Source organism: Macaca fascicularis, chromosome 9, assembly GCF_037993035.2.
Source record: "Macaca fascicularis isolate 582-1 chromosome 9, T2T-MFA8v1.1".
NCBI lineage: Eukaryota > Metazoa > Chordata > Mammalia > Primates > Cercopithecidae > Macaca > Macaca fascicularis.
In genome coordinates, this window is record NC_088383.1 from 98,085,846 (window position 1) to 98,146,793 (window position 60,948).

The following is a 60,948-nucleotide window of genomic DNA, read 5'->3' on the forward strand; positions in this document are numbered from 1 at the left end:
GTTCCTTGTGGTGTGACCTTAGATTGTCTATTTGTGCTCTTTCAGACTTTTTGATGTAGGTACGTAAGGCTATGAACATTCCTCTTAGCACTGCTTTGCTGTATCCCGGAGGTTTTGATAGGTTTTGTCACTATTATTGTTCAGTTGGAAGAATTTTTTAATTTCTATCTTGGTTTCATTGTTGACCCAATGATCATTCAGGAACAGGTTATTTAATTTCCATGTATTAGCATGGTTTTGGAGGTTCCTTCTGGAGTTGATTTTCAGTTTTATTCCACTGTGATCTGAGAGAGTATTTGATGTAATTTCAATTTTCTTAAATTTATTGAGGCTTGTTTTGTGACCTATCATATGGTCTATCTTGGAGAAAGTTCCATGCACTGATGGATAGAATATATATTCTTCAGTTGTTGGGTAGAATGTTCTGTAAATATCTGTTAAGCCCATTTGTTTCAGGGTATAGTTTAAATCCATTGTTTCTTTGTTGACTTTTTGTATTGATGACCTGTCTAGTGCTCTCAGTAGAGTATTAAAGTCCCCCACTGTTACTAGGTTGCTGTCAATCTCATTTCTTAGGTCTAGTAGTAATTGTTTTATAAATTTGGGAGCTCCAGTGTTAGGTGCATATATATTTAGGATTGTGATATTTTCGTGTTGGACAAGGCCTTTTATCATTATATAATGTCTCTCTTTGTCTTTTTAAACTGCTGTTGCTTTGAAATTTGTTTTGTCTGATATAAGAAGAGCTACTTCTGCTCGCTTTTGGTGTACATTTGCATGGAATGTCTTTTTCCCTCCCTCTACCTTCCAAGGAATAAAGTTATGTGAAATATATTTTCTCCCCACAAAAGAATTAAATTAGAAACCAATAACAAAAAAATTTAAAAATTCACAAATATGTGGAAATTAAATAATGTTTATAAATTACTAATAGGTCAAAGAAAAAACCACATGGGAACTAGAAAATTAATTGAGATGGAAAAAAAAATGGAAACATGACATGCCAAAGTTATCAGAGGCAGCAAGAGTGCTCATAGGGAAAATTATACCTGTAAGTTTCTACATTTTAAAAATAGAAAGACTAGCCAGGTGTGGTAGTGTGCACCTGTAGTCCCAGCTACTTGGGAAGCTGAGGCAGGAGAATTGCTTGAACCCAGGAGGTGGAGGTTGCAGTAAGCTGAGATCGTGTCACTGCACTCCAGCCGGGGTGACAGAAAAAGACTTGGTCTCCAAAAATAAAAAAATAAAAAATAAAATAAAAGGAGAAAGACTTCAAATCAAGAACTTTACACCTTCAAAAACAAGAAAAAGAGGAGCAAACAAAACTCAAAGCCAGCAGAAGACAAGAAGTAATAAAAATTAGAATAGAGATAAATGAAATAGAGAATTTAAAAAGAACAAAAAAAATAGAAACTGATGAAACCAAAAGATGAATCTTTGAAAATATTAATAAAATTGAAAAATCTTGAGCTCTGTTGATCAATAAAAAAGAGAAGACTAAAATAAGTAAAATAAGAAATAAAAATGAAGATATTACAGCCAACCTTACAGAAATAAAAATGATTATAGGAGAATACAATGAACAATTTTATGACAACAAATTAGATGACCTAGATGAAATGAACGATGTTCTAGAATCATACAAACTATCAAAACTAACTCAAGAAGAAATAGAAAATCTGAATAAAACTTTAACAATTAAAGATAATGAATTAGTAATCAAAATACCCCAATAAAGAAAAGTCCAGGTTCTAATTGCTTCACTTGTGAATTCTATCAAACATTCAGAGAATAATTAACACCAAACCTTCTCAAACTACTCCAAAACATAGATGAGGAGAGAACATGTTCTAACTCAATCTAGAAAGACAGCATAATTACCCTGATACCAAAGTCAATACAGAAAACTGCAAGTCAAAATCCCTTATAAGCACAAATGTAAACATACACCACAAAATACTAAGTAACCAAATCCAGCAGCATATTTAAAGGATGATTATGCATCATGACAAAGTGGAATTTATTCCATTGTGCTTCAACCTCAATCAGATTAAATTGATAGAATAAAAGGGAAAAATCCTACACGATTATCTCCATATATACAGAGAAAGCATTTGGCAAAAATCAAACACTCTTTCTTGTCAAAAACACACAACAAATTAGGAACAGAGGGACCTTCTTCACCATGATAAGGAGCATAAAAACCCCACAGATAACATCACACTCCATGGTGAAAGACTGTAAGTGCTCTCCCTAATAATAAGACAAGGATGTCTAATCTCATCACTTCTATTCAACATTATATTTGAAGTTCCACACTATTTTATCAGTAAGAACATAAATAGGCAGTGGTTCATGCCTGTAATTCCAGCACTTTGGGAGGCCTAGGCGGGTGGATCCTCTGAGGTCAGGAGTTCAATACCAGGCTGGCCAACCTGGTGAAACCCTGTCTTTACTAAAAATACAAAAATTAGACAGATGTGGTTTGGAGCACCTGTAATCCCCAACTACTTGGGAGGCTGAGGCAGGAGAATCACTTGAACCTGTGAGGCGGAGGTTGCAGTAAGCCAAAATCACAGCATTGCACTCCAGCCTGGACAACAGAGCAAAACTCCGTCTCAAAAAAAAAAAATTAAAAAAAAACATAAATAGATGCTCAACATCATTAGTCATTAGAAAATGCAAATCAAAATCTCAATGAGATACTATTGCCCCATCAAAATAGCTATAATATTTAAATTATAATATTTTTAATAAAATGGCAGAAAAAATAAAGCCATAGAGATAGAAAGTAGATTAGTGTTCCCTACTGGAAACTATCAGGAGCAGTGAATGAGGAGTAACTGGTAAGGAGTGTGGATTTTTGGGTGGGAGTGATAAAAATCCTCTAGAATTCGATAGTGGTGACAGTTACACAACTTTGTGAATATACTAACATCTACTGAGTTGGGCACGTTAAAGTAATTGAAATGGTGAATTTTATGTTATGTAAATTGTATCTCATTTTTTTTAAAAAAACATGCAAAGTATGGTCTCTGAACAAAATGGAATTAAATTAGAAATCAGTAACAGAAAGATATTTGGAAGCTCTCCAAATGTTGGAAACTAAATAACATACTTGACATGGTTATGGGACAAAAAATAAAAGTGAAATTAGAAATTATTTTGAATTATATTAAAATGAAAACACAACGTAACAAAATTTTTAGGTTACAGCCAAAGCAGTACTTGTAGGAAACTTTATAGCATTAAAATATCTATATCACTAGAAAAGAAAATATTAAAGCAATGACATCAACTTTCACTCTCCTCTTAAATAGCACTTCCTGGAAGAGGACTTCCCTCTTACCCTTTGGGCAGGAACTCTCCCTAACCTCCCAGTTCTTCTCCACACATCAACCCAGTTCATGTTTTAAGAACCTACAGAAAGAAGAGCAAATTCAACTCAAAGTAAGCTAAATACAGGAAATACTATAGATGAAAATAGAAATAAGTGAAATATAAAAAGAAAAACAATATAAAAAGTAAATTAAAGCAAAAGCACGTTCTTTGAGAAGACCAGTAAAATTGATAAGCCTCTATTTAAAGTGATGAGGGAAAAAAGACACAACTTATCTATGTTAGGTATGGGGAGGTGAGATAAATATACATTCTACAGATACTACAAGGATAATAAGAAAATTGTATTTTTAACATTATATCCATTTTTTATTTGAAACTCTCAGAAAGCTAGGAATAAAAAGGGAATTCTTCAATCTGATGGAGGGCATGTACAAAAAATTTAGAGATAATTTCATACATAACAGTGCAACAATGAGTGTTTTTTCTCTAAGATTAAGAACAAGGCAAGGATATCCTCTCTTATGTTACTTCTATTCAATTTTTACTGTAGATTCTAGCCTTCTAGCCAGAGCAAGAAAGCAAGAAAAGGGGGGGGGGAGGCATCTAGATCGAAAAGGAAGAGTAAAATGTCGTTATCTGCATACACACTTTATTTGCACTACATATCCCATTTACGTCCACTCCATTCCATATCCCAACCTGTCAGAGTTTAGTTATCTTTATTCTGCAGGCTGGGATCTGGGATGGAATGGAAACTCTTCAGCCCCAAGGGCATCCTACAGACACACTGCCTCTGTACAAGGCATATACAACCCTAGCCCACAGTTACTACAGAGGCCGGATACCACTTTAGAAGATAATCTTTATCTAAGGCTAAAACCTGCCTTAACAACGGGCTAATGAGCTTGAACCTGGAAAATCAGAGGTCAGAGAGAAATGGATAACAGGAAAGGAATTTGAATGGCAAGAGCCAGAAACAATGAAGAACCCTTGGACAGGTGAAACAATGGCAGCTGAAAGAGAGCATGACATGCTGAGTGGACACATTGGAAGAGACTGGAGCAAAATTATAGGACCAACCTGGGCCCCAACTCTGGCTTTTACCATACAGCTATTTGATCTTAGGCAATTACTTTAAATTTTCCTTCTTGTCTGTGAAATAGGAATGAACACACAACGTACTTCACCTGGCTGGCTCCCTCTTGTCATTCAGGTCTCCTCTTAAACATCACTTTCTCAAAGATGCGTTCCCTTATCCCCCTTCTGCAGTAACCCTCCCCACCTCCCAGGTCCTCTCCATCATATCAAACCAGTTCATTGTTTTTCATAGTATTAACATAATCTGAAATTAATTTATGTATTTGTTTATCATCTGGGGTGGATCTTTGAGGTGAGTTAATAAAGGTATTACTTAACCAAGCATATTGTTAGCTTTGAAAATGAGGTTGTTTTGGCCGGGCACGGTGGCTCATGCCTGTAATCCCAGCACTTTGGGAGGCCAAGGCAGGCAGATCACCTGAGATCAGGAGTTCAAGACCACCCTGGCCAATATGGTGAAACCCCATCTCTACTAAAAATAAAAAAATTAGTCGGGCGTAGTGGTGCATGTCTGTAATCCCAGCTACTTAGGAGGCCGAGGCAGGAGAATTGCTTGAACCCAGAAGGTAGAGGTTTCAGTGAGCCAAGATCATGACACTACACTCCAGCCTGGTTGACAGAGTAAGATTCCATCTAAAAAAAAAAAAGGCAAAGAAGGTTGCTTTAAGGATAAAAAGGAATCATACGTGCAAAGCATTTAGCACAACACCTGAGCCATAGTCAGCAATTGTTATATAATAGCCATTATTATCATTATTCTTGTTACGGTTATCATGATTATTTATTATTGCACTGTAAGTGCTCATTAAGCTGTTGGTTAAATTGAAGTGCTGAGCATTACGCCAGGGAGGCAACGTAGAGTAGTCTTGAGTAGACTGATGTGCTGGGCTCTGTGCTGGTAACGTAGTCAAAGCCCTCAATCAGAGCAGCCCACTAGGAGGGTCAAACCAGAAAGAAGCCCCAACCTTGGACAACCAGACCACATCTCCTGGCTGGATGCACAACTGGCTGGCTGCTCAGCTACCAGATCTGAAACCCCCCTCTGCAGTCCCTTTCCTATACCTCTTCATTGCCCTTCAGGAGGTCTCCAACCCATCTCACCAGAAAAATGCATGTTATACCTGCACTGTATGCAAATTGTGTTTTGCAAACTTTTTTCATTTATGGTCCACTTTTTTCTTTCATTAATGAACACTAGTCCTTCCATCCAATCTCATAAAATCCCCATGAGCAAGTACAGTAGTGGGTTATATGGAAAAAGCTGCCTAAGGACATATCCCTTTGAATGGATTGATTCACAGTCTAGCTTCTCGTTATGAAAATATAATCTGCGCTTGTAGCAACTCACCTTTTCCTTGCAGAAAAAGGAACAAGTTCTCAAAGACAAAACTCTTCTAAGCAAACTTTGGCTCATTTTTCTATGAGATCATGAGAAGAAGATGAGACAAAGAAAAACTGAGCTCCTGAGGGGATGGCAGAGTCCAGTGATGACTAGTGATAAAGGCAGGTTCCAGAAGGATGTGCCTGGTGTGTACCATGGCTCGGCCACTTACTAGCTAAAAGATACGAGGTGAGTTTCTGAATGTCTCTGTGTCATTCATGGGTTGCTGTTAGGAATTAAATGAGTTACTAGACATAAAATGAGTTGAGAGAATCTCATACCTAGTAAGCATTTGATAAATGTCAGCCAAGAACAAAACAAAAGAACAAGGCAGCAAAAGAGACACAGCTGGAAACAAACACGCAGAGACAGGAAAAATACCAAGCGGCATCAAGATGTGTCAAATGGAAAGTTAGCCCAACAGAGGAAGTCAAGATGTGTGTTAGAAAGCTGCTAGCATCAGCTGGGACCTCAAACCCTTGGGGAACACACTGTGGCACTATAGGACCCATTACCCATAAGAGGCCTGTTAGGAAATAAGGATATGCCCTCTATAGGAAGGATAGGATTGAGGTAAAGTTTGGGCTTCCAATTAGGCTTAGGTTCAAAGTCTTTTTTATGAGACTTGAGATGTCTTTGGCAAACATTTGGAATAAACTCTGTACTCCAATTGCTATAAAATAGCACTTGCTCACCTTGGGTAATAGAAGATCAAGATGGGGTTGGCTGGTACTAAATCATCTCAGAACACTCATTTTGTTCTTCACATTGGCCCCTAACAACCACACATAGTCAGTTTCCCTTCCTGGCCTGTGGGGCACCACAGACTCTGCCTGTGAATTAGGATGTGGCTATTCATTGTCCACTGATGTCAACCACAAAAAACCTCCTATAGTGGTTTGCGCTAAAGGGCTTCCTCCTACAATCTAAAGGCAAAAGGACACCACAGAACCCTTAGGTTTTAACCAATGTCCTCTTTACATACAAGAACCAGAAAGGTATTTAACCAGCCCGAGAAGAGGAATCTATTAGAAAGTCACGGAACCCAAAGGCAAAAAGTGTAGCAGGTTTAGGGTCGAGAACCTGGGCCTATAGAGCTTCTTCCAGAAACCAGGTCAGTGGTCTACTCCCAGAACTGCCATTCCCCTTTCCTCTCCTTCTAGGGGTATGTGTCTCTCATTTCCCCCTCCCTGAAAATCTGCTCATCCTCCTTTCATTCTATGTACAGATGGGCTTTCTTGGCATCATTATTCACACAGTACAAATGGCAGCCCCAAAATGGTCACCTGGATCTGCTGGTTTACATATCCTAAATGCCTGGGAAACAGCCTAATTCTTCCTAGGTGGATCAGATTTCCAACTATGGTACAGAAAGCTGTGGCCATGATGTGGGGATCATATAATATAACAATAGATACAGGGACCCAATCTGTGTTTGTGCGTGTGCATAATGGGGGTTGAGGAAGTTATTAAAGAAAGGGGTCTGGGTTTTGCAGGCTCCCAGACATGCATGCCTTCTTCTTCCTGAGAGGCTTTCTCCAGTAAGTCAGGAGAAAGGATGAGCAAAGGATGGATTATAGACTCTGTGTATGTATATGTGTGTGTGTGTGTGTGTGTATGAGTGTTTGTGTATGTGTGTGTGTTCATGGTAAACTAGCTTCAAAGCTAAAACTCAGAACAGGAGGTCCTAGATTAAATTGTCATCACCATCAACATTTGGTCTAATTGACGTACTATATACCACACATATTTAAAGTATACTATTTGGTAATTATTGGCATTTGTGAACACCTGTAAAACCATCCCCACAATCAAGATAGTGAACATATCCCTCATTACTATGTTTTCTCAGAACCATTAGGTAATTCATGTTTGCTGCCCTTCCCTTCACCAAACAACTACTGGTCTACTTTCTGTCCCCATTAATTCATTTGCATTTTCTGGCATTTTATATGAATTGAACTATATAGTAAATAATCTTTTTTGTCTGGCTTCTTTTACTCAGCATAATTAGGACACAACCTTATTGCTGCATGTATTAATCATCTTTTTCTGTTTATTGCTGAGTCATATTCCATTGTGTGAATGCTTTTTAAAAGATTTTTTAAACAAAACTTTTCAGAGTTCACAAATATTAAAAAAATATTCACACTAAGTACCCACAAAAATATGTGGCAGGGTAGATCTTAGCAAAATTGGAAATAAACACTTCACTCAAGTTGCTACAGGTCGGCAGAGCTATTTATATTAGGTTTATGCAAATGATTAGCAAAAAATATTGATTGCAGCATTTTCTAAGTAGTGTCCCATAACTGCATTCGTAATACTCAGCAAGAGACAGTAAGTAACTTGTTCAGGGTCAAAAAGTTTATAAACAGTGGAGCCAGGATTGGAATCCAGGCAGAACTTACAACAGTCGCCTAACTGGAATCACTGCCGCTGTTCCCTGCTGCCAGTTAACTTCTTGAACCAGATCTAATATCACTTCCTTGCTTGAAATCTGTGGACCACCCTTCCTAGTCCCTCAATTGCCCAAGTTCAGGTTTCAATGCATTTATCTGTCTATTCATTAAAAATCAACAGATAACAAGAAGCTCTAACGTTTGTTTCAAAGCAATTTTACATCTCTCAAAAACCCTGGGACATAAGCAGGTGAGTTTCAACGGCTCGTGAAGAGGCAAGACAGCAAATGTTTGTTGCTGGGACCCAATCCCAGGCCCTAACTGCCTTGTTAGACATATGCCTTGAGTGTCAGACACATTTCTTCCTTGTTCATTCAGTGCTCAGAGCTTCCTGCCATGTTTCAAGAATGTCAAATTCTTTCATCTCTCTCTAATTTTGCAACTGCTGTTTCTTCTGCTAGGTATGCCTTTACCCTGCTTAGTGAAGACACAAAAATCCTTCATGATTTAGCTCAAATGTCCCATCTCTTTTTGAACTCCTTTAACAACCTGTTAACATCCTCCATTACAGCACTGGCCACATTAGATTAAATGCATTCGCTTGCCTGACTCTCCCAGTAGAGTGTGACCTCCTCTAGAACAGAGATTATGAGTGGTGATCATGGCCTGAGTTAGAAATCTGGGATTGACTAGTGATGGAAGATGGAGAAGAACAAGAAGGAATGTTTGAGAAATGCACGATTAATGGCAAAGGTGTGTTTCTAGTTCTTCCAGGATTCATGCAACACTGAACCAATGTTTATTAAGAACTAGGCATAGTACTAGAGGCAGAGATAAATGGTAGATAGGGCAAAAATAGTTGTGTGTTTACGTTTATGTATGTGAAGAGAGAGAGAAGAGGAGACATAGTGTGTGTGTGTACACATCTAGTACAAAGACAGCAAGTTTGTACATGTTTACATATATAGTGTGTGTACATATAATGTGTATACATATATAGTATATAGTGTGATTATACATGTGTGCATATATACAGCATATGTACACAGGGTATAAATACATCTATGTGTACACATAATAGCATATAGGCATAGAGTTTTTGTGTAGAGTGTGTACATATATAGCACTTTTACATGTTACATGCATATGCACATATACACGGTGTATGTGAATATACATGCGTACATACATTGTGTGTATCTACTAGAATGCAATGCAGTAGGACATTTATAGAGTATATTAGGAGATGGTAGGGAGGATATTAATTATAAACAATACAGGTATATTTTAGTAAAATGAGAAGCACCTTGAGGCTTGCCTCTCTATTGTGGCGAAAGAGGAGCCATTGAAGAGAGAAGAAACAGCTGGAGAATGAAAATGGAAAGGAGTTGAGAGAAACCTCACTAAAGCCAAGCAAGAACCACATTCTAAGTTGAGCTGGTTTAAAAATCAAATTCCTCAAAAAAAGAAAAGAAAAAAGAAAGAAAAAAAAGAAGAAGAAGAAGAAGAAAGAAAGTCAAGGAAATGGAAACCCAAGGGGGAAAATGTCACTGGATTTGATAATTAGGAAATTAGTAGGCAACCCAGAGCAAAAGTTTCCGGAGGAGTGGGAGTAGAATGACTCAGAGGTAAGGAAGTAGAATCAAACAAACATAGATTTCTGTCTCTTTCTAAAACTTTTGCCTTGAAAGGATGATGGGAGAAGTACCTTGTGATGGAAGCAGAACCAACAACTTGGCTTTATTTGATTCGTCGAAGATGAGAGACCACAAGCATGTTTGTGAACAAAAGCTTTTAGCATTCTGAACTGCAGTCCTAGCACTCACATTGGAAAGCATCAGTCACTGCAAACACGACTACAGCCAGGATTTTGGATTCATCTAGCACTTTGCGTCTAGTAACTCAAAAGTCCCTCACAACAACTCAGCAAGGGACGGTCTATGATCAATAGAAAAGGAAGCTAAGGCACAGAGAGGTTAAGCAACTTATCCAAAGTCACTCAGCTGGTAAGTCCCAGAACCCAGATTACCACCCAGGTAATCTGGCTGCAGTAGTTGCGTTTGTAGCACAGGTGCAATGAAGGATGCAGAAAACACAGTCATTGACCTGCCTCCTGCTCTCCCAGTGCCTGCTTAGACTGGCCTTGATCTACCTCCCCTGGCTTTCTCCCGTACCCAGGCACAGGCTTTGGCAGCCTTGTGGAAGTGAAGTAGTGGGCCAGGGTGACATTGTTTTAGGGGTAGTAACAAAGGAGGAACAGAGGGAGGCCATTTGTTGGTGTTGCAGGGTTTGCAGCTCTCTGGCAGTTATATTATCAGAAGAGATGCACAGTATACACTACCAGACCTAAGTTTAGTAGAACTGGCTCCCACTCCTCGTATTTTGTAACCTGGAAAAATGTACTTAACCTGTGTGGGTACCAATCCTCTATTCATAACATAGGATGATGATGAGAATAATAATTGTTATTATTCTACATCCCTATGGTGTTGTTGAAAGGAGCAAGTGAGAAATTGTGTGAAAGCTCACGTGCATATGAACTTTTTCTTTACTATTTTTATTAACAGGTTCTCAAGCTATCTGAAAAACTGCTCACCCTCTCCACTTCCCCAGTTCTACCTTCCAAGGCATTAAAAACTGTTAAGACATTCGATTGTGAGAAAGTGTTTCTAAATCCAAATTGTGCACTTTCCATGTGTATAATTTGACCCAAACCTAAAATTCCCTTATGCAGTGATGCAACATGATACATTTTTACAATTCTCTGAGGATAAGCTGTAATAAATTGTCATTATCCATGATTTACAGGACAGCTTTTGCGTGCCTACAGCTGCTTACAACTAATAGTTGCACCATAGACTCCACACCTGCCTGTTTATTCTTCTCTTCTTACTCCAGGCGCCACGTTCATCATGATAATAATATTCTACCGTCAATGTAGCATTTTCTCCTCACATCACACTTCCTCTTTTCATGGATTTCACTTTTATAAATCAATACCATCTTTAAATCCCAGTCTGGTCCTGATACAGACAGAGGAGGGGGTAACTTCAGTCAAGAAGCTAAAGGAATACACACGTTGAAGGGAACATGTGAAAACTGGCTGTGAGGCTCCACACGCTGGGGCATTCTGCCAAATATTTGGAGGTCCTAACCATATTTCTTGGGAGTCTCATTTGGCAGACTGTGGAGACCAGGTCTCTAAATGGATGTTTTACCTTTAAACATGACAGTTTGATTAAAAAATAATGAGCCAAGAATTACACACAAAGCTGCCATTCTTTATATTTTGTCGAAATTGTCTTGATTTTTAACTTTACACTATATAAACTATATTCCAAAAACAAAATTAAAATGAATAGGCAGGAGTTAGATGGGGCGCATGATGGGTGATGGATGTGTGGTTAGTAATAAGAATATTTACTGTCATCTGCAAGAACATCTGGGACACCTCCTCCTTTTCCAGATGAGGAACCAGGGATCCAGGGCCAAATTTCACTTTATCTTTCTTTTAGAAAGGGCTGTACCTGCCGCATGTGTGTTTTAATTAAGAAAACTGAATATACAAAAATTCCAGATTTCAGAAGCAATGCTTTGAGGTTCATTTGCAGTAGCTACGGATGGCTTCACGAAACGGGAGCCTCCTCAGAATAGCCTTCTGCATCTATCAGCTGCTCTAGTGTATGCAATTGACTCACCAGTTCTGCAAAACAAGGCACACCTCCGATTCTGTTCCTTCCCCAGTCCTTTCTTACAAATAATAAAATGATTGATTGCTTAGTGTTAATCTCTTTATGAAACTTCACAGAGTAATCCTATCACTTGCCTGTTATGCAGAAATCAGCTGAAACGCATTAGGAGCATTAGCATTTTTTTCCTCCATGAAATTGCTAGAGCACAAGGACAAACAGGCCCCCTTCTCCTGCCTCCTTTTCTCCAACAACCCCTGACAGAACACCCTACACCCAGATTCCTCTCTTTCCATGGTAAGGCTGATGGAGGCCTAGAAGCACATTTGGTATGCCCACTCCCTCTTCCCTTTTTGTCAGTCAAAATGCCAGTGAAATGGGAGTCAATACTTATTTGATTCATGTTCTTTTTTTTTTTTCTTTTTTAAAGCACGAATAACATTTCTTTCCAAATAAATATACAGTTCTATAAAAAATATAAAAAGGTACTATAATCTTGGTCACTGTCCAGCAGAAACATGTTTGATTGTTTTTAGAGTCAGAAGTCAACACCACCCATAAAAATATGTTCTTTAAGCCAGGTTTTAGAACACTTTGAAACATAGAAAATTCCTTATTCTACAAACAAGTCATTTTAGAGATACTCTAAATATGCCAGTGATTAATGTCTAATTCATATCCAGGATTCAAGGCTATTGCGGTGAGCTAGACTAAGAATACCAAGAACACAAAATTGTATTGATACACAAACAGTATGTAAATTACTTTGTCACATTACAAAAATACATCAGGTTTTATCTGTGGTTTTCATCGGTTAATAAGTTAGTTGCCGTAAAAAATATCTATAGCTCAGGCGTTTCTCTTGATTCAAGTGTGAAAGGCACAGCAGTCCCACGTCTTAGGGGCACCCACCGCAGCCACATCACCGCGCTGTGACAGATGCAGTCCGCAGCGTTCCCAATATTTTGTCCCAGTGTGTAAAGTACGGAGCGAAGTTGCAGTTAAAGTGAGAGTGATGCAGGTCGTGGTGCACCACACCCCCGTACCACCCGAACGGCACCAGTCTGTGAGTGGACCAAGGGAAGTTGTAGCCGGAGTGGTCCTCCACGGACAGCCAGATGTTGACCACGTGGAAGGTCAGGGAGGTGAGCGGATGGCACCCGAGCAGCGTGACGTTCATCATGTCGAAGAAGCCCAAAGAAAACAGTTCCCAGACGCTCATATACTGCGTGGCCAGCGCGAACGAGGACGGGTTCTGGTGGTGCACCTTGTGGAAGGTGCGGTACAGCCAGGGCACCTTGTGGTGCAGCAGGTGCCACACGAAGAACTCCGTGTCGAAGAGTAGCAGGCAGAACACGATGTGGTGCAGCAGCAGGAGCAGCTCGGGGGCTTCGTGGGGCAGGAGGGCTGGCCTGCTGGCCCAATGCAGCAGCGTCACGGGGAACACAAACATCACATGCTGGTAGAGGGTCTGCCCCAGGCAGGGTAGCAGCTGCCTCGCGGACGGCGAGAAGTCGGGGTGGATCTTGTAGCGCCGCAGGGCGGGCACCCAGGAGCACAGGATGTCCAGGACCACGAAGGGCAGGCAAAAGGCCACGTATGTGGTGATGGAGAAGATGACCGGGAAGAAGGGCGACTGTATGAGGGCCTCCCAGCTCCTCAGGTGGTCCCACAGGGGCTGCAGGAACAGCTGCTCGGAGCTGCAAAGGACCTGGGGGTCGGAGGAGTTCTGGTAGCTCATGACGAGGCTGTGCAGGCAGCTGCGGCTGCTGCTCTCTTCCCACCGACTTTTCACAGGACTCGCGGCCCCGCCCCAAGTGATGTCAGCTGCCTTTCCATGCCTTTCCCGGCGATACGAAGCTTGAATAAGAAAGCAGCCAGGCAGAGTGGCTCTTGATTGCTGTAAATGTGCTCATCTATAACGGCATCTTATCGGGTTTTAAATGTGCGTGTATGCAATGGCACTTAGTACTTTTCACGTAAGTTCTGATTTTTCAGTTGACTACAATTAACACACGATAATGTGTTCATGTACAGATCTACCGTGTGGAGTTTCTATGAGTTTGGCAACTCAGTTCACGTGTGTCATCACAGGTCCCAAACTAGACCGTTTCCATTGCCACCAGAAAGCGCTCCTTTGCAATCAGTGCAGAATAGTTTGTATTTTTTAATGCACACGTATAACTGTATCCATGTGCTTTCATAAAGACGCAAGCATAATCGCATTTTTAAAAACTTTAAAACGACATGCAGTCTGTAGCTCGGGTGTTTTCTGTATGCGAACCCGGTTGCGGTCTGTCCAGCGGCGATCGGGAAACAAGCCCTTCGCACAGGGAACCGCTGGTTCCCGACCGCCGGCGGTGGCGGTCAGCTCAGGAAATCAGACGCGACGGGTGGCCAGATGGGAACCTCCGCCAGCTCCAGCTTCTCCGCAGAGTTTTCCTGGCCGGCGGGCAGCAAGCTGGAGAGACCCCGCACGCAGGCTCTCCTGGAGGGGCCGCAGCCCGGCCGCTGAGCTACCCTCGGCGGCGCGTCCCGGGGCGCTAGGCCAGCGATCGGAGCCGGGAGGCACCACACAGCGGAAAGAGGGCTTCGCGGCAGCCAGGCTCCGCTTTGCCAGTGAAATGCTGGATTTAACGCCCAAATGCTGGATTTAACGCCCAGTCTGCGCCAATCTGGCTAAAAAGCCGTTGTATCTCAATTTGGGGTGGGAACACTTAATTCAGCAAACCACCTGCGTTGTTCATCAAGGGAAAGAGATGTGCGTTACTGAAGCCTCCCAGGAGGCTGTTGAAGGACCAGGTGATGTCGCCACTACCCCGCCCTTCCCCTTGTTGGCTTTGCGGGGCCAACTGGCCCTCGCCCTCCGCCTCCCTTCCTTGAGTCCACTCCGGGCCCACAGAGCCGGGCTAGGGGCTCGTCTCTATCCCCTGCGTTTCTCCGCCACCCAACTGGGGTCCTCGGGCCAGGGACCACCCAGCATAAGGAGGTAGGTACAAGGAGAGCTCTTGGGAGACCCTGGGAACAGCACAAAAATCGTCGCGTTCAACGCGGAGTCTGACACATGACACGACACAAGGGTGCCTTAGAGGATAGACGTTTTGGACACCAGCTTTGAAGCCGAGGAGCACTCCTGATTCTTGCTTAGTGTCTTGTATCTATGTGGTTGGGTCCAGCCCTTCACTCCTTGAAGCTTACATTTTCTTATTCTCCCCGATTCCCCACAAAGGGAAATTGAGAGTATTAAATGGAAAAATAATGTCTACCGTGTAAAACCCACTTACTAGGTGCCACAGATTGGCTGAATGTTTTATTTGAATAGATTTTATCCAATCCTCAAAAGAGCTGTCTTCCTCACCCTGCCGAGAAGTAGGATTATTATCACTGCTGTGGGTTTACAGGAGTAAAATCATAGGCCCTAGCACACAAAAAACACACAAAGTAATATGCATGGTATTTTAAATTTGTACTCCACATGTTACCTAAAGAATAACTGAGAAGTTTGAAATTAAAATCAAGTAAGGTTATGTAAAGAGAAATAAAAGATATAAAGCAATCTATTATGAGGAAAGAACAAATACTACAAAAATATGGACCAATATATGGACCTAAAACTATGATAATAGATGGTATATATGCATACATATGATATATATAATAGGCCAATTCATAATATATAATATATAGGATATAGATGCATATAATAGGCCAATTTGTAATTCAGAATCTCCTAACCGGTGTGTGTCCACTAACTGCCACTGATGGAATACTGACATTCCTTAGATGCTCATTCCCAGGAGCCCTCAGCAGTAGCCTCCAGCCCTACAGTAGCCTTTTTATTTAACCCAGTGTGCCATGAAAATGTTATTATATTCTGCTGACATATTTGCTATTGATGAGATAAAGGTCCAGAAGCAGCGTTGAGTTTCTTGACAGCCAATGCAAAAAGGGAACGAGGTTGAATTTTTCTGATGCTGCTGCTTTGATTTCTCTATGATAGCAGAAAATAGGTATAATGTAGGCCCCTGGTTTCTTCCAATTAAACAACCTGTCCTTGCTAGGCTGTCCACCTCCACCGCACCACCACCCCCCCAACCTCTCCCTTCTCCAGTTCTGTTTTCAGTTCACTCTTAGGGCAACCCAGAAACTTTTCTTTCTCATTCCTGCTAGATGTGGTCTTGTCCTTGATGCAGTGTTTCAGAGAAGAGTGTCCTTCTCACTGCTCCAAAGGGACCATTAGAGCTCACTTTCTCAGCCTTACAATTGGGTTTCTGCTCATAAGCAAAATATCGCTCAAATTTACCCTCAACAGAAGTTAGCCCTCAAATTTCCTTTCAGCACACATTGTCCTTTTCTTGTGGTCTCAGTTATCATGCTTGGGTGCTTTGGTTGCTCTTGCAGATTTTTTTTTTAAGTGAGTGGGATTGGCAGGTTTGCTTAATTTGGATTTAGCTGCTAGATTTGCTGTCAAGACTGTCTCCTTTGAGCCCCCAGCCCCAACCAACCCATTCATTTTCTGCTTTGGTGCATCCATCGTCTATTGCTGTTAGAATAGTGTCCATGTACTGATTACAGAAAGCTGTGGGCAGTAAAACTTGAGAGCTCTGGCTTCAGCCTGCTTTGTCCAGACTCTGCCCGCTGACTTTGTGGCATTTTGAAGAATTGCAACTAAGCTTCTCTGCCATCTCTGCACTTGCAGCTGACCAGGACAGAAATTTTTGTCTAACATACAAATGCAAACATCCCAGGGGAATTGATGAATTACAGTCGTATTAGTTCTCCACTCTATATCATGTGGAATGCTGAACAATATATCAGGTAACCAAAAACAGTATCACTTAATGGACCAAAATAAAATTGAACACTATCAAGTGCTGACTAAGATGGTATCATTTCTTGAATTTGGCACACTTGCACCTTTGAACAGTTTTCATTTGCACAAGCATGTAATAGCTTGCTAGATGAATAGGTCTTTTTAGAGCACCGGGTGTATCTTCTAGGACTTCTCACAGTGCCAAGCATTGCGTCTTTTATATAATGAGTGTTCAAAAGATATTTGTGGACTCAAGATTCATTTTAAAGGATATTAGCTGTAAGTTGAGGCTAAAAAATAAAATCTTTTTTTTTTTAAATTTTTCTGGAGTACCGCTTGATGTAGTTTGGATCTACTCACCTATAAAGATGGTCTTCCCTAAAACGGTGTGTTTTCTGATTAGAACTTTGCCCACACCATTTCTTGTCCGATTGATAGTTTTCCGCAAAAAGGGGTGTTGTCTGACAGGTAGCATTAGAACTTTGGCCATGCCATCTCTTCTCCAGTTGATCATGGCTTCCTGCGTATCATTTTTGTATTGGCATGGTTTTTCTGGCAGGGTTGGAGGACAGGAATCCTTTATTTTCTGCTTATCACAGGAGTCAAGTCACTTTTCTGAGAGTACAACAATCAAGTCTGTGCACACTAATCACAATCTCAAAGTTATATGGCACCAACTTACCAAAAGACTGTGGATACCGCTCCCCTTCCCCCAGCAAATAGAACATGTAGGTAGCAAAGCCTGTTACCAATCACATCATCCCTTTTTTAAAATGACCTTTATGATTTCTTTTTCTTTCTCAAATTAGGTAAAGCCATGTGGGCATCTGTCTAACCAAAACTGTTCCTGGATATTAGAGATGTATAGTGTTATGTAACAGGGAAGACTCGTAGAGGTGGAATGATCTCGAATATCAAAATCTAATCCTTCATTTTAAGGACTAAAGATTAAAAATGCAGTCTTGGAAAAGTCAAGACAAGACTAACTAGGGTTAAAAAGCAAGTTACAGCCAAACTGAGCAGAAAAGGGCCAGTGTTGGTTCCAAGGTAAGTATCTCTTCAGGAGGAGTTTGGTGTTGGAAGGGGTCATTGAAGCTGCTTTTGTGTGACACCTTACAAAAGACTCAGAAAACATTTATTAGTCATGCCAAAAACAATAGGAGATGCTGATGAAGAATGTGGGGATGTCAGCTTCCTCCAGACACTCCCTTGATGCTCCTATTAGTCCAAATACTTGTGCATATTTGGTTTTAAACACTTCATATTTTGATCCACTTACACGTCGCATATAAGTGGGCGCTTCTACTCACTCATACTGGTGAAACTCTCACCAACCTCTCTGAAACGTTTAAGGCATATAAAATCATCCCCATTAAAAAGGCATTCCCTTGCCTGTAGAGAAACAAATACTCGCCTCACCCGTCAAAGGGGTTATTGCAAATATCAAAGCCTTATGAAAAGTATTATTTTTAGTAATGCTAAGACAATTTGACAGAGAAAGAGTTTTGCTTACTTAATTTGGAATTGAACTTGAAATCTGCACCTAGCACAACATAATGAAGTACTGGTTGAGTAACTTTTAAAAATCAGAATTACTATTCAAAGGTGACTTTTAGTGTCACAACATATTAGGGTGACTTATCTTTTGAAAATCTCTTAATACATTAAAAACTAAATGACAAGAGATCAAATTACAGTATATTTTTAATGTTTACATTTAACAGATTAACACCTTTAATACCCACAAACACAAAATAATCATTATTTGGGGATGTCACTAGTCTAAATTTCAGTCCTATATATGTGTGAGGCTTGAGTTAAAACCTTTTCCTGCCATCCATCCCCCAACCACATCTGAAGTTCTGATCACTCATTTACCTATTAGGCAAATTTTCATTTTCAGTTTACATTTGAGGGGCAGCTATTCCTTGAGAAGGTTTGCCAGATGTTATCCACTAGGCAATAGTTAATTATACTCCTGAACAGAAATAATACTACCATGGCTGGCCATCAAATTACCAACCCGCTCATAAAGCAACAAAGTCCTCTACCTTCCCTAGAGGAAGAACGCTGGAGAAAATCTTAGAAAAAGTAGTGAGGGAAGGGAGCGTGGGAAGATTTGCAAGCAAAGCCAAGAGTGCCCTCTTGTGGCAAACAAAAAAATGATTTTTAAAAATCACTAGTTACTTGGTAGCCCTTCATTTCCCAGAGTAAACACATTAACTTAGAGAACAGTTCCAAGTCCTGCCACCGGAGAAAGGGGAGAATCAGATGGCTATTAAATAAAAGAGAAAAAACATACACACAATTCTTTGGGCCTATAAGGCTCACTCAATTTTATTGAAAAGTTTAAGTAAGACTTTAAAAGTTACAAAGTAGTATTCTGCCTGCCTGTATTAGCCAATAACAAGCACTGTATTGTTACTGCAGCCAAAGTAACTGTATCAGAAAAACATTAATTGTCATTTTGTCCACTGGACATTATTGTAAGGAAACGATGCTGCAAGAAAAGCAGACAAATATGGACTTCCCAACATAGAGACGTGAAGCAGGCATATTTAAAATAAGGACACATATAAAACTAAGACACAAAATGAATCCCTGAGCTGAGCTTTCATCTGAAAACATCACGTTCACACTTCATTTGGGTGAAAATGAACTAGGACACTTCTCATGGGCAACCACGGGGCTTTGGTTTCACACAGATGTGATCAGTAATGACAGTAGCTGGCTCCAAGAGTACATTAATCTCAGAAAAAATAGTGGTATAGTCTCCACAGGAATTTGCTTCTCAGATAAGTAGAATTATGGCCTGCCATGAAATTAAGAGTTCATGAACATAGATGGTTGAGTGTATCGGTCTTCAAGCATTTAAAACATAGTTTTTTGGTTTTTTATCAGTGCAATTTGTTTTTGAAGACTCCAGAAAACTATTTCATTTAACCTGAGCAATTAAAACATGTGTCAAATCACAGCTGTCACAGTTAGGTTTCATAAAATTAATTGTAGAATCCTTATTACTGGCACAGCTGTGATATTTCTGGATTTGACTATGCACCTACTGCAGGAAAACATAATAATATGTCATTTAGATCTCTAACTACAAGACCATTAGACTAGAGCACTCTTTAAGGCAAGGACATGAAAACTGCATAATTTTATACCTAGCTCAAGTCAGTGACAGATTTACCAATAACACAATTTTAAAATTCCAACACTTGTATTACTTTGTCCTATGAAGGGCAAAAAGTCAATATAGTATATTTTAAATTTTTAAAATAGAATGGATATAATGACCTTTTCATACATCAATGATATTTAAAAGACTTAAAGAGACAATACTATGGTTGAGACACTGGCTTCCTATTCCAGTCCTAATCAAAGAAAAAATAGCTAGTATGTGTCTAATTGTAACTAGAGAGAACTGGGCATCTTCAAAGTTATCATTTTCTTGGATATAAAAATACAAAAGGCCTGGGAAAGAAAAACTAATGTTTTACAGAAATTAAGCAAAAACATTTTCACATGACATAATCATTGACTTGGTGGTACACAGCTCACATTCAGCTTTCACTGATATTTCTTCATTAGATTAATAATTTTATTATAAAGCCTCCAAGGGGCATCCAGGCCCCAGATGAAGTCAAGATGCTCCCACTCCGGAATGCTCTCATGGAACACCAAGTTGGTGATCTGAGTCAGTAAGATATTGATGTCGTAGACATCCGCAAGCCAGTCATGACCCCCACTCCAGACTGCAGTCGGCACAAGCATGTCCTTCACATTGTATGTGGGAGGGTAACTCTACAATGAAAAGGAACCACAGAAAGCCTCGTTGTTGTTTTAATTTTCAAAATCACAATGAGCACAATCTCCATTAAACATTGTCTAATAAGTTTGACTAAGAATAACAAACTAAATTTTTAAAATCCCTTTGAGTATCTTTTCAAGTTACCATTACCAGCACAAAAAAAGAAATCTAACCCCAAATGAAAGAATGCTAATTATAATCGCCACTAGCTGTGGAGCTGCTACCCTAGGCTGGGCACCAAAATGAATGTTTAATCCCCGGCAAGGAAGGTGTTGTACTCCATAGGTAGTAGACGCAAGGCAACAGAACCAAGTGGCTGGAAAGAGTTTGGAGTCATGCCCTCCTACTTCCTCCCTTTGGGTGTAAGACAAGTCACAGAAATTCTCTAAGCCTCATTGTCCTCATGTTTAAGTCAGAGATAATCATGTTTATGTCACAGAGATGTTCTGGGAATTAAATTTTAAAAACAGAGCAAAGTGTCTCACACTTCCGTGTATTTAGCGTGCGTGCTCAAAAATGCTAATTTTATTAGTACAGGGAAGAAGAGGCTTAAGCAATGTAATCTGGCCAAGGCCCCACAGCTACCAGATAACAGACCTAGTACTATCTGACTCTACAGGCTGTGTTCGTGATTACTCTGAATAATGCATAACAGTGATGATTCTTATTTAGAGCTGGGGACAAGACAGAGAGGAGGCCCAGCCCACAATATCAGCTACAAAGCTAGGATTGTTCTGAATGGACTGATGAAAAACAAACACTAGTCAACTCCCCCCAAACATTTCCCACAGCACCCGAGCCTAGCCAGAATCCTGATAGGCCAGGCTGGCTTTCTTGATGAGTTTTCAGGGCCCCCTTTAATGAAAAGACTAAAAACTTTACCTGGTTGTAATGAAAATAATTCTTGGCACTGCTTCCCCAGTCAAAAGCTTGAAACTTTTGGAATTTAACAGCCTAAAAAGAAGATAATTTAGGAAAGAATTATCTGACACCAAAGTTAGAGATAACATCCTAGGTTGCTGGAGCTAGCCACGACCTCGGAAATCAACTTTATACCAATATCCAGATTTACTCTTGATTTCCAAGGCATTATTTTAACTGAAATGGCATGGTTTTGCTCTGCTTGACTGAATGACTCAATTTCTCATTGTATGGTTGTTAAGCAGCTACCACCTGACACAAGAAAGCAGCTATGCACGTATGCTGTCAAATACACTAAATCAACAGTTGCTCCTGCTAGGGGAACTTTAGGCTGACATTTTCTGCTGAAATTTGCATCCTAAGCTTTTTCAAAGAGTTAGTGATTTTACTTGAGAAATATAGGTAGACAGATACATATCTACATACACATATATGTATATATATAGAGAGAGAAACAGATGGATATATATATATAGATAAAATAATTGTAATATACCATTGGCCCTCCATATCCACAGTTTTCCATCTATGGACTCAACCAAGTGATATTTTGCAGATTGAAAATATTTGGAATAAAACAATAAAAAATACAAACTTTAAAACACAGTATAACACCTACTTACATAGCATTTACATTGTATTAAGCATCATAAGTAATCTAGAGATAATTTAAAGCACATGAAAGGATGTGCATAGGCTATATGCAAATACTACACCATTTTATATAAGGGACTTGAGTATCTCTGAATTTTGGTTTGGGGGTGATGTCTGGAGCCAGTCCCCAAAGATACTTGAGGGACAACTGTATATTTTCTATGTACCCATTCTACTTGTCTAGTTATATTACTTAGTCAAATTTTAATGATCGTATTGATTAAACACTTTTTCTTGAGTATTGGTACCAGTATAATCACCAAGTAGTACTGCATGCCAGCACAACTCTAACTAGTTAGGGATACTAGAGCCATGAAATTGAAATTGTATTGAAATTTACATTAATTCATATTTAAAACAGTATAATACAAAATATTAGCAAAAAGTCATTTATTTTTAAAATTCAAAATAGTGCAAATCCTTATTTCCTCTACATTCTCAAATTAAATGTATGTCAAGAATTAAACTCAAAAATTGGCAAGCCTGATGAATTGGAAATAGTAAGTTTTGCCGGACGCGGTGGCTCACGTCTGTAATCCCAGCACTTTGGGAGGCCGAGACGGGTGGATCACGAGATCAGGAGATCGAGACCATCCTGGCTAACACGGTGAAACCCCGTCTCTACTAAAAATACAAAAAACTAGCCGGGGGTGGTGGCGGCGCCTGTAGTCCCAGCTACTTGGGAGGCTGAGGCAGGAGAATGGCGTGAACCCGGGAGGCGGAGCTTGCAGTGAGCCGAGATCCGGCCACTGCACTCCAGCCTGGGCCACAGAGCGAGACTCCGTCTCAAAAAAACAAAACAAAACAAAACAAAACAAAACAAAACAAAAAAAAGGAAATAGTAAGTTTTGGTCACAAGGTGGCGCCTGGTAAAAAGAAATGCCCAGACATTCTTTGTCAAAACTGCTTTTGATTTATGTGAAGTCTGTTCTTATCAACTACATACAATTCTACTGTTTGATGTAATAAAAGACAGAGTGAGATGATACACTACAGGGGATTGTTACAGGACAAATGTTTGGCATCTGTTTTTGCCATTGCAAATGACAGATATTAAATACCTGTGGCATATTTAACAAGCAAAACAAAATTTGGATTCACAGCACCTGTTGGTACATCTGTTCCCCATCTTTGTCAGTGAAAATATATTGATGCAAACTATTCTGCCACTGAACACAGACAGCAGTTCACCACTTTGTCACATGTCCTTCAGCATGTATATGAAGCACCAGCGAGAGCACAGAATACAAAGCTGAAACTTGCCTATAGCTCAGACTGAAGTTCTAACTTTGACTTTGTGCTCAGAGTCACTTAGGACATCAAGCTATCCACTTGAAAGGGTATTTCAAAAGAAAAGTATTAAGATGATTTACAGTAACAAAAACCTGGAAATAAACTAAAGCCCAATAATAGATATTTGGGTAAATATGTTACATAAATATATACAAGGAGTATGCCACTGTCATAAATATAAATAAAATAGAAACAGAAAATGCCTCATAAATAATCTCATAAACAATACTAAGTGGAAAAAGAAAATGAAACTGAATATACACTAAGGTTATACTTCTGTGATAATCATATCACAGAGTATATGTAGATAATGATCAGGAGGAAACAATAGTGTTAGGATAAATGGTTTTAAAATGAAATTTAAAAAATTATATTTAGGTCTTGAATGGTAACAAAAATGTAAACAGGTTCAACTTTTCTAAAGTACAATATGTATCAGAAGTGTTAAAGCTATGCCTACCCTCTCCCTACTAAGTCTACTACTATGAATGTATCATCCTAAGAAAATACTCTGACTAACATATAAGGACAGATGACTTACGACTGCAAAACAACTATTGCTGTAAAAAAATGATAATAAAATTCAAGCAACAGAAAACTGCCCTTTATGACAAATATTTTAAAAATTTAGTTACTGACCTGGAAAGGCATTTTTAATTGGGACAGAGACTGTCCCCATGCCCATTCTTGCCTTCTTCCTTTCAGTAACAATCCCCAAAGCTTTCCCTAAGCACATGGCTGCCAGGATAGAAACCACATCCTCATCCTCCTGCGAGCAGCCAGTCTATGGCCATAACGCTCACTTCTGAGCTGTCTCCTTCACACACAGTCACTTGCCCTGAGCTCCCTCTCCCCTGCCTTCCCGTGAGTTGGAAGAGACATGGAGGTGACCCAGGTGCAACCGGGCAGAAGAGAACAGCACCCCAAGGATGGCAGAGCTATAGTCTGGAGGGAATTGGGTCCCTGCACGGCCTCATGGAACATAGCCAAACCCCCCACTGTCATCAGTCTGGGCCACCGCTCTCTAAACTTTATTATGAGAAAGAAAGAAACTCTTTATTTATCAGGTGTATTTTAGGGTCTCTAATACAACAACTAAGCTTGTATCTAACAAATATAATGACATTTCATTAAATGAATATTTACTTAAAAGCAGATGTAGTATGATCTGATTTTTGTAATGGAAATGATTATATTACAAAATTGTAAGATTATACCAAAATATTAATAGTGGCTATTCCTGGGTGCTAGATGTACAAGTCATTTTTCTTTCACTCACATATTTTCTAAAATTTCATAAAACGTATTACATATATAACAAAATGATAACAAATATCCTTTTTACAGTGTTCTTTAAAAGCCTACCAAAAGTATGCTTTTTCCCTTTAAAGAAAAAAAAAAAACAAGAGCACATCATAATCATCTAAGGTACTTATTCAAACACAGATCCCAGGGTCACAGTCCTAGGAATTCAGAGTCTCCACAGGTCTCAGACAGGCCCAAGAACCTGTATTTTTAGTAGCACCTTAGGTAGTTCAGAACAACACTGGAAAGCTATGTTGGGATGGCCTTCTTCAAACAGGCAAGAGTACCCGGGCTCTGGGCAGGGCCAGGGAGAAAGTGAGCAGTAATATCAAGTCTTGGCTCTGGGGAGCTGTGATACTCATCAGGTTTATAAGGAGAATGGAAAGATGAGTACACTAAATTTAAAAGCCCACTAAAGAACGAGGTATGGAATTTATTAACAAGTTAATACTAATTATTTAAACAAAAACTTCTGAAGGTACTGTAAACAAAATGGCCTTTAAGGTCAACCCCAAACTCATACCACAAGAGCCCTCTAATGCCACATCTGAATTCTAGCCCCAGCCTGCCCGGCATCCAGGCCTGGTCACCTTCCACAGAAGCCTTTTCCTGCGCTGCCTCTTGGAGCCTGCAGCCTGCACCAGTGGCAGCCCCTAGTCAACAGCCCAGAGGAGGGAGGGCCAAAGGGAAGATCTGACACAACGGCTGCACAAAGCAACCAACCATTTTATTGACAAAAGATGGTACAGTGGGCAGAAGAGCAAAGGACCAGGCTGCCTTCTACAGCAAATCTGGGCTTTGCAAATATTCTGGAGGTATGTTCCACGGTAGCTAGAATCTAAAGTCACCAGGTCACAAATGGGGCACAGAGCAGTGCCCGGCCCTCAGCCTGCAGCCTTTGACCCTGGCTAGCTGCTGGATAAGAGGGCTGGAACAAGAGCAGTAGCCTGGATGACAGCCAATCCAACATCTCTACTGCAAGCCCCATGCTCAGTGGTGGCCCAAGACACAGAAGGGCGAAGCAACACAGGTCTGTAATATAAAATAGGGTTGGTCTAGGACAGCCTTGGTTTCAACATTCCCAAGGGCCTCTGACATCCCAGGTCTGGTGGCCATTTGTCCTTTGCTGAGGCCTGGCGTGTACTGCGCGTGGGCTGCTGGCAGTCACTAAGCTGGTGGGAAAGCTCAGGATCTGCCTCCAGGCAGCTCAGTCACCCTCCATCATCTCTGGGGGTGCAAAAACTGCTGAGGTGACAGACACTGGGCCTTTTAGGAAAATGTCCATTAGGTAAGAGGTTCTAGGCATCCTCAAAAATGTAGGAGATTCTAGTGACAGGGTATATGAAGAAAACAAGTGACTATAAGCATAAATGTGACCAAGGAGAAAAGCAGAGACCTGAACCAAGAACCGAAATCCTCAATCTCTGTGAATTTGAGGATTTTTGAAGGTTTGGGGGCATTCCTTAAGTGGTAAGCATGTGCTGTTCAGCATGTCATGAACTATTTGCATTCCAGATGCCCCTCTTTTAGGCCACAACAAACTGCCCCTGAGGGACTGACATTTAACTCTCAGCCTTCTAGTTACTATAAAGGGCCAAGAGCCTGAGGCCAGGCTCTTCCTAGTTCCTTAGAGATGAGCCCCAGGGAGAGGAGAACTATGGCACTGTCAGAGTTCCTGGGGCAACTGAAGAAGGAGATGAAAGTATCAGGATGTGCCGAAAACCTGGTTGAGCAAAATAATCTACCAGGCAGATTTTTTAAAAATACAGATCCTCAGAAATAAAAAGGAATGAATACTGACATACACAACATAGGTAAATTTCAAAACAAGTATTCTGAGTGGAAGAAGCTGGACAAAAACAAGTATAAACTGCATGACTGTTCTCCTACAAGCTCTAGAAAATGCAAACTAAGCTACAGCGACAGGAAGCAGATCAGTGGGATGGAGGGGAGGGATGGGGGAGGTGTCACAAAGGGGCAGGAGGGACCTTTAAGGATGATGATATATTTCCTGTGTCGATTATGGTGATGGTTTCACAGGTGTACACAAACACTGAAATATATCAAATTGTATACTTTAAATACTGTATGTCACTTATACCTCAATAAATTTTTTTTTTTTAAATAATAAAACTACTCGGGAGGCTGAGGCAGGAGAAACATGAACCTAGGAGGTGGAGGTTGCAGTGAGCCGAGATCGCACCACTACACTCCAGCCTGGCGACAGACAAAAAAATAAAATAAAACAAAAAATAAAAGTACAGATTCTCTAGTCCAAATGATTGGGACACAGGAGTCTTTGTTTTATAAGCCTGGAGGGTAGCCAATCTAAGAGTTCCACTATAATCCCAACTCCCAATACTTTTTTAAAGCAATGATTTATTAAAGGGTGTACTTTCTAAAGCAATTTGGTGATTCTGATGCAAGCAGTGACTGCCAGGTGTTTTTTGGAATTACTATTCAAGACACCTACAGTATCTTGGTTTAGGGCTTAAATGGTGAGTGGTTTCATATTGAAAATGAAGTTAGCTGAAAAATAAATGGCACAAAATTATGTCCTGAGGTAGAAAGAAGTCCCTGACATATTGTCAGGTGAAAAAAACAAAAGCAAGCTATAAAACAGTAAGCAGAAGAAAAATCAATCTATTTCTACATCTACTATTTCTATCCATGTCTTTAACAGCATCGTTTTGAAAAGAGGTATAGAATAGAATGCAGAGACATTCAATATCTATGGATATGCATTTCCTCTCTGTCTAGGGTTATAGAATGATTCTATTTTTATTTTAAGATAATTTTTTTCTACATGTAGTTTCTAAATTTTCTAGAATGAACATGACTTATTTAAGTGATAAAATAATCAAAACTGTATTTCAAAAGTCAGGGGCCCCCATTCACATCTATCATTGGTTTAGCTCCAGTTTGTTCACTGCTGTTCTAAGCATATTGCGATCAGGGGTTAATGTTGCAACAGCAGTTTCTATCTTCGAAACAGCTTTAAAATCACTCTTTATGAAGCAACACACAAATAAAACAAATCTAGGACTCAATGAGAAAAAGATGGAGGGGAGGAAACGGGGAGGAAAAGAAAGGCAGGGAGAAGGAAAGGGAGAGAATATATTAACCTGAGATTTGAGGAAGGGAGAGGAGGGAAAAGAAAAATGTCAACCCCAGTAGCTGTTTGTGACCCACGTATAACACAGTGTGCCCCACTACAGATATCAAAAGCAACACAAGCACGATGACAAAAACCCAGGACTCTGCGGAAGAAAACCGGATCAGATGTGTAAGCAGGTTGTCTTTCTATTTGGGAAGGGTTTTCATGCCCAGACCTTTCTGATGTTGATTTTACATGAGCCCCAAATGCATTCCCGGAATGCCTACCTGGCTCCAGTGTAACATGTTTTGCACAGAAGTTCCAGCGGGAGAATGTGTTGTATATACATCCACTCTAGACTGCAAAATAAATACATTGAAATGAAGAATGAAAACAGCATTAAGGTGACATTGATAATAAACATTGTATTTTGCCCTTCAAAGCACTAAAAACTAGAGCCATAATCTCAAGTACATGAGATCAGAGATAGAAAAAAATTATTTGACTAAAAATCTGTCCTATAAAAATACATACAACCACACACGGAGTCCTTAAGAAGGAGGTACAACAATATGGTAAGCACGGGACTGTGTGGGTTGCGTTTACAAGGCATGTTCATTTTCTTCTTCATGCTTTCATGAATTTCCCAAATTTCATATAACAATCACACCTTGCTTTAATTACCAGACAAAAGGAAAATGGCACTTAAATTCCTTAGGGCCTTTATTCCAGGATTTTAACCCTTTTTTTTCAAAATGCCACATGACAAACTAACAAATAAATACATTCAGAAACACGAGCATAGTATTGGCCAAGGATTTACATTCTATAAAATAAAATGGGTTTACATTTTATAAAATGTATTTTTATAAATACACACACACTGCAAGCATACACATATGTGCATAAAAATGGCCATTCCAAATTTAAATACTTAGAGTAATTTTTTTCGGGGGGTACATGTGCAGGTTTGTTACAAGGGTAGCTTGCATGATGTTGAGATGCGGGCTTCTATTGATCCCATAACCACAGTACTCAATATTGGCTATAGTACTCAATAGGAAGTTCTTCAGCCCTTGTCACTCTCCCTCCTTCCTCCCTCTCCCTCCTTCCTTTTGGAGTCCCCAGTGTCTACTGTTCCCATCTTTATGTCTACCACTTATAATAATTTCTAAAAGAAACAAATCACTAGAGTAAATATAAATATTACAACTTAATTTGTGACAGATCTCCTCATTCAATAGACTCCATCCAGGTACAACATAAGAAGGTGACCACAGCCAGCCTGAGGATAGCAGCAGGTGGTACCATATTCTAGGCATTGGCCAAAGTTCATGCTTGTGCCTCTCAAATGAAAGACCCTTCAGAGTTCTGATGAGGTCATTCCTGCCTCTCCCACATCATTCAACACAAATAAGCACATTCACAGATGAAAGAAAATCAAGTCTTACTATAAACATGCATACCATATTTAAATTTCTCTCATTAAATCCACACAGAAGAAAACAGAGATTTCCACAGAGCTCCTTCAGTATGACATGAGTGCAAACGTGGGTACCCAGCCACTTCAAAAATGCACTCTGGGGAAGAAATTCTTTGTCTCCAAATAAGTCCTACAAAATAAAAAGAAACCCAAGAACATCTCAGCATTTCATGCTGGTGCATAGGTCTCCATGATTCACCTCAGAAGCAGAGACAAGTACCCAGTGTCTCCACGAATGGTCTCAGGAAAGAATGGCAGCCAGTGGACATCAAACCAGGATGCTTTTGCAGAAGTTTACCAAAGCAAAATTCACACACTACAGAGGTGTATTGAAATTCTCCAAATGAAGAGATGGAGGGAGAAAAATAAGTTTACAGCAGACTTCTCCAATGGGAAAGGGCCTTAATGATCACCCCTCCCAGGGCCATCCCAAGTAGTTTTCATGTGACTGATGGATCAGTGGTTACTTCTAAGAAACAGTCAAGACTATGATTGATCAGTAATGTCTGCCGGAGGTGTGTCCATCTAATTCAATGCTATTGGCCAGCAGGCCAAATCCAGCCCACCACTTGTTTCTTGTTTTATTTTGTTTTGAAAAATTTTTTTATTGGCCGGGCATGGTGACTCATGCCTGTAATCCCAGCACTTTGGGAGGCCAAGGCAGGAGGACTGCCTTGAGTTTCCATCTTTCCTGTTAAACTCTTCTAAATGGTCCATGAGAGATGTTATACCTGATTTCATGTATATATTTCTATACAGAATTTCATATGTGTGTGTGTAAACATACATTTCATAAAAGACATATACTGCATGCATAATAGACCATCTGCTCTTACCTAGCTTAAAACTCTTTTTCATGAAATCTGTTTCCTCCTTGAACAGAGGTTCGGGTGCCACAGCTTTAGGGCAGAGCCCCGAGGAAGCTACTGGCTGTGTTTAGGAGCCATATTATAAAATACAATAATGATAGCGTTGTTAGGTCACCCTCAGTGTAGCTAGGGATGGGCTTTTGGGAACATTTCCTACCTGCCATCTCCTACATCCTCGGTGCACAGGCTCCCCTCATGGGATAAAGGGCAACACCACCAATGCTTAAATTATTTTCTCCCAGACTCTCCTTGCGCTCCCTGTGAGGTGGGCAGAGCTGTACTGACACATGCCAACCATGAGTACACGTGGCACCAGTGTGCAGGAAACGGCAGCCCCCGGGTCTGGAAGGAGGGGTAAACGGAAGAAGAAAAGCCCACTGCTCCACTGATATCAAAATGCAGGGCAAGAAGGTAGATTCTCCCTCCACTTTCCAGTTCTTCAGATCTCGGAGGAAATATGTGGGGAGAGGAGAGGGATGGGAGGGGTCCAAGTACCTTAATGAGAAGATCTGGTAGTCGCCCTAATTTGGCCATAGGGCTAGTACAGAAGTCGACTGAAACCACAGGAGCCAGGGCAAAAAACATTTTAATCCTCTTGGCCAGCTCAGGGATCTGTGAAAATGCTATAAAACCTGTGAGAACAAAGGGAAGAAAACAGGAATTCCATCTTCTGGGATTTCCTTCTCAGGAAACACAAAGGCCCACCCTCTCGTGGCGGCCTGAGACCCACGCAAGCACCACCACTAGCAGGAGGCAAAACACTTGACATGGCGCCCTCTGAACTTCCGTGTGCCCTAACACTGAATTTGGTTAAACTAGTCAATCAAGCATTTGTTAATGCTTGTTCCAAATCTCAACCTAGATAAGCACTGTAAGAAATCCAGGCTGGGGGAACCAGAAAATCTTCCCAGTTCCTTTTACAATGTAAATAACAGGCTGTATTTCCAAGAGCCTCACCCCATCACCTTTATGCCCCCCATGCCCCTCCTCCAACGAACAATTAACAGACACCACGTTCAAATAAACCACCAATGATTTCAAAGGAACTCACACATTTGGAATCCCCTAGCTTTAAAATATATTTTAACCCTTGCTGTGGTTTGACTGTGTCCCCAACCAAATCTCATCTCTAATTGTAGTTCCCATAATTCCCATGTGTTGTGGGAGGGACCTGGTGGGAGATAATTGAACCATGGAGGCGGTTTCCCCAGTACTGTTCTTGTGGTAGTAAGTCTCAAGAGATTTGATGGGGTTTTTTTGGGTTTTTTTGTTTTTTGTTTTCAGACGGAATCTGGCTCTGTCGCCCAGGCTGGAGTGCAGTGGCACGATCTCGGCTCACTGCAAGCTCTGCCTCCTGGGTTCATGCCATTCTCCTGCCTCAGCCTCCCAAGAAGCTGAGACTACAGGCGCCCGCCACCACACCTGGTTAATTTTTTGTATTTTTAGTAGAGACGGGGTTTCACTGTGTTAGCCAGGATGGTCTCGATCTCCAGACCTCATGATCCGCCCGCCTCAGCCTCCCAAAGTGCTAGGATTACAGGTGTGAGCCACCGCGCCCAGCGGAGATTTGATGGTTTTATAAGGGGAAACCCCTTTTCGCTTGGCTCTCACTCTCTTGTCTGCCCTTGCTCTTCTGCCATGATTGTAAGGCTTCCCTAGCTCACAATCCATTAAACTGTGAGTCCGTTAAACCTCCTTTTCTTTATATATTAAGCAGTCTCTGGTATGTCTTTATTAGCAGCATGAAAATGAATTAATACAACCCTCTCTGACGTCTTGCCACCTGGTCCCAGAATGTCACTTCAGGAAGCAGTGGGGCAAAGGGCTCAAGCAGGCAAGTCATGAAAGAAGAACTATAAATAAAGAAAAATGCCTAACTCCATCTTTTTCTGGCAATATAACCACATGTTTTGAGACCCTTAAAAACATTCATATCTTTCATATAGTAAGGCTCCTTCTAGGAATATGTTCTAAGGAACGCATGTGACGGGAACACTAAGGTGTTAGTCATAGTAAACATTAAAAGGGAGATTAAATAAATTATAGGACAGGTTCCTAGCCCCTAATTACAAAGACTCTTGCTTGCTAGAATTATGGGCAATTTTTATTTTCTTTAATTTTGCTAAATCTTCAGTTCTGCTTTTCTACAGTGAATATGCATTACTTATATAATCAGCATAAATTAAAATCATATAACTTTTCAAAATCTTTTGTAAACCAAATGTACCTGTAGTTAGTTATATTCCACTTAACTTCAGGAGGCTGTATATTTTCTTGTTTTCTTTATATAAGCCTCTGAATTTAGAAACTACTTGTTTTCTACCCTTTCCCATCCCTATCTTGCTTTATCTAGGAAAACATATAATATATTGTGGCTTACATTAATTTCTTCAATTTCAAGAGAACCATATACCATGAATTTTCACAGAAGACTAAATGTTACCAAAATTCCTTATCTTATTTATTATTTCTGCTTGGCATTTAAAAACAAATGGAATTTGAACTAACATCTTTTTATATATCACTTTTAAGAAAAGTACAAACTCTGTAATGAAGAATTTATACCAACTTCTAGTTTTATTTACATACATACCTATTGTGGTGCCTTGAGAATGACCCACATAATACACTTGTTCTTGGCCAGTTTTATTCAGAATGAAGTTAATGGAAGCTGGTAGGTCATATTTTGCCATCTCATCGTAACTGTAATCCAAGAAAGGAACTCTTTCATTGAAATAGTACATAAAATAGAAGAGCACACCCATACTGAGTATGCAGTTTGATGAGTTATCACAAACTAAACACAGCTGGGAAAACCAGCAGTGAGTCCAGGAAACAACACCAGCAGGACTGCAGAAGCCCCCTTGGGCTCTCTTCCAGTTGTGTCTACCAAAGGTAACTATTGTCCTCATTTTTCACACCAGAAATTAGTTTCACCTGTTTTTAAATATTTCTGTAAGTAGAATTATACAGCGTGTATTCTTCTGTATCTGGCTTCATCCATTTTTTGCTGCATATAATTGTAAGTTGTTCATTCTTATTCTACTATAAAAATATACAACATTTTATCCATTCACTGCCGACATGCATTTGGGTAGTTTCCTGTTTTTCACTGTTACAAATAGCGTGACCATAAACCTATTCTTGTATATGCCTTTTGGTAAAAACTCTCATTCTTGTGTTTCACGTCCTCAGGGGTGCCTCTGGTTTTAAAAATGGGAAGCCAGCCTGGAGGCTGCTATAGTGCTGCTGACTTTCTCTGATACCTGGTACCAGAACATAGACCAAAACCCAAGTGTGCATATAGGTATACGCGTGCGCATGTTGCCATGGCAGGAGAAGAGCCAACCCCTAGCAAGTTCATACAATGTGCCAGGTTCTGTGGAGGCTCCTTCTCTGCATCCTCTCCTTTAAGCCCCCAGTGACCTTATGAGGTAGGTGTTTCTTATGCTCCATTTTACAAATGAGGAAACCAAGACACAGGAGACTTATGTAAGATGTCCAATGTCATATAGCAATTAACTGGTAGAGCCAGAAGTAAGAGGGAGGAAAGGAGAATTTCTGGAAAGAAGAAAAGTGAACATCTGGATTACATATTTATGGAGAAAGCAGGAAAGTTATGGAGCAACATTTACCCAGCAGCACCCACACCACCAGAAATGCCAAAATAACTTAAGAATTCCTAACTAAATGTAAATCTTAATGTAACCATTTGCTTAAAATTTACCTAACTGCTAGTCATTAAATTCCTAGCAACGTTTAAAACCTTTCAAAAGACACCAACTTTCCCTCTCCTACAACTTCAGAGGTACACACCTATCTGCCTCTTCTGCTGGAATCCTGTTGCCTGCTTTAAGAGTACTAAGGAAATACATCCATGCCATTATCAATTCAAACATACCTGAAAGCCCAGAATTCATCCTGAGAAACTGAGAGTGTCTTATGTTTCCGAGACCAGGTATTTCCTCTGCTGTTGCCCATCCACACGTCAAAACCAGCATCAGCAAGAATGAAGCCCAGGCTGCTGTTGGCAAGGTTTGTGACCCAGTTACTAGAATCCGCCAGCAAGCCATGTTGCAGGAAGACAACCGGTTTGGGACCTGAAAAACATTCATCGTTTAGGAGGCAGTAGCACCAAGCTTCAAAACAAATATGACATCTTGCTAAATAGAACATTCGTAAAAGATCCATAAGCAAATAATGAACTAGAAATAAATTGAAAGACTGAGGTGTTGATGTACTCCCATATAACATTAGTAAAGAATTTTTTTAAAACAGCACTGGCAAGGTAGCAGTGAAACTGGACCATTTTTTGCATGTCCACTAATAAGACACACTTATATAAGCAGCAAAAACAAAAATCAATATAATATATTTTTAAGAACTTGTAAAATGTTTTTACAATTTGCTTTCATAATTGCATTTCTCACAATAATTCCTAACAAAATAAACCAAAAGAAAGAAAAAGATCACACATAATGAGACACCACTATACATGTATCAGAATGAGCAACATCCAAAAACACTGAAAACACCAACTGCTGAACAGGATGGGGAGGAATAGGAAGTCTCATTCATTGTTGGTGGAAACGCAAACTGGTAGCACCACATTGGAAAAGCTTGGCAGTTTCTTACAAAACTAAACATACTCTTACCATATAATCCAGTAATCACGTTCCCTGGTATTTTACCCAAAGGAGTTGAAAACTTACATCTACACAAAAACCTGCATACAGATGTCTATAGTAGCTTTACTCATAATTGCCAAAATTTCGAAGCAACCAAGATGTGCTGCAGTAAATGAATGGGTAACTAAACTGTGCTACATCCAGACAATGGAGTGTTACTCAGCCCTAAAAGGAATTGAGCTATCAAGTCATGAAAAGACGTAGAGAAACCTTAAATACATATTACTAAGATCTGTAAAGGCTGCATTCTATATGACATGCTGGAAAAGACAAAACTATAGAGACAGTAAAAAAGATCCTGGTTGCCAGGGGTTAGGAGGGAGGAAGGCATTCATAGACACAGCAAAGAGGATTTTTTAGGTCAGTGAGACTACTCTGTATGATACTATAGTGGTAGATACATGCCATCATACATTTGTCCAAAACTATATAATATACAACATCAAGAGTGAACTGTAATGGCCGGGTGTGGTGGCTCACGCCTGTAATCCCAGCACTTTGGGAGGCTGAGGCGGGTGGATCACTTGAGGTCAGTAGTTTGAGACTAGCCTGGCCAACATGGCAAAATCCTGTCTCTACTAAAAATACAAAAAAGATAGCTGGGTGTGGTGGTGCATGCCTGTAATCCCAGCTATTCAGGATGCTGAGGCAGGAGAATTGCTTGAACCTGGGACGCAGAGGTTGCAGTGAGCCAAGATTGCACCGCTGTACTCCAGCCTAGGGGACAGAGCGAAACTGAGTCTCAAAAAAAAAAAAAAAAGTGAACCCTAATATAAACTATGGACTTTGTGTGAATGTAGGTTCATCAGCTGTAACAATTACAATTCCACTCTCCAGGGGATGTTCATAACAGGGGACTGTGGGGACCAGAGGGTATATGGGAAATCTCTGTACCTTCCACTCAATTTTGCTGTGAACTTAAAACTGCTTTAAAAAATAAAATTTAATAAAAATTTTTAAAGCTGAATAAAAGTTAAATAGATAAAAAGGCTCACACACACAAATTCATAAATATATGTGTCTGTGTCTGCCTGTAAGAATTTATTTTCTACTCACCTGTACCTGAGACAGTGATACAGCAGAAAAAAAACAAAGATGTAGGAGCCAAAGAAACCTGACCTCAAGCTGCTTACCTATTGCTGAGACCATTCAGTTATTCAAAACAAGCCTTGCCGGGCGCAGTGGCTCAAGCCTGTAATCCCAGCACTTTGGGAGGCCGAGATGGGCGGATCACGAGGTCAGGAGATCGAGACCATCCTGGCTAACACGGTGAAACCCCGTCTCTACTAAAAATACAAAAAACTAGCCGGGTGCGGTGGTGGGCGCCTGTAGTCCCAGCTACTTGGGAGGCTGAGGCAGGAGAATGGCGTGAACCCGGGAGGCGGAGCTTGCAGTGAGCTGAGATCCGGCCACTGCACTCCAGCCTGGGCGACAAAGCGAGACTCTGTCTTTAAAAAAAAAAAAAAAAAAAAAAAAAACAAGCCTTTACTGAGTACCAACTATGTGCCTGGCATTCTTCTCAGCACTGAGAACACAGCAGAGAACAAAAACAAGAGGAAAAACAAATACCCCCGTGGAGCTGACATTATACTGACCATGAGTTTTATTCACTCATTTGATTCATTGATTGATTGATTGATTGATTGAGATAGGGTCTTGCTCTGTGGCCCAGGATGGAGTGCAGTGGCATGATCTCCCCTCACAGCAACCTCCACCTCCTGGGCTCAAGTGATCCTTCCATCTCAACCTCCTGAGTAGCTGGGATTTCGGGCATGCACCACCACACCCAGCTAATTTTTGTGTTTTTTGTAGAGACAGTGTTTCACCATGTTCCCAGGCTGTTCTCGAACTCCTGACTCAAGCAATCCACCCACCTCAGCTTCCCAAAGTGCTGGGATTACATCCAGGTGTGAGCCACCACGCCCAGTCTGACCATGAGTTTTAGACAGCTCAGACAAACCTAGGCTCAACTCTGTCCTCTCCAAGTTCTGATGTGACACCTTGGGGAAACTTCTCCTAAAATTAGTATCACTTCCTGAAGAGGAGAAATGATAATACACATTTTATAGGACATAGTGAGATATGAGATATTATATGAAAAGTAGGTAGCAAAGTGTCTGACACACAGTAAGAGTTGACTATACATCAACTCATAGAATTAAGTTGCTTAACCAGCCTGCGTCTCAGTTCCAAAAATAATTATTAAGAGGAATAAGTGAGGTAAGTACCCAGCATAGTGACTGACACATGGGTCACAGTAAACAAATGAGAGCTTCCTTTGCCCTCTGCTCATTCTTTACAATAGTGAAAAACTGGAAATAAGCTAATTGTCAAGTGGTCAAATAATTCATTGAAATCCACTTGGTACAATAATTATCTATCGACCATGACAAGGACAGTGACAGCATAGAAAAGCTTATAACATACCTTGCAAAAGGAAAAAAAAAGCAAAATACAAAATTATAGACTACTCTGAATTATAGCTATGCAAAAATAATGTACACCAAAGAGGAGTGAAAAATACCAAGGAAAAATGAGAAGAATGATTTATCCGGATGATAAGACTATAAGTGAATTGACAAATGTTCACTTCTGCTAATGTCCTAATATAGATTTGGTAACTAGCAAATTGTTTTTAAATGACAGTTCTGCTGCAAGGCAGCTTCTGTGGACCACTCTGGAAGGCACTGCTCACATACCTGAAAATATACATGGTACTCCCTGGAGTTGTACAACCTAGGGATGCTGTACCCTCATGTTGTTAAAATAGCAGGACCCCAGGCCAAGAGTATAAAATGATTCCCATAACTTTTTTTTTTTTTTAAAGAGACAAGGTCTTGTCTTATCACCTAGACGGGAGTGCAGTGGCATGACTGCTCACTGCAGCCTCAAACTCCTGGACTCACGTGATCCTCCCACCTCAGGTCCCTGAAGAACTGGGATTACAGGCATGTACCACAACATCCAGCCAATTTTTTAAAAAAATTTTCATAGAGGTGAGGTCTTACTATGTTGCCCAGGCTGGTCTCAAACTCCTGGCCTCAAGTGATTCTCTTGCCTTGGCCTCTCAAAGTGCGGGGATTACAGAAGTGAGCCATCATGTCTGGCTGCTGTGATTTTCTAATGACAAAATAGAAATGCCAGGGCCATGTAGATGAACTTCTACCCATGGGGAGAAAATAGAAAGCAAATAGGACAATATTAGGGCTGCTTTATGTGCTCATTTTTGCCTTCAAAGGTTCATTTTAATGTGATAGTAACAAGACTAAATTTACTATGAAAAGTGTATGTGGAAGGCACTGTGGTAGATACAGCGTCTTATGCACAGGCTTCTTGGCTTCAATGAAGAAGATGATAATCCAGCTGGGAAAATATGTAAAATGATCATTAAAAATTCAAAATTATAAACATCAGTGTGACAATAATAATTACCAAAATTAATTCATCACTAAATTATAGTTGAAAAATGTGTAACTGCAGGCAGCAGCAGCATCTCATGGTAACTGTACAATGCAGTGAGAATGGTGACCGGGAGCTGTACGATGCAGTGGCTCTGCCCTACTGATGGCGCCCAACACTTTCTAGAAAGAGGGGCTTTCCTGCTCATGCCACAGCTCCTTAGGTATGTTGAGACACTTTTCACCCACCAAGAGTGATCGGGGACTAGGCCATGAGGAAGGCGACTTGACTTTCAAAGGCCAGGAACAGGATGCTCCCACAGGTCAGGTCATTTCCAACAAAAACAACTGCAATCGTCTTCCCTCAGGATGGAGAGTCAGAGTGAGGCAAGAGGAAGGCTCGGTAGGTGGCCTAATTCCTTGGCACTTGTTCCAGTCTGTGCCTCTGTAGTTAACACGGAAAACCCGGGGCTGCCTAGTCCACTCCTCAGGGGAGAGTGTCCAGAGAAAGGCAGGAATGGTTTGAAACCAGAGAGGGCCCTGGGGCAAGGATAATTGCGAGAGGAGGAGGAGGGTGATGTGTGGCAGCCAGGCCAGGACAGAGGCTGGGAGGGGAGATGTTGGCCAGTGCATGGGACCAGGACTCAGCTCCCCACCTTCTCTCGATGGGAATGTTCAAAATTTCCCTGAAGTCCCTGTACTTCCCTCTCTAACCTCCAGGAGCTTTGAATGGGGAAATGTGGAAGTTGACAAGTTGAAGACATATCAGGAAAGTCTTTAAACATCCCCAGTAAATAACTCCTGGATTCCCAAGGGCAATGAGGAGCTACTGCAGTTTTCCTGGGAGGTGAGTGTGAAGCAAGGAATGGCATGTGGACAGCTGGAGCACACGCTACCCAGGAGACCATGCCTAGGGCGGCTGAGCAGCTTCTAAGAACATCTGTAAATACCCTTGTTCCACCAGACCTAATTCACACCTGCACAACACTTTTCTCAGGGAATTACTTTATCCTTTGAAGGAGAGCCTTCTAAAGAACAAGTCAAAGCCACTATTTTTCTAATTGTCCTTTTTTGTTTGTTTGGGTTTGTCCATCCCCTACTTCAAGCTGAATACAAAAGCTCAATTAACAACAGACACAAAAGAGGCACCAGATGGGAAGGAAACAGTGAATCTATTCTTTACAAGCTAAATGTTTTCAAATCTGGAGAATCCGGGCCAAGCACTGCAAAGGGTACTGCAGACCACACTGTTTCCTCATGGGAAATGCTGGCAGATGAGGAAAACGACTGATGAAGAAAGGTAAATGTCTGACAAATGGCATGGCTTTAGAGCAATGGAGGCCACTCAGCTGTGTCCTCCACATTCAGGTGAAAAGTTTTTAATGGAAATCTGCTGTATCTTAAGCAGTACACTAGAAGGTAAAATATCACGAGGTGATCTGAAAACACACATTATGTTTTGTGTAAACCTTTAGTGGTGCCTACTGAGTAGCAGCCACTGCTATTAGGTTGTTGCAAAAGTCATTGTGGTTTTTGCCCCTAAAAAGCAATGGCAGTCCCGGGCGTGGTGACTCGCCTGTAATCCCAGCACTTTGGGAGGCCAAGGCGGGCGGATCACCTGAGGTTAAGAGTTTGAGGCCTGCCTAGCCAACATGGCAAAACCCTAGTGGTGGGTGCCTGTAATCCCAGCTACTCAGGAGGCTGAGGCAGGAGAATTTTTGGAACCCAAGAGGTGGAGGTTGTGGTCAGCCAAGATCGCACCACTGGACTCTAGCCTAGGTGACAGAGAGGGATTCCATTAGCCCCCACCCCCAAGACATAAAAAAGTAAGGCAAAAACCACAATTACTTTTGCCCCAACCTAATAGATGCTAGGAATGCAAAGATGGGTAACCCCGCTCCCTCCCACAGGGAGCTGCATCCTCTAGGGAGACAGACACACAATGACTGTCTAGCCCAGGAAGAAGAAGGTTAGAACACCACTCAGGAAGGCCCAGAAGGAGAAAGTTACTTGGCCAGAGGGACATATATTTGACTTGGATTCTAAGTAAGAGACAGATGTTTCCACAAAGGGTTCTAGAGAAAACATAGGAGCCAGATGAACAGAGAGCTGACATCCCACCCAGGCCTTGGCCAGGTGGGACCAGTGTGCACACGAAAGGCTCCCTGCCTGATTCTGATGCGCAGCCAGGCTGGGGAACAACTAGGAAAAGTTGTTGTCTGAAAAAAGTGCCTTGTCTGACCTGGGAACACAGGGAACAGGAAGGACTTCATGGGATGCACCTCCTTCCAGGCTGGGCCAGTTTCCTTTCATCCGAGAACAAAAAAGTCTCTTCTGAGGAGGGAGATGCAGAGGACATAACTTACTGAGCTTCCAGAGACGGCAGTTCCATTAGGCATCGTGGATCCTCAACAAAGAAAATAGTATCAAATCCTAGCATGGAAAACCTTTAAAAATGGCTGCTAAACTGCTTGCCCCTTCCCTCTGGCACTGGGTGAATACAAAAGGGAATGATATTGACTGGACGCTGGAAGCAGGCCCAGCCAACTGTCTACCAGCTTCTCTCACCTGCTCCCAGCAGGGGGAAGAAAGGAAGGTACAACGTGGTTCTTTCCCATCCCACCACCAAACAAGGATTTAAGGATTTACTGGCAAAGGATGTTTCTCTCTGGGAAGGTAAAACCTATTGCCGCTCACATCTTCCAGGGAACTATTTCAGATTTCACTTCACCTTGCTGAGAATAGCTGATTGAAATGATAGCTACTGCCGATTGCACGCTTATATGCTGTAGGTACTGTACTGAAAATCCTTTGAAGTTGGCACTACTGCCATTGAACAGAACAGGGAATTGTGGCAGAGAAGTCAAGTAACTTGCCTAAGGCTGAACGAGAGCTAGGAAGCGGGGGAGTTGGAGTCTAACAAGGTGTGTCTGACACCACAGGCCATGCTTTTCACCGCTTTGCTAGGGACAGAAGGTTAACAAGAGAGAAGTCTCTAGAACACACTGAGGGTTTCTGGCTGAAGGCAGGAAGCTCTTTTTGAGAGGATATGGACAAAGTGCTTGAAGAAAGTAATCTCTAGTAGATGGAGGGGATAGGGAACGAAAGGAGAGGCACCCACTCAGCCTCGCCTGCTCAGGCAGCTGCTCCAAGGCCCAACCTGCTCAATGCACTCAGGCACCCTGAAGCCCTGTTTGTCTGAGTGACAAACCAGCATGACAGATCAAGGGCTGCCTTCCCCAACTGTGCCCTATGGGTGGCTCTAGGAGGGCTGGGGATTAAGGGAAAAGACTAAAGGACCATTTCTCAGCCTGGAGATGGCAAGTGAGTTCATCATGGCCCTATAGGACAAAACTGACAAAGAAGCAGCCCAGTGCCAGTCCACCATGACGCTGCCTTCCCAGTGTGGGTGGAAGCCAGGAGGGGATTACTCAGGCTCCGAAACTGAATGTGCTGAGCCCACAGTTCCGCAGGAGGAAGATGACCGGGTGGGTGGGGAAGTTCCTCCTGCCTCCCAAGGCACTGGCCTTCTCTGCCAGGATGCTGAGTCCGGACAGGACCCTGTCACACTCCAAAACACATGTGAGAAACCAGCTGAGGTCCAGGGCAGAACCAAAACAGAGAACAAAGGAGGAGGTCAGACACCGGGGCATTAGCATGAAGCAGACCTCAGTTCTTACTGCTACAAAATTTCGTACGATTTGCTCAACTCTCTCTGAAGTATAGGTGTTCTTTTCTAAAGTGAGAATGATGAAGTAGTTAATACATAGTAGAGCTGAATAAATAATGGTCCCTGATAGTAACATAATAAATCTATGCAGTTGGTCCTTAAACAATACAGGTTTGAACTGCACAGGTCCACTCATACATGAATTCTTTTTCAATAAACATTGAAAAATTTGTTGGAGATTTGCAACAATTTGAGAAAAACAGACCAACTCTAGTCTAGAAATAATAACAAGTTACTAAAAGTTTAGGTATGTCATGAATGTATAAAATATATTTAGATATTGGCCTATTTTTTATTTATTACCATAAATATACACGGAGTATAAAAAGTTAACATTTTCTTTTTTTTTTTTTGAAACGGAGTCTCACTCTGTAGCCCAGGCTGGAGTGCAGTGGCCGGATCTCAGCTCACTGCAAGCTCCGCCTCCCGGGTTCATGCCATTCTCCTGTCTCAGCCTCCCGAGTAGCTGGGACTACAGGCGCCCGCCACCTCGCCCGGATAGTTTTTTGTATTTTTTAGTAGAGACGGGGTTTCACCATGTTAGCCAGGATGGTCTCGATCTCCTGACCTCGTGATCCGCCCGTCTCGGCCTCCCAAAGTGCTAGGATTACAGGCTTGAGCCACCACGCCCGGCCAAAGTTAACATTTTCAAAACTTAGACACACACTTACAGACCATACATGGTGCCATTGACAGTTAAGAGAAATGTAAACAAATGTAAAGATGCGGTATTAAATCATAACTGCATAAAATTAACTAGAATATATTGTGTACTACTGTAATAATTTTGTAGCCACCTCCTGTTGCTCTTGTGGTGAGTGTTGTAAATATCTGCTTAAATTTCCCGTGACACTAATCATCTCCACGTGAGCAGTTCGTCTCTCCAGTAAATGCATATTGCAGTAAACAGTGATCTCTTGCAGTTCTCATATGTTTTTCATCATGTTTAGTGCAATATCATAAACGTTGAGTAACACCATGGGACCCATACAAAGAACTAATAGTGATCTGGGAGTGCTCCCAAAAAGCAGAGAAAAATCCAGACAAGAAAAAGTTGGATTGCTTGATATGTGTCATAGATTAAGGTCTGCAGCTTCAATTATCTTCATTTCAAGATAAATAACATATAACGACAACTGTTAAAAAAAAAAAAAAAGGGAAATAAAGTTTGTGAAGCCATTTGTCATTGTAGCTATGACAGCAAATGCCAAAACCTTGCACTTTTTCTGAAATACCTTTGATCTCATATTGAAAATGCAGCTTTGATGTGGGTGCGGAATTGCCCTAATACGATTCTAGACTCTTATATTCAAGATAAAGCAAGAATAGATTCTAGACTCTAAGAGTCAAGAAAAAGCAAAGTCATTATGTGACAACTTAAAGAAAAAAGAAGGCGAAGAATCTAAAGTTGGAGAATTTAATGCCAATAAAAGATGTTTTGATAATTTTACAAAGAGGTTTGTTTGGCTTTTAAAATGCCAAGACAGACCAGGCACGGTGACTCATGTTTGTAATCCCAGCACTTTGGGAGGCCAAAGTGGGAGGATCTCTTGAGGCCAGGAGTTCGAAACCAGCCTGGAAAACACAGTGAGATCCCATCTCTATCAAAAATTGCTTTAAAAATTAGCCGAGTATGTTTGGCACGTGTTTGTAGTCCTAGTTACTTAGAAGGCTGAAGTAAGAAGACTGCTTGAGCCTAGGAGTTTGAGGTTACAGTGAGCTATAATGGTGCCACTGCACTCCAGCTGGGTGACAGAGCAAGATGTCATCTCTAAAAAGCCAAAAATTAATTAATTTTAAGAATTAAAAATTTTAAAAACTTTAAAAATATGCTAAGATAACAGAAGCAGCAGCTTCTGCCTGCCAAGAGGCCACATATAAGTTCGTGGAGGAAAACGTATCTGCCTGAACAGGTTTTTAATGCAGATGAAAGTGTTCCATTCTGAAAAAAAACAAATCCCACAAAGGACATTTATTAGTAAGGAAGAGAAGCAAGCACCAGGATTTAAGACAGGAAGGGATAGGCTAACTCTACTGTTCTGTGCAAATGCAGTAGGGTTGATGGTCAGGTCTGCCCTTATCTATAAATCTGCTAATCCCTGAGCCTCGAAGGGAAAATATAGACATCAGCTGTCAGTCTTTTGGCTGTACAATAAGAAGGTCTGGACAATGAGAACTATTTTTCCAGATTGGTTCCATTGATGCTTTTTTTCCTGAAGTCAGGAGCACCTTGCCAGTAAGGGAATGTCTTTCAAAGTTCTTTTGATATTGGACAATGCCTCCGGCCACACAGAACCCCATGAATTCAATACCAAAGGCATCGAAGTGGTCTACTTGCCCCCAAACACATCTTTAATTCAGTCTCTAAATCAGGAGGTCATAAAGTCCTTTAAGGCTCATTATACACATACACTATGGAAACGATGGACAATGTTATGGAAGAGAATCCCAACAGAGAGAACATCATGAAGGTCTGGAAGAATTACACCACTGAAGATGCCACTGCTGTTACAGAAAAAGCTGTTAAAGTTATCAAGCCTGAAACAATAAATTCTTGCTGGAGAAATTGTGTCCAGATGTTGTGCATGACTTCACAGAATCCATATCCATGACTTAGCCAATCAAGGAAATCAAGAAAAAGATTGTGGATATGACAAAAAGGTGGAGGGTGGGAGCAGGTAAAGAGTTTCAAGATATGCATCTTAAATAAAGTCAAGAGCTAAAAGGCACACCAGAGGAATTTACAGAAGATAACTTGATGGAGATGAGTGCTTTCTAAAACAGCACCAGACTATGGGAAAGAAGACATGGGAGATACAGTACCAGAAAACAAACTGATATTAGACAATTCAGGAGAAGGGTGGCAACTGCAATTATTCAAGACTTCCTTTACAACACTGATGCTTCTACGACACAGGCACTGAAACTAAAGTTTGATGGAAGAATTGCTATTCTATAGAAACATTTCTAGGGAAATGAAAAAAGGTCAGAAATTACAATGTATTTTTATGAAGTTACCCTGAATGTGCCTACTTCTCCTGTCTCCCCTTCCACTTCCTCCCCCTCTTCCACCTCTGCTATAGGACAGCAAGACCAACTCTTCCTCTTCCTCCTCTTCCTTAGCCTGTTCCAACATGAGAATGAAGACCTTTATGATGATCCACTTCCACTTAATGAATAGTAAATACATTTTCTTTTCTTTATGATTTCCTTATAACATTTTCTTTCTCTAGTTTACTTATGGTAAGAATATAGTATATAATACATATAATATATAAAATATATGTTAATCGGCTATGTACATTATAGGTAAGCCCTCTGGTCAACTAGGTTATTAGTTAAATTTTGAGGAATGCAAAAGTTATATGCAGTTTTCAATAGCTCTGGAGGCCAGCACCCCTAACCCCCATGTTGTTAAAGAGTGAACTGTAAGTAATAAAATATTATTAGAACATAACCGCTATGAAGAAGGATAAAGTGAAGTGGTATTCTTTGGTCCAGGTAATATAATCATAGTAACAGCAAGAGTGTACTAAATGTTGACTATGTGTCAGGCACCATGCTAAGCACTTAAGCGCTTTACATGCATTATCTCAGATAAGTCACCTAACAGCTCTCTGAGTTGGTGTAGTAGGCAGAAGCAGGACATCTAGAAGATACAGGACATCTAAGTCAGATACTTTCCATAGTGTGACTTTATCAGGGACATCATAGCTGTTCTGAGGCCTGAGAAGAGGATCAAGTGGGCAGGAACAGTCACGGGCTGTGTGACTCCCACCTTCACTACCCATCAGCTGCTTTATCTTGGGCAAGTTAATTAACCCCTATAAACCTTGGTTTCCTCATCTGTAAAACAGGAGGTAATAGGAGTTCTTACACCCTAGAATTGTATGAAAGTTCACCTGATGATTCACACAGAGCACAATGCTTGACCAGTCCACAGGACACATTCAGAGAGTCACATGGCCTTTGCCACTGTGCAGTCCACGGCACTCACACTTCACTGTCACCCTGCTAGGGAGCAGGTGGCCTGCAAGGGTGAACACAACAAGAGCGCCCTGCATCACAGAGCAGGGAAGAAAACCATTCCATGCCTCAGAAAGCTGTTTTCCCCACCACTAGCAATAGTCACTCTGATCACCAGGCAACATGAAAGCAGTAATGTGGTCTGTCTTGTTCACTGCAGAACTTTCCAGGACATTGTCATAATTAGAGTTTTCCATACACCCAGGATGGTGCTGGGCCATTTACATCATTCTTCCTCCTTTGGCGCCTCTGGGTCTTAGAGAGAATAAATCATTTGACCCAGGACACACAATTAGTACATGATGGAGCTGGGAATCAAACCCAGGTCATGTGACAAACGTGCCCATCATCTCCATGCCAAATTGCCTTTCTGTCTTCCCTGACCCTCTCTGTCACCACGGCCTGTCCTCAGACAGCTTTGCAGCACAGCAACTTGAGTTCCAGAGTTTCAGAGTTGACCGAATTTTGGGAAATTATCCAGCTCTCATCCAAAATGCTCCCTCAACAGAAGGAGCAGAGGGTCCACAGAAGAAGGCACTTTCAGGGGACGCAGGGCTAGAGATGACACAGTGCGTGTCACCTGACCCCCCAGACATAGTTCTATGACATTTCTTACTTTTCTTACTTCTGTCCACTGTAAACAAAGGCATCTTCCTCCTTTCCATACAATTTAGAATATATCCCTGTCATGGAGGGCTTAATCCTGAAGAAGTCAATATCAAAGACCACCATCAAATCCACGTTGATATTTCAAAATTAAAAACAGAGGCTGGGCACCATGGTTCATGTCTGTTATCGCAGCCCTTTGGGAGGCTGAGGGAGGATCATTTGAGGCTGCAGTAAGCTATGATCGTACCACTGCACTCTAGCCTGGGAGACAGGACGAGACTTTTAAAATATTTATTTATTCATTTAAATATTTTAGATAAATAAATGTCTTAAAAGAAACTGTATCACCTGCACTTATTATAATATATTTCACAGGCCTTATCAAATTTTCACAACAGTCTATGAAGGAGCCAGTATTATTCTTCCTGTTTAATAACTGAATAAGTCAAAACCTCGAGAGGTAAAGAAAATTGGCAAGTCACACAGCTAGTTAAATAGTAGAGCCAGAACTTACACCCATGACTGGTGGCTCTTCACATGTTCACCTTAATCACGAGGCAATACAGCTTCAAGTTTTACCCACCACAGGAAGCTTTCAAGTTGTGTTCGTGGACTCCTAGGAGTCCAGGAGTAAGAAATCCTTAATGCAGTGTGGCCTTGAGCAGGGGACACTATTAAATTGCAGTGTCACAGGAGGGTTGCAGGAGCATACTTGGGTAGACTGCAGCCTGGAGTTAAAGCAATTTACCATTTAAAGAGAATCAGAAAAGTCTTCACCCCCACAGAGTCTGGTGGGGATGACAGAGGTCACACACATCATCATCTACATAATAATATATTGTTTATTGTCTTAATTGTAATGGAGAAAAACACAGAGAACTATGAGAATATGTAGCCAGGTGCCTGATCTGTTGTGAAAGGCTGAGGAAATCCTCCCTGAAGATGTGAAAATTAGGTTGAAGACAGAGGACAGGTCAGAGCGGTAACCAGGAGGAAGAGGAGGGAAGGGGACAGGGCAGAGTACTGTCTTCCTTTCCACTCGGCTCTCTGCTCTGATCCCATCCTGGGCCTATGAGACAAACTGTACAGCTGACCTCACTTATGCTGCTCCATTAGGCAAAGGTTCTGAATGCAATCCCCTACTCAACGCACCATCAGAGTGCTACATGAGCCTGAGTTCAGCCCAAGTCACCAGGCTCAGGCATTGATTAATGAACCCGCATCTGTTCGGCACCATCAGGGGTGAGGAATTACATCCCTGATCACCAAGGCCTATGTGTAGCCTGTTAGAGCACTGCAGTGATTCAAAAAATAGTTTCCTTAGAAGTGAAGGATTTTTCTATAAAGAAAGAAAAATCTAGAAATCAATCAGAATTCTAAAATAAACAATCAAAGCAAAATATAAGTTGATAGTCTCCTTCTAAAGACTTAACTCACAAGCCATGCTGTGAATTTTCAGGTATGACTCTTAATATCTCAATGGGCAACCCCTGGGGAATCTTTGCTGAGGCCACAGTTGAAAAGCCTGTTTCTGGATGCTGAAGGCAGTCATTCCAGGCTTTCACAGTCTAGAGCGCCACTTCACCCACTTGGCAATCTGATGCATAACTTTCAGATACAAATGTGCCACTCTTGGTGTTTTGATGATTGGCCAATATCCTAGTCAGGCAAGAAGTAAATCTGCCTTGTTGTTGCTGTTTTACGTATTTAATGCAAGACCAGTGGGTATTTCCTTATTTTAGTCAAATAAAATATATATTGTGCGTATCACGGGATCAATTGGTTAATATTTATTATGTAAGGCCACATTCTCCAGTTCAAAGATCACTGAATCTGTAGTTAGACAGGCCAGGCCATGACCCTCCGACCTGCGGCAAATTCCTTTCCCTATTTGAACCTGGCTATCTTATCCAACAAAATGAGGGTGTTAGTCTAGAACACAGGTTGCCAAAACCAAGAATTCTACCTTGGAACCCACCAGTGAAGTGTGTTAAAAAAAACAAAAATCCCTAGCCCAGGCAGGAATCTGAGATCCCTCTAGTGCTAACTCCCTATGACTTTCTGAAATAAGGCTGAGCAGATGAAAACAGAGCCACTTCCCTGTGAAGGATTAATTTCTGAATCTCAGTTCCCTTCAGGAGCAAAGGGTTGCTCAACACTTTCGAAGAAGGTTGCTTAATGATGGGAAACAACACGCACATACTGCACAAGTAGCCAAGGGCTACTACCATACAGAATGGAGGTAAAAAGTACAAATACCAGCTAGGACGGAATATTTAAGGAACAGCGTATATCTTCATTTCTGAGACTCCTGAAGCTTTCTGAATGGCAATTTCACATAATTATAGCTGAGTTTTAAGAAACGTAATCCTGCAAAACCATGTAGGATGAACGAGAACAGGAAGGCTGGCAGAGAAAAGAGCAGTTAGGTAAAGCTTTTAAGCAAATATGGGCAGAGAAGCCATGTGGCCAAGCCCTGTGTTAATAAAAAAAAATCCGATCTCCAAGTGAGGCTACACAGTGAGTCAAAGAGGCCTACGGCAACAGGACTGAAAGATGCTCACCATTCAGCTGTAGACTCAGGTTCCACAAGGAATGTGGTACCAAAAAATGAATAATGTTTTAATATATTTTTTAATTACTTGGAAATAGTATGAATGTATAGCAGTATTTTTGTGTGTATTAAAAGCATTAATTTCTTAAACTATATAAGCAAACTGAATTTTCAAAATCCTGTTTGGAAATTCTTTCTTTTTGTTAACATACGAGGAGCCTTGAAAAGGGAAATGGCTCAAGGCTCTCTCAGCTGCTGCGCTTATTTCAGGCACCCAGTTAAGTGGTAACAAGAGCCTAATGTAGCACCGTGATCAGGGAAACAGAAGAAAAATATGAACTGAAGCAATTTAATGTGGGTGGCCTAGAAAGGACCCGTGGTCAAGAATGATTCTGCAGATTCCAGGCTAGGTCATTAGGATGCTGGTGCTATTAATAATAGAGGAGGAAGTCAGGAGGGGAAGTGGGATGCATGAGAAGAGGACATGTTTCACTTTGGGTGTGAAAGGCCTTTTCCATTCTTTTTATCTATTTGTCTTTAAACAGCCGAAATAACACCAGTGGCAACAACCTCGCTCTTGAATACGAGTGGAGGACAGTAAAGAGCCTCTGTCCATGCTCTGTTTTAGACTGTGGAAATGCAAACCATCAGAAAAGTACCCATGCAGTTCTTAGGAAAATCACAATTCCTTTAGAGAACTGAGTTGTTCACCGTAGACTTCCTTGAAAACTCCCCATTGAGGTTAGCTCACAGCAGGTATGACATTCATATCAGTGATCCCCTACAGGGAGGGCCTCTTCAGAATACAGAAAGAACATAAGGATCAAATGCTATGAACAGATTTAGCTTAGAGTAAGTACTTTCGGTCTATATTCCCCCATTCTTTTTTTTTTTTTTTTTTTTTTTTTTGAGACTGAGTCTGGCTCTGTCGCCCAGGCTGGAGTGCAGTGGCCGGATCTCAGCTCACTGCAAGCTCCGCCTCCCGGGTTTACGTCATTCTCCTGCCTCAGCCTCCGGAGTAGCTGGGACCACAGGCGCCCGCCACCTCGCCCGGCTAGTTTTTTGTATTTTTTAGTGGAGACAGGGTTTCACCGTGTTAGCCAGGATGGTCTCGATCTCCTGACCTTGTGATCCGCCCGTCTCAGCCTCCCAAAGTGCTGGGATTACAGGCTTGAGCCACCGCGCCCGGCTTATATTCCCCCATTCTAAAGACCTAGACTCTCCACTCTCCCAATCCCCAACCCTCCTGCCAAAAATAAAATAAAGTTTATATAATATATCCCATAGAGGTTTAAAAAAATGAAAAACAAAAGCACACAAGAAGTCAGGGGCAGACCCAGGTCTAGCACCAAGGTCCCATAAGTCTCCTTTCTATTACCTGGGAGCATATCAAGACTCATGCTCACTTTCTTCATATTCCAGGGCACTGCACCTTCCCCTCCAACAGTGTGATACACACAGGTAGAGCATGTGACTCTGAGTGTTTTAACCACTGTATGGAGAAAGAAGTCTGAAGGTGGATATAGGAGGAGAGCTCTCAGCATGTTTTATTGAAATTCTTACCATCGTTTAACAGTGATTCACTCATTACTAATTAATCAACTATAATTTTAAGAAAAATAATACAAAACATTTTTCTTTATATAGTGTCTGAAATCAGTATACAGAGGTTATTCTTTGGCAGAAAAAAGGAAGGAAACCAAGATTATATGCTTGCTCTAGCATAAAATATGTTTTGAGTGTTTTGAGCACAGGAAAAACTAAAAGCTCTCACTATAAATTATCACTCATTTTATAACATATGTATAAAAAGGAAGCTTAATGGCATATATCTGTAAACCATAAAAATCTCAAGAGTTAGAAATCAAATTTCAAAAATAATGGTTGTCATGGCCACCTAAACATTATTAAAATATTATTATAGCTAGAACACATGGAAGAAAAAAGCTAAATTAGGATAAATTAAGAAAAAACAAAGCAAATAATAATACAATGCTCACATTAACACAGAGGGTTTTTAAGTTTGCTTTGAATAACAATTTGGGCAGGAATTGAGGCAAAGATGGCTCTGCTGCCCGTATAACACTTAAGTTAAAGAATAGCTACCTAACTACCTTAATCTAAACTTTAATTTCCCCAAGAAAAGTCTCCAGAGACAAAAAAATGTTACAGAATAAGCTACATCTTACTTGAACCCGGGAAGTGGAGGTTGCAGTGAGCCAAGATTGCACCATTGCATTCCAGCCTGGGCAACAAGAGCGAAAATCCGTCTCAAAAAAATAAATAAATAAATAAGCTACATCTGGAGAGTTAATTGAATAAAGATTAGATCCTTCTTCTGATACCTGCTTAATAATTTCAATCAGTCTGTCTAGAAATTCCTTTATCCGCACTGCAAACTGCAGTTTTGCTTGAGTTATAAAATGAGAGAAAAAAGATATACATATACATGTACATATATACTTTTAAAGCCAAAGCTACAAGAACTTTCATATATTCATAGTGATAGTTATCATCAGGACACGTGCACATGAAAATCAGCATGGCAATATATATCAAAATCACAAATGCATATATCCTGTGATCCAAAAATTCTATTTCTGGACATGTATTGTATACATAAACTTGCATACACAAAGGCTTATTTAGAGCAGCAATATTTGTTAACAGAAGACTGAAAATAGCACAAATGCTCATTAATAGGACACTTGGTAAATAAATCATGATACAGCCATATAGTGAAATACCATGCACCTCTGGAAGATGTGCTTTATGTGCTGTATGGAAAGATCTCCAAGTGCTAAGTAAAAAATTCAAAGAAGAAAATAGTGCCATCTTTTGCATTAAAATGGAGGCAAGAGAAAAATAAGAATCTGTGTTTGTACTTGTTTCTAATGAGATTTTTGGAAATAAAAAGATTTTAAAATGAAGTTATTTTAGAAAGACACACAAAAAAGCAGGAAGTAGGGAGTGAGCGAGAATGGAGGCATTTTACTGCATGTCTTCTAATTCTCTGATTTTTAGATTATGTGAATTCAAAAAAATTAAATAATTTTTACATAGCAAAAGTCATTGACTTAATGCTCAAAACAGTTCATTAAACAAGATGCTTCCTTCAAAAAACAAAGCCACAGAGATTTCAGCATATCCTCAAATGAATCTGACCTTTGAACAAAAAATTGGATGACCCTTGTCCTTACTTCTTTAAAAGAAAATTATTTGTCTGTGCCTTGCAAAACTGCAATACAGCTAGTGCTCTGGTCTAAAAATAGTCCCATTTCAATGTTTTTAAGTTAAATCTGAACTTGGTTACTAACACAAAACCCAGCCAAATTCTGGCTTTTACTTTTAAGAGCGTTCCCATACCTTTGTCAGAATGGTTCTTCCTCCCATGAGGAATTCGGTTAAGGCACAGAATATATCCATCTTCTGTCTCAACCAGGTATTCCTCACTAGGGAATCCCCAGTAAGAGATAATTTCACTCTGTAGAGAAAAAGGACAATGGAAATTGGGTGAACAGAATCTGAAACCGTCTCCCACATTAACAAGCAAAGGAGCAGATAAACTATGTCCTCCAGGCTTTAAGAAAGCATTTGTCATTGAAATTTTAGCCTGCTAAATCTAGTGGCCCATCACAACAGTAAATCCTCCCTTGTTTCACGCTTGGGTTCTACCTACAGATGTTTGATTAAACTTCAGTTTCATCATTCTAGCATGTTTATACCAAATGTGTCTAACTTTACCACAGCTTGGGCCTCTTTGTTTCCATCCTGCCTACCAGGCACAAATAAATGCTCATTTCTTTCTTTTCTAAATATGCCAGCTAGAACTGTCAATGTATAAAATACTTTCTTTGTTTTGAGAGATCCCCTGCTGGCCAATAAAGCATAAAAAATATTAACCTGTTTTTATCAATGGACTAAAAAGATTACATAGAATGTCAAGGTGGGATGGAAGAAAAGTTGAACAAAATAGGGAATTATGGTCACATTCACTTCTCTACAGGAAAAGATTCATGGGACAATTGTTAATCAGGAGCTCAGTGGGATATTGATAATTCAAGTATCCAGAGGATTTAATGTAAATAAGCGCACATACCCTCTCTTATGTAAGTACTTGAAAGAATTTAATTTTATCATTCTTATTTAAAAAATTCTTTTAAAAGTTGGAAAAGTTGGGAGGCAAAAGAAAAGCTTTGAGCTAAGAAGTAAAACTTAACTCTAAGACCCTGCTATCAGGTCATACTCTCCTGGCTCACTGTGAATTTCTCTCTGAGTCCCTAAGCTTGCCAGATTCTTCGGCTGGGTCACTGCAACGTCTATTTTAAAGTTGCTGTTTTATTTAATAATTTGTACTTTTCTGATATTTTGTGCCTAAATGAAGTATTTCCAGAATTTGTTGTTTACTTAAGATTAATAACTTTCAGATGTTTTAATTAGTCGACTGGTTATTTTTGCATATTTGTTCTAACAAAATTTTGCTCAGATACTTTGACTTCTGTATAGAAATATGTTCCCTGGACGTTCTTAATCACAATCTTTGTTCAATGTATTCTAAAACCATCACTCAATAGCGGTAAAGTTCTTGCAAAGTTTAAATACTTTTTTATAGTTTAAACAAACTTATTGAGACTTAAAAATGAAATGAATTAATAAATATCATAATTTAGCTTATTAAGAAGTATATATAACATTAAACTGAGGTTTGTTAACTACGGATTACCTGATGAGAAAAAGCTAGCAAACTGAACCTAGGATTCAGAGAAATTGGGCAAATTGTGGTGGCTCACGCCTGTAATCCCAGCACTTTGGAAGGCCGAGGCAGGCAGATCACCTGAGCTTAGGAGTTCAAGACCACCCTGGGCAACATGGTGAAACCCTGTCTCTACTAAAATACAAAATAAGGTAGCCAGGCGTGGTGGCACATGCCTGTAGTTCCAGCTACTCGGGAGGCTGAGGCTTGAGAATCGCTTGAGCCCCTGAGGTGGAGATTGCAATGAGCCAAGATGGCACCACTGCACTCCAGCCTGGGTGGGCGGGTGACAGAGTAAGACTCCGTCTCAAAAAAAAAAAAAAAAGATTCAGAGAAATTGAAAAGCAAAGGAGTTGTAAAGAGATGAATGTATGAGTATGGCTTCATGTAGCTCACATAACTGGATCTGAGAAAATAACATTTGTCACAGATGCATTTTAAAAGTACATAACTTTGAGAAACTTACCACATTCATGTTTGTTTCAGGATTCACAGCTGTCAGTTTCCCTCCGGACACCTCAGAATGCAGGGTCCAGAGAACCAAACAGACCACCAACCCCAAGAACCGCATTTTCATTCTGTATAATAAAACAGTCTATTATTATTTGCTCTTATTTTACTACACAAAAATATTCTGGTAAATTAATGCTCCCACAAAAAGTTCTGAACCAGATTTAGGGCAAGTAAAAGGTGACAGGAAAATATGAAACAAATGACTCCAGCCATATCTGAAAGGAGAAAATAAGGAATTTTTTATTTCATTTATTTTTTTTATTTATTTTTATTTTTATTTTTTTGAGACAGAGTCTTACTCTGTCACCCAGGCTGGAGTGCAGTGGTGCCATCTCAGCTCACTGCAACCTCTACCTCCTGGGTTCAAGCAATTCTTCTGCTTCAGCCTCCCGAGTAGCTGGGACAACAGGTGCACACCACCACGCCAGGCTAATTCTTGTATTTTTAGTAGAGACAGGGTTTCACCATATTGGCCAAACTGGTCTCGAACTCCTGACTTCGTGATTCACCCACCTCAGATTCTCAAAGTGCTGGGATTACAGGCATGAGCCACCGTGCCCGGCCAGGAATTTTTTTTTTTTTTATTTTTTTTGTTTTATTTTTTTTTTTTTTGAGACTGAGTCTCGCTCTGTTACCCAGGCTGGAGTGCAGTGGCGTGATCTCCGCTCACCACAACCTCCACCTCCCGGGTTCAAGTGGTTCTGCTGCCTCAGCCTCCAGAGCAGCTGGGACTACAGGAGCGGGCCACCATGCCCAGCTAATTTTTGTATTTTTAGTAGAGACAGGTTTCACTATATTGGCAAAGCTGGTTTCAAACTCCTGACCTGGTGATCTGCCCGCCTCCGCCTCCCAGAGGAATTATTTCTAACTAAGAAACCTCCCACCCACCACCTCCAGTTAATATACGACCTTTGGAGTCCAGCATACCCACATACCTCCTAACCCCAAAGTTAAAAACAAATTGTTCATGGAGAAATAACAAAAGGTAAAACTTAGAAGGGGATAGTTTGAGAAAAAGAAAGAGCTACAAAATTTCTGAGCTTGCTTATTTCCTACCTCTTGCCCTCCACCTGTGATTTAGACATGTTTAAGTTCAGCCACTATTAGCTTTTCCTCCTACTTATTTAACCACTTCTGTTCTTGCCCCAATTATATGTCAGCAATTAAATTTGTCATTCATGGGGGAAAAAAATGAAACGAAAGAAAATAGAGCCTTCAAAAGAAAAAGAAAGGAAAAATTTGACCCGTTTCTCTCCTTCTGAAATTCTCTAACCATCAAATCAACAAAGACCATCTTGGTTTCTGGCAGTGATGACTCAAAATCACAGCAAAGACCTTGAGGATGCTGAAGGCAAAGTTAAATGCCTCTCCTAAGAAAACACAAATGGTTAGAGAAAAACATATGACTATAGTCCAGAACTTCTACATTTTCAAAAAATAAATAGAATCACTTAAAAAGATGCAGGCATGTATGCCCATACAAAGACTTGTACATAAATGTTTATAGCAGCTTTGGGTGTAATAGCCAAAAACTGGAAAAACCCAAATGCTTTAAATGGATGATTGGATAAATTATGGTATATACCTACTAGTCAGCTATAAAAGAGAATGAACACAAAACGATATAGATGAATCTCAAACTAATTATGCTGAAAGAAGCCAGATCAAAATAAAGAAAAACAAAAGTACTGTCTGATTCCCTTCATATAAAACTCCACAAAATGCTGTCTAATCTATATTCATAGAAAGCAGATCAGTGGTTTCCTGGGGAGAGAAGGGGCAGTAAGAAAGGATTACAAAGGAGTATGCACAAAGAATCTTTTGGGGGTGATGTACAGGTTCATAATATTGAATGTACCAATGGTTTCACACGTGTGTACACATGTAAAAACTTATACAATTGTACAATTGAAATATGCCATGCTATCGTATGTCAATAATACTCCAATACAGCTGTTCGTTTTTAGTCTTGTGTTTAAACTGAATATTCCACAAGTCTTAAGAAATTGATTCTCAGGAGATTGCAAAAGTGAACTGACTCCCTTCTGTTGATGGAATTCCTCCTGGGATTATTTTTTTTTCAAGAAGTAGTGAACTCTGAAATTCTTTTTTTCTTTTCTTTTCTTTTTTTTTTTTTTTTTTTTTCAGACAGAGTCTGGCTTTGTCGCCCAGGCTGGAGTGCAGTAGCGAGATCTTGGCTCACTGCAAGCTCCGCCTCGTGGGTTCACGCCATTCTCCTGCCTCAGCCTCCCGAGTAGCTGGAACTACAGGGGCCCTCCACCACGCCCGGCTAATTTTGTTTTTGTATTTTTAGTAAAGACGGGGTTTCACCGTGTTAGCCAGGATGGTCTTGATCTCCTGGCCTCGTGATCCGCTGGCCTCGGCCTCCAAAAGTGCTAGGATTACAGGCGTGAGCCACCGCGCCCGGCCGTAAACTCCGAAATTCTAAACAGGAGCAAACGTTATCCCCTTCAGTGTGCACTGGCAAAGCAAGGCTACTGCTTCTACTTACAACTTTGTACTTCTTTATGATAGGAAGGATTGTACAGCCACAGGCTATTTTTTTTTTATCATAAACGCAACCTCCCAAAAGTCTATTATTACCAGAGAACAAGGAGTAAACTGAAAGGGAAAAAATCAAAGGAATTACCACAATTTAAAACAGTAGCATCTGTAGTAGCTGCTTTCATTCAGCAGTTTTCCTACAGAACCTGCACCAGCTGCCTAGAGGAAGGTCCATGAGAGTAACAGCTAAATCTACTCAGCTGAAAATCTCACCCAGTTAAGTTTTCCTTCCAACACAACACTACATACTTAGTATGTTTTTCTCAACATACAAAGCCAAGCAATTCTTACAAAGGAGATAACTGTGAAAATCTCGAAGGAGGGGAAAAAAAAAAAACCCTCCAGTCTGAATTCAGTGTGCTTTTCTGGGCTGTATTAACACCTTTATCTCAGTTCTCTAGACTTCGTAACAATGCAATTAGATACTTGTCTGCCCTTATTTCACCCCAGCCCAAGGCCACAGGCACAGCCTGAGTCTGACTCAGCTTTGCACCCCAAGAACCAAGCGAAGTGCCATGTATATATTGGACGCATAGTACAAATTCTGAAAAAAGATAGGAGCAGCCCAACAGTTCAGTGGCAGAAGAAAAGGCCCCAACGCAGCATGCCATTTAGCTTTCTACTAACAACAATTATTACGACTCACATTTAAGCTCTAGCCAGGCGCCAGCCACCGCAGGGAGCGCATCTGATCTATGTCAATTACTCCTCCAACGACCCTATGGCAGTACCATTAATTCCATTTTTCAGGAATCTGAGGTTCACCCAGCTTAAGTACTGGAAGCAAAGTGTCAGCTGTTTAAAAAGCAATATCGCTGGGAGTTTAACCAGGATTGATACCCAAGTCTGCTTTCGACCACGCCGTTGGCTAACAAGAGAGGTAGGATGGGATGCCTGGAGGAGCTAATGGGAGGAGAGCACGAGGATAGAGAGGACTCAGACATCCCTGCTGTCCTCACGGTTGCCTCAGGAGCACTGGGCAACTTCACTGACCGGCGACCGCGCCTGTCCAGGAAAGTGAACAGCGCCCAGGGAAGAGTGGGCAACTTCAGCTCTCTGATTGGCAGATGCCTTGAGCCAACGCCCGCAGAAAAAGCACCCGCAGGCACCCCAGGCAAGACTCGCCGGGTTCAAACGCAGAGGGTCCTGCCGGCCGGCAGAGCCTCAGGGCGCGACCCTCCCCTTGGTGGAGGCACAAGCTTCCAAGCCGCACCCGCACCTGGCAGCGCCGCGGGGCCGGCACTCTCACCTGGAGCTGTCCAGCTGGGCCGCTGTCTCGAGTCGCAGTGCCAGCTCTCAGGGGCCGGGGTGCGGATAGGGTACCTGCAGGGGGCCTGGTCGGCCTTGTTCGGCGGGCGGGTGCCCACCACCCTCGGGCTATTTGTTCAGCCAATCAGAGCAGCCAGCCACCGGGAAGTGCCGCGGAGACTCCGCCCCAGCCCAGCGCGGCCGCTTGCCAGCTAGCCAGTTGATCCTGCAGAGCATGCGCTGTAGGCGGTCCTAAGAGATGGGACCCGTCCTCCGCCTCCCAGGCTGGCAGGTCCCCAGCTCTACCAGCGCGCCGCCTACGCATGCTCTCTTAGCAGAGGCTCTTTTAGGCGGCCTTCTGCTCCGCCCCCGAAGCTCCTGCAGGGCTGGCACCCTCAGCGCCTGACAGAGAGCATGTGGGCTCTATAAATGAAAGTGAATCATGTGCTCTGTTTAAAGCGTTTATCATTGTGCCTGATGCAAAGCAATCTTGCTGCTTTTAATTTATTATTATTAAAGATTTGTTAAAAGAGGAAACAATATTCCATATGCACATATTATTTATAAATCATTTTCTAAAACAAAGATTTTATTGAGCACCTACTAAATGCCAGGCAGTAGTAAGACAGTGGAGATATAGAAACGAACTAAGCAAGGTCCCTGTTCTCTTGTGTATATTCTGATGGGAAGAGACACATCATGAATAACTACATAATACATGAGGTGGTGATAAGTGCTATAAAGAACAACAAAAACAAACAAACAACAACAACAACAAAAACAAGGGGCTGGGCACAGTGGCTTATGCCTGTAATCCCAGCACTTTGGGAAGCTGAGGAGGGCAGATCACCTGAGGACAGGAGTTCAAGACCAGCCTGGCCAACATGGGGAAACTCCGTCTCTACTAAAAATACAAAATCAGCAGGTGTGGTGGTGTGCGCCTTTAATCCCAGCTACTTGGGAGACTGAGGTAGGAAAATTGATTGAACCAGGCAGGTGGAGGTTGCAGTGAGTGGAGATTATGCCACTGCACTCCAGCCTGGACAACAGAGTGAGACTCCATCTCAAAAAAAAAAAAAAAACAGGGATAAGAAGGAGGATGATATGTATATGGTAATCAGAAAAGGACTCTGATGAAGTGACATCTAAGCACAGGCAAGGAGGTAGTCAATAGCCTTAGATACTGGAGAAAGCACATTCCGGGTGCAAATAGCAAGTACAAAGGCCCTGTGGTAGGAATATTCCTGGTGGGTCCTAGTCAGAGTGGTGAGGTCTTTGAGGCTAAAACAGAATGTACATAGTAGAAAGTAGTGGAACATTAAGTCCTAGAAGTTTGGTGCCTTGGGAGCCACTTGTCAAGATTTTACCATATCTTCTGACTAAGATGAGAAGCCAGTGGAATATTTTCAATAGAAGGGCAGCATAATCTAGTTTAGAAAGATCATTCTGGGCCGGGCGCGGTGGCTCAAGCCTGTAATCCCAGCACTTTGGGAGGCCGAGACGGGCGGATCACGAGGTCAGGAGATCGAGACCATCCTGGCTAACCCGGTGAAACCCTGTCTCTACTAAAAAATACAAAAAACTAGCCGGGCGAGGTGGCGGGCGCCTGTAGTCCCAGCTACTCGGGAGGCTGAGGCAGGAGAATGGCGTAAACCCGGGAGGTGGGGCTTGCGGTGAGCTGAGATCTGGCCACCGTACTCCAGCCTGGGTGACACAGCGAGACTCCGTCTCAAAAAAAAAAAAAAAAAAAAAAAAAAGAAAGATCATTCTGAACTACAGAAGCAGGGAGACTAATTAGAAGGTGTATCAGTCTGTTCTCATGCTGCTAATAAAGACATACCCAAGACTGGGTAATGTATAAAGGAAAAAGGTTTAATTGACTCACAGTTCCACAGGACTGGGGAGGCCTCACAATCATGGCAGAAGGCAAAGGCATGTCTTACATGGTGGCAGAACTGAGAGAAAGAACCAAATGAAAGGGTTTTCCTGTTATAAAACTATCAGACCTTGTGAGACTTATTTACTACCACAAGAACAGTATGGGGTAAACTGTCCCCATGATTCAATGATCTCCCACCGGCTCCCTCCCACAACACATAGGAACTATGGGAGCTAAAATTCAAGATGAGATTTGGGTGGGGACACAACCAAACCATATCGTTCTGCCCCTGGCAACTCCCAAATCTCATGTCCTCACATTTCGAAAACCAATCATGCCGTCCCAATAGTCCCCCCAAGTCTTTTTTTTTTTTTTTTTTTTTGAGACGGAGTCTTGCTGTGTCTCCCAGGCTGGAGTGCAGTGGCGTGATCTCGGCTCACTGCAAGCTCCGCCTTCCGGGTTCACGCCATTCTCCCGCCTCAGCCTCCCAAGTAGCTGAGACTACAGGCGCCCGCCACCACGCCCGGCTAGTTTTTTGTATTTTTAGTAGAGACGGGGTTTCACCATGTTAGCCAGGATAGTCTCGATCTCCTGACCTCGTGATCCACCCGCCTCAGCCTCCCAAAGTGCTGGGATTACAGGCTTGAGCCACCGCGCCCGCCCCCCCCCCAAGTCTTAACTCATTTCAGCATTAACTCAAAAGTCCACAGTCCAAAGTCTAATGTGAGACAAGGCAAGTCCCTTCTACCTATTAGCCTGTAAAATCAAAAGCAAGTTAGTTGCTTCTTAGATACAATGGGGGTACTGGCATGGGATAAATACACCCA

At 41.2% G+C, this 60,948-nt stretch overlaps 2 protein-coding genes across 3 annotated transcripts; both read right to left on the bottom strand.

Annotated features, from left to right (window-relative positions):
- Positions 1 to 12,305: 12,305 nt before the first annotated feature.
- On the bottom strand, positions 12,306 to 13,676 carry CH25H (cholesterol 25-hydroxylase). Its single transcript, XM_005565903.5, has one exon. It carries the CDS (start codon positions 13,651 to 13,653, stop codon positions 12,835 to 12,837), a length of 819 nt encoding a protein of 272 aa, XP_005565960.1. The 5' UTR covers positions 13,654 to 13,676; the 3' UTR covers positions 12,306 to 12,834.
- Positions 13,677 to 19,036: 5,360 nt separating this feature from the next.
- Positions 19,037 to 58,310, bottom strand: LIPA (lipase A, lysosomal acid type). Of its 2 annotated transcripts, none has more exons than XM_005565904.5 (10): positions 58,244 to 58,310; positions 54,383 to 54,494; positions 52,530 to 52,647; positions 34,060 to 34,258; positions 32,752 to 32,861; positions 30,654 to 30,790; positions 29,273 to 29,419; positions 28,094 to 28,165; positions 21,419 to 21,490; positions 19,037 to 20,529 (listed from the first exon to the last, which is right to left on the bottom strand). In XM_005565904.5, the coding sequence occupies exons 2-10, from the start codon at positions 54,491 to 54,493 to the stop codon at positions 20,296 to 20,298; spliced, it is 1,200 nt and encodes a 399-aa protein (XP_005565961.3). In that variant the 5' UTR covers position 54,494; positions 58,244 to 58,310; the 3' UTR covers positions 19,037 to 20,295. The 2 variants fall into 2 exon arrangements, with proteins under 2 accessions (XP_005565961.3, XP_005565962.3); XM_005565905.5 differs by having other exon boundaries at positions 58,214 to 58,310.
- Positions 58,311 to 60,948: the final 2,638 nt, after the last annotated feature.

Coding starts and splice junctions, on each gene's coding strand:
- LIPA (XM_005565904.5), bottom strand. CDS start 54,493: ATGAAAATGCGGTTCTTGGGGTTGGTGGTCTGTTTGGTTCTCTGGACC. Junction 52,648..54,382: donor CTGAAACAAACATGAATGTG/GTAAGTTTCTCA, acceptor TTTTCTCTACAG/AGTGAAATTATCTCTTACTG. Junction 20,530..21,418: donor ATTATTTTCATTACAACCAG/GTAAAGTTTTTA, acceptor TTTTCATTGTAG/AGTTACCCTCCCACATACAA.
- CH25H (XM_005565903.5), bottom strand. CDS start 13,653: ATGAGCTACCAGAACTCCTCCGACCCCCAGGTCCTTTGCAGCTCCGAG.